General features: G+C 36.3%; 1 long non-coding RNA gene across 1 annotated transcript; it reads left to right on the top strand.

The window, feature by feature from the left end:
* The first annotated feature begins 45,848 nt into the window (after window positions 1–45,848).
* LOC143695718 (uncharacterized) lies at window positions 45,849–60,239 on the top strand. The gene is made up of 4 exons (XR_013185236.1): window positions 45,849–46,092; window positions 55,056–55,269; window positions 56,477–56,619; window positions 59,373–60,239. It is a non-coding gene; the product is annotated as an uncharacterized LOC143695718 (long non-coding RNA).
* The last annotated feature ends 709 nt before the right edge of the window (window positions 60,240–60,948 follow it).

Genomic DNA, 60,948 nt, shown 5'->3' on the forward strand with positions numbered 1-60,948 from the left:
TGGCCTTGTGAATCTTTAAATCTTAAAGGAAGGCGCTGGGTGCTGGTGCCACTTGGTGATACTGAGCACATGAGATAAATGTGATGGGCAAATTGTATCCTAATGGACAATCTTCACATGACTCCTGGAGTGGCCACTATCACTGCTGTGATGGTTTTGGCTAGGATAGAATTAATTTTCTTCACAGTACTTAGTGAGGGCTATGCCTCAGATTCCTGGGGATGGCTGAATACTCACATGTCCATGGAAAGTGGTGAATTAATTCCTTTTTTTTTTTCTTTGTTAGTGCATGTAGTTTTTTTTCCCCTGTGTTAAACTCTCTTTACCATAATGAAAGGGTTTTCTCACTTTTACCCTTCTGATTGTTTCCCCCATTTCACTGGGGAGCAGTGAGCAGTGAGCAAGCCCACTGGGGCTTAGTGGCTGACAGGGTTAAACCACAATAAGAGCTCTGTGGTATGTTTTCAGGACATCAAAGAAGGCCAGCTACTAAGAAGCATTGCAGCAAAGACTCCAAAAGCACTGAATGTGGAAATGGTCAGCAGTGTATCAGTGGGTTGCCTTTGTTGCACTATGACATAACACTCGGGAAATCATGACAGGAAAATTATTGTCAAATATGTGCATTCTTCAAACTAAGCTGGCAATTTTCAGCACTAAAACTGCTTCATTTGCACTGTGCCAATCATCTGCAATGTGATTCAGCTGTGCTGTAAGACCAGTCTTTAAACTTGCTTGCTTAAGCTACAGCTGCCTCAGCAGTAGCTGCAAGCCACAGAATGCAGGAGTCAGACACGCTTCAGAAGCAGAGTCAGTACGTGGGGAGAGAGGAGGAGCACAAAATGGGGTTATACAGCTGCCCTGTAGGAATGAGAAAAGCATATAAAAAGGAAAAATACCTGGGTAATTCAGTGCCTATCTCAGGCAGTGACAAAAAAGTGTTTTCTAGAAATAAATGTAGGACATAGGCAAAGAGGTAAGGGTTTTTTGTTTTCCAAGCTGAATACCGCTAATGAGCTTAGTTATTCCTCATTCTAATTTCATATCTTTGATAAGGGTCATTGCCCTCTGTGGATCATTTTGAGGTGGAGACCAGACCTGCATTTTCTGAGATGCTCTTATAGCACAAATTTTGTATTGTGGCATAATGTTTTGTTTCATTATCTATTCATTTTCTAATACTGTATATTGTTAGGTTTGCTTATGTGTCCATTTTTGATCATTTTGCTGCCTAATCTGAGGTTGAAGAAGCTGTGTTATGGTGGTGATTTCAATACAACACTGTTAGCCTTTTGTGGTGCTAATTTCTCTGCTCTTGTACTGTTTTAAAAATTTTTATTAATAGAGGAAACTGAGCAAGGAAACAGGTGGGCCAAGTGCATATCCTGATGGTTTTCTTGTTTTTTGGATAGCCTGACCTATTTCTTTCATCCTTTTTACTATGGTTTAAGCTTAACTATCTGTATGATAGTGCTGGTCCCCAAAACATACAGGAGCTTTCAGGTTCTTCCTTGCTTGCACTTGGTCCTTCATAGAAGCTGGGGGAAGGGTGATGTCTCTTCTATCTATCTTTAAAGATGCAGAGAAGGAATAAAATAATGCAAAGACATATTTCCATGAAAAGAAAAATCTGTGTGAGGATTTGAGTTGTGAAATTAAAGACGACTCTTAACAACTAACAAAATAATTTCCTAGCTCGACAAATTGCAAATTAAGTTTAGTAGCATTTTCTGTTTGCTAAATGGAAACTGTGATACCAGCTTATTGAAGTAACCTCAATATTGCAAGTCTTCACAATCTTCTTCAGTTTGCCTTTAAATAGAACAAACTGAGTCAGACTCAAATAATTATGCTTGGAACAAGGAGATTTGATTACTCAACTGGAGGCCTCTAGCTTTTAACTCAATACAGTAATTTTGAATCTGCACTTGCAGTGATCTTTATAAGTATTGCTTTATAGTTTAGTCTTCTAAAACTCTTGTCAGGAAACAATTATAAAAGGCCAGCTTCAGGCTTGGTAATTAAATGAAGTGAGTGAAACTATACCAATGATGCATTTGGCTCAAGATTACACTGCAGTCTAAATGAAAATATTAAGTGTGCAGCTTTTAATTATATTACAAGAATAAAATTGTGTGTGGACGTTTTTAGAAACTATTAAGGACTTATGACTCCATTAGAAACCCAGAAAGCATCCACTGATGTAGGGTAAACATTCCACTTGGCACAACTTTTCCCTCCACTATTCTCTACACTATACAAATTTTCAGTCTGGGTGCTATGACAGACAGAGGAGGTGCAAGCTTCTATTTTGCAATTGTACTGAAGTTCTCCTCTTTTGCCACCAGTTTCCTTTATATCCCTATGTCCTTATATGTATCCTTTCAGTACTGCAGCACTGCAGACTTTGAAATCTGGAACAAGATCAGATACAGTGCTAGATGAGTGCTTCCAAAGCAGAGAGAATGTCATTATTGCCATATCACACATTAGCTACAGACATAATGAGCTTAGAACTTGCCTAGGAAAGTGGAAGAAAATGAAAACCCTTGAGCTCTACATTTCTGCCATTCATGAATGAGATATTTATCCATTTATTTTTGCTAGGAGAAGGAGAGAAGGCATAGTTTGGTGGTATGTTCATAGTTTACCTGCTAGGGGACACACACACAATGGTTATGATCATTTTTGTAATAAGAACATATGAAACCTACATGAAAATCCTCAGGTGTGTTTGTTTACCTGTCACAATGCAGAATCTCCTGACTTTCACTAATCACTCCCTACTAGGCTGGATGGGTGTGCCAGGGTGACTTCACAAAAGATTTGAGTGCATTCAGCCAGGAAGGTGTCAGCCCATCTGCAGAGCTTGCTGCTGACTCCCTCAGCAGGGTGATGAGTTTTCATCCTCTTTTGAGGTGTCTTTTACCTCAGGCTATTCAGGATAGCTGAAAGACAAATGATGTGCTTCCAAGAGCAAAAAAAAATATCATGGGCAGACTTAACCACAGCTCCTGAGTTCCTCTGTGAAGCTGTGCCAAAATGCAAATGCAGCTGTATGAGCTTGAGAGCAAGGACACAGAAAGTAGGCTGTAATGAGCAAGGTAACCAGCAGACTGAGCTATCCATGGCTGACCAAGAACAAGAAACCATTGAGCTCTATTAGACTTTTTAGAGTTTCTGAACTCTAGGAGAATATTTGATGTGGCTTGTGTTTTCATCCTGTGCATGCTTTTAATTTGAAAACTCACTGTTTCTTGGGGGTAATGTAATTGTATTTGGAAGGAATAAAAATTGAAAGCACACATTGTATGGGAAAGGTTGTTTGCATGAAAGACTAACAAAGACTGTTATAAATGAGAAAGATAGTGTGATAGGAATTTCTTGAATTAAAGAGTTAAATTTTCTCTCATAGCTCTTAATTGTAGGATATTCACTGCTTTTAGAAATATGGCATGCAAGATATTGTAACTTTTCTTCTGACAATGCTTGAAAATATTTTGATTATACTTTACCAGCTGGCCTTAGATATGCATATTAACAGGCCATCAGTTTTTAAACTGATGGATCTAAGTCTTAGCATAAGCATGTCTGATTAATCCAATTCTATGTTAAAAAACAAAAATAAATTAAAATTTTTCTTTGGCCATATGCAAAAAATACAAGGAAGTACAAGTGGCTGCATAGTTATAAGTAGACTTAGAAGTTTTGCTAGCCACATCAGTAGTCAGTATAAGCTAACATGGAGACAGGGAAATTTTGGATGATGGCTTGTTAGATGAAGTTAGAAGGAAGGAAACCTGGAGAATCACAGTAGCATATACATACAAACTTTGTAGAAAAGTTATGAAAAATACAGTTATTGTCCTGATCTTGATTGTTCATTTATATACTTAAATTGATTAGGCTTTTTAGAAGAAATTTAATATGACAGTATTTTTCTTAATTTCTGTGGTTCTTAAAACACAGAAAACTTGTGCTAAACAATGTAGTGAAAAGACAATGCAACCACCCACAAGTTGTATTTTACCTATGTGAATACATGCCTGAATATTGAAGTCCAAATTATGTTTATTGATCTTATTATTCTACACATCAGTAAATAACAAAGATACAAATTTTCCAATAGATGCTAATATCAACGGCCTTGTCTATTTTCTTCTGATTTGTTATATTGCTGTAAAACCCACTTGATGACAATAGAAATTGACAGTAACTGACTTTTTTTCTGCAACATTTCAGTGAACCATCTATGAAAGGCAATGAAATGCTGCTACTCACATTTACATGTGCAGAATTATGGCACTATTTATTCTTGTCATGCCACCTAGCTCAAAAAAAAACCAAAACAAAACAACAAATCCTAAACAAAACACCAAAAAAAAAATGTCTGGAGCCATCTTGAGCTGCCACTTAGCTCCCAAGATGCTGCACATATTTCCAGACACCTGTGGTTGTGCTCATGAGCATATGCAGGTGTTCCCCTGACACAGCTGAGCCTGTTTAATCAGATGCCAGAGTCTCATCCCCAAGAGGTCAGAAAGGCTGCATGAATTTACAGAGAAGCCTCCTTTTTTTCAGGTTTGCCACTAATTCCTTTAAAGGAGCAGATAAAAATATCAGTGTGAACAACCTTTTAGGCTTAAAAAGGAACCCCTTGAAATTGTTTGAGCTATAACTGGATGCCTTTGAAGGACTTTTGATTGAGACTTCTACAAAGACTTCAGCACTGTTTTCCTGAGCTCCTGGATTTAATAAGGCTTAAGCAAGACTGCTCTCAACCTGTTCAGACATTGGCAGTTTGTGCAGCATGTGTAGGAACTGTTGCAGCTACCTAGGGAATTTCAGTCCAAGCAAAGAAGCAGACAGGTATTTTAATTGCTTGGACTCATAAGTTGGAACAATTTACATGGCAAAACTTTGCCAAGTTACCATTTTCTGCCCTGCCATCAGCTGCACAGCTCACTGAGTTTCTTCTGAACTCCCACAATTTGCAGCCAGACATCCTAAGGTAAACCATAACTCATGTTAAGCACATGTTTTATTTCAAGAACTTAAATCCTACAATTGTGCACCAAAGCAGTTGAGTGCATGTGCATCTCCTTGAAGTGAGTGGGAGCTGAGAACAGAATTATAATGAAATGTGTACTTGGAGGCTGTGCTGAGCAAGATTAAAGGGGGTTCTTTTTGCATAGTCCTTTTCTGTGAGGCCTACAGTCTGCTGTACTGCATTTCAATAACTCTGTTTTGTTGATAAATCTGTGCAATTATTCTCAGCTGTAAGTTTTCATAGTTCCAAAATGTGTTGGCTTAGAAAGCAAAAAGCAATAGTTAGCATTGGATTCATAATAAGAAGAATATAAAAAGGAGCAAAATTAAATAAATTATAATGCTTGAATAAGGAAGAAACAATCCTTGGATTTATATTGTCAGCTCTACTTAAATTGTACTTGAAAGCCTTCTAGAAATTTCATGTAGCACTTTCAGCCTCTTGAAATTAGGACATCTTAACTTTTTTATTTACTAATAAAATAATTATCTGCATGTTATTTTAACATATAGCTATGGGGGTTTTTGTGTTGCCTTGACTTCTACACCCAGCAATAGAATAGCAGGCACTGAAAAGAGTTTGGAGACAACACTAAGACTTCTATGTGACTAATGTTTTTAAATATCAGAATCTGAAATATAAAATACTACAATATGGTTGTAAAGACTAGAATGACAAAATGTAGGTCTCACAATATTTTAAAGTAATAATTAAGATAGATTCTACAATAGTGACTTGTGGTAGGTACTGACTTGCTGCAGGAGCCTGCTGCAGATACACTTGGCTGTCCTTTGAAGATTCTATGTTCTGTGCATGACTGATGACATCTAGAGTATCTATACACATACAAAAACAATAATGTGGTTGGTCATTTAGTTTCCTTAATTACATTAAATTCCAGTTCTTATAAAAATTTTCTCGATTTACAGCAATTTGCTAAATAAAATAGTTTAGATGAAATTTCTTATGTCCTTTAATGGGTGAGATCTGTCAGAAAAAAATGGCGTATTTTGATCAACTTTTAATATATATACAGATATATATGTAATAGAAAGACAGGCTTAAGAATTTCATATAGTCATTAAAGACTACCTTGTTTAAAATTTAAGCCAGGACAAAAAAGTTATTTCCCTGAGAGGCACATTAAAAAGAGTGCTCATTTAGTGCTTGACACAGAGCTCCTCCAAGATCCATCAGATGAATTAACTTAAGTATGTTTTTTTGGCTGCCATCTCTGATGTTCAGCACTTCAAGCTGAACTTAATGGAGTTGGAATGCATCTTGGTTTATAGTTCTTACAATTAATGTGCAATTACACATTTCTGGTCTTAAATATTTGGTTGAAAGTGGCTTCCTTGGCAATTATGGCTTCAACGGAGATCTGATTTTGGCAGCTTAAACTTTAACATTTAACATTTTGGAGCATTACTTCCACAGGTATTCCAAAAAGATGACCTGATGTCCAATCTGTGCCAGGTGATGAAGTGGCTCCTTCTAAGTGGAAAGGGGTGTTTTGAAGACATGGTTACCACACTGAAGTTGACTTGTGGTTTCCAAAGGCAATTATCTTCTGTAAGCTAAATGAACACTGTTTTCATCTTGGCAATTAATGAACTACAGAGAAAACAATACGTTAGTATTATTGGTGATTAGTATTATTGGTGATAGAAGAATTTAATCCAGCTATTAGTGTCTGGCTAGACTTACTTTGAGCCAGCAGCAAGAGAAAATAATGACACTATAAAGTAAATCTACTACTACTGTAAAGTTTTAATTCAAATAGAAATTATCTTAAGTTAATGCAATTTCTTATTAAATGTTGATCTTTATAGGCTCAGTTTTCATCTAGAGATTTTCACTCTTTGGTGTTTTTCAGATAGGAGACAGTTACTCTTCTGATTATGGGATTTAACCCACATAAAAAGATGTGCCAGAGCTTCACACTCTACTCAATCACTGCAGATGTTGGCATTTTGGAGACGTAACTGAAGATGAGTGTTTGAGTTTCTGTATTCTGTTTATGCAATGCAAACTTCAAACCACAATACCAACTCTGGGATTCCAGGCCACTGAAAGGAAGTCTGAGGGTCTGAAAGGAAGACATGGGTCAACAGTGGCCATTAGAATTGAGCAGGTTTGCTGTTTCAGCAGTTAGAGTGTGCTATCCACCAGGTTAGTCTCAGTTATCCTATCCATTTTCAAAGAGACACTAAATATTTTATTTTATTTGCCAACTCTCCATCAGAGTATCAGATTGCACTCTAAAAATCTCCACAACGGATGCTGTCATGCTGTGAGAACCAGAAGTGAATTTTCCCTGTTAATATGCCCTCTTACTCTTAAAGCTTGATGGCCAACTTCATTCCTTTGAATTGTGATGGCATCTCTGGTGCAAGATGGAGATTGCTTTTAACAAATGGTCACCTAGCTCTGAATTCAGGAGAAACCATGTGTGTAACCATTACTGAGAACTTACATATCTATCAACACTTGTTTAATCTCACATCTATCTCCACATGCTGGCCTGACCTTGTTTTCACAATCTTGCATTTATTATCTTGGTGCAAATCTCCATTTATATCCTTGCACATTGAAAATTTGATCCCACTTTATCACTTAGAAATTGGATAAGGATTAGCAGGAGAGAAAACTCCGTGCAGGAAGCTCACAGCACAATTTTAGGTCTTTCCTGTCTCATAGTATAAAAGGAAAAGCTTATAGAAATTTTCTAATGATTCACCTCAGTAGTGAAAGAATTGCAATAGACATTCAGCAAAAAGAGTCAATGCTGGTGTACCAGGGGAAATGTCAACATCCCCCTTGTCATGAAAACAAGAGCTGAACTTTAGGAGATGGAAGAAATTACTGCCTAAGCAGTTTAGCCCTCTGTTGATCTTATGTAAAAGCTAGCAATGCCAAGGATTTCTGGAAGGTTCTGCATAAAGTGCTTGCAAGGAAGATTGCTGTAGCCAATGCATCCATAGAAAACAAGTACAGTGTGATAGGATGAGAAAGATGGGAAAGAGATTACAAAAGGCAGAAGTCACAACTTTTTTTTCTTAAACAGTTGATAGATATTTAACTCTTGTCAGCAAGATAGAATTTTCAACAGATATATATATAACTAGTGGCTCTAGTCTACATGTTACTTTTCTCCATCTGCTAGCATCCTCAGATATGCTCCATGGTAAGAGGAATGAAAACCTTGTAAAATAAGTAATGTGGGGTAAATGGCTTTCTGAATTCTATTAATTTTTTCATTAGTTAAAGGAAAGCTGTATACTAATCATTACACACAATACAGACAATAATCTATTTTCCTGGTAGTAGCTGTATTTTTTCTGAACTTTTAGGTTTACTACATAAATATAAGATAAGCCATTTTTTTTCTTTTCCTGCATTAGTTACAGGGAAGAAAGTGTTACAACAACATTGTCACCTCTCTGTTTCCCAGGTGACAATTCTTCAAGTTGGTTAGAAGACAGTAATTTCTCTGTAGCAAAAATTAGCAAAGCTGAAAGTAGTGGTAAATGTTACCTTTAAAAGTTGCCATTAAAATTGAACATGATTAGTATCCTTGGAAAATGCCATCTTCAACACAGAAAGCGAGTTATCAGAAATCACGTAAATGAAATATTCTGTCCTGTAGTGAACAGGACAAAACAGAAATATAAATTATGCAAAATCATCATTAGGAAAAAACAAGTGTATCATGAATCTAAAAGCACTCTAGTACTGGAAAAGAGGGAAAATTCAGATATCTAAAGTTGATATTACTAAGGGTTTAAGCTTGTAAAATTATTTTAAAAACAAAAGGGCAAGGACATAACAAATGTGGAAATTATGGTTGCCCTGGTCATAAATTCTTGGCCATAAAAATTGGCCAGGATGATTTTATGCAATTATAAAGTAAATATATTGATCACTTAGACAATTAAATAAGATCTTAATTATTTACATTACTGCAAATGTTCCAAAGAGTTTACTAATTCAGAGTACAACAAAGGTATTTATATGGATTGATTAGAAATGTATGAAGGCATCAAGTGCTTTGTAGCTATAGTGCCTAAAAATTTTGTTTCACAGATAGATGCTAAAGTATTTTAAAGTTTAAATCCTGAAAGCAGAAAACTATAGAGTAAAATGTGTAGTGTGCTATTGTTATTGATATTTCACTAGAATTCCTTTTTCTATATTTTTTTCAGAGAGGGGAGGGCATCTTTCACTCTTTTCCTTTCCTCCATTATACTTTTATGACATCTCAGTGTTGCAGTCTACTGTAAACAGTGTTTTTAATAAACCATTATCTTACCTCATAACACAAGCAGCCAAAACCAGGGCCTTACTGATGCCTGAGGGCTTACACAATGCCATTTCACACAGAGATACTGTGTACCAAAAGCAGAAGGATGACATTAGCACTGTAGCATGTGCTTCACTAATAAAAGTATTAGCTCTGCCTCTCATCATGCAAAATGAATCTAAGTGTAGGGCAGTCCTAGTAAATCAGTGCAGATCCTTATTCTGGAAGCAACTCAATTGCAGCTATTTCATTTTCTCCTGTAATGTGAGGAGATGGCCAGAACATAAAGCTGGCAAATAAAATGTTTAAATGTGCTGAAAGTAGCAGAAGAGATAGGAGGAGAGAGAAGGCCTGGGATAGAGAAGCAGCCTAACACCATACATTAGCCTATGGAATTGCACCCATTCTTATGATCATGTGGCAGCTGCCAGCTTTATAATTCTTAGAATGCAATTCTTATGCCCTTTCTGGTTGCACTTGCCCAACTATAAAATTAAATGAATGGCATCTACATTAAGCATTTTGTTGAATTTATTAATACTTCAGAAACATATTCATCTTGTCAGATGATGTGGTTTTGATATTGCTTTAAACTTTTCCTAGCTTCAAAGAAGTTTAAAGAAAGAAAATAATGCCAATTTCTTTACACATTTGGGGCTTTTTCCCTAACAGAATATAGAAGGAACAGTGTTCATAGACCATAAGTGTGATGGCAGTGAAAGGCAAGTCAGGGTTTGGACTCCAAAATACAGCCATGCATTCAGTAAGAAATGGTGCCCTAAAGATATTCACATTCCCTGTGAATGAATGCCTAGAATGAATGTGAAAACAGAACCAAAAATGTCAGGAATGCAGAAGAGAGCTACCGATGATGTCTTAAGCAATAATGTCATTCTAACTGCTTGGCCATCAAATGTTTGGTAGCAGTCATGAAATGTGAAATTTTGGGGTGACTAAGTAGGATGCAAGGGGGTTTTTTGCATCCTTTTGCAGAAGTTTTGGAACACTTCTTCCATGAAGAAAGGAGAAGTCCTTTGATCTGATAATTTAAAACAAAATCTTTTGGAAGAGGATCTGATAATTTAAAACAAAAAAAAATTGCTGAATGCAGTAAGAGATGGGAAAATCTACCATACTTCTTTTTTCTCAGACAAGAGGGAATGAAGTATCTAGTTTTTTTATTTGTTCAGATTACTCTCTGACCATTTCCTTTTCCCCTAAAACTTACTGAAAATGTTTCATTATATTTTCTTCTTTCTCCTTATACTACCTGGGACTAAAAATGAGGGATTTTAAAATCAAAGTGGATAAAATGGGCAGCCACATAGGCCATGAATGGCACATCACATGCTTTTTCTGTTGAAAAAGCATGTGATGTATTTGGGGGGGTTGGGTTTTTGTTGTTGTTGTTGTTGTTTTTTGGTTTGTTTGGTTTTTTTAAAATTCAAAATCATTGACTGCTAATGGTGGAAATTGCTTTGATTTTTTGTCTGTCATTTCTGGATTATGACAGTTTGCCTGACAAAAGATATTGATATAACTGACCTGTATCTAAGGAGTTTTGACTGATTGATGTGTATATGCATCCACAGATGCTTTTGTATTTCTGATTTATCTGACTAAAGATTGAACAGAACTCATAAATCTCACAGAAAACTACAGGACTGCATGTTTAATAATATTTTTTTATTTTGCCCTTAATCAGGTACAGTGAAATAACCTCAGCATATTCCTCATATATACTCCCCCAAATATGCACACAACATTGTTTCAACTGTTTGGATATTCTACAACATGTGGACAAAAAAATGATGAACACCAAAAAGAATATGGAATGAATTCAAGTGGTTGAACCAATAAACAAGGCTACTGCAGCATGCAATCAAGTTTATTATGTACATGAAAAATAAACCTGGCAAATGGAGTGCTGAGTAAGTAAAGTATTAGGAACCATTTGGCATTGCTATGTACTTTGTGTTTATATGTGTGAAATGTATTTCATTATCTGAAATCCCTTCTAGAGTGACCTGCTGTGCTGTCCAACTGGATAAGTGATTTACGTTAGTATATCAAACAGAGTAATGACATTTAGAGAGGAAGAAGGAACTCTGTGGCAGTGCTACTTTACTCCCTCCTGGAGCCTCACAAAATGTCATTTGTGTCATGCTGAGTGCTGTTTATTTTAGAATAAGAGACATTTACAGGTTTGACTCCTAAAGTGCTCTGAGACAGCCTAATAAAAAGGCACAAACAAAAAATAAATAGAGGAATTGCATGATTTTAATGCAGAATTACTGATTTCCAGCAGTGGCAAAACCAGCCTGTTTGTATTTCATAAGAGTAAAGGAGAATGTCTCAGACCACAAGATGCTTTTCTGGAGTTTAACATGTGGTTTCACCATAAATTAAAGCAGAAATAATATTGTAACCCTTACTTAGGGAGCTGCATCAGGTGCATGATGTAGCTGCTCTCCATGCATTGGTTCAAGCAATTGTGTGCAGTAGGATAGAAGGGTACCTCTTCATCAGGAAAAAAGGGTTTCGTTTTCAGTAGGATCAATGACTGTATTCAACCTCTTAGAACACTGCAGAATCATAGAATGGCTTGGGTTGGAAGGGACCTTAAAGACTATCGCATTCCAAGCCACCCACCATGGTCAGAAAAACCTTCCACTAGACCAGATTGCTCGATGCCTCAATCCAGCCTGGCCTAGAATATTTCTAGGGATGGCACATCCACAACTTCTCTGGTCAGTGTTTGTTCCAGTGCCTCATCACCCTCACAGTAAAGAATTTCTTCCTAATGTCTAATCTAAATCTACCCTCTTCCAGTTTAAAGCCATTTCCTTTATCTTATCACTGCATGCTCTTGTAAAATACCCTTCTCCAGGTCTCTTGTATGCTCCCTTCAAGTACTGGGAGGCTGCTATAAGGTCTCACTAGAGCCTTCTCATCTCCAGAGTACTTTTTTCTGCCCAATAGTTCGTACCCTTACTTACGACTGCCTAACCACTATTGTATCTTTCAGGGGAAAGATGCTTTGCTTTGGTCTGGATTTGTTTTGGTATTCCTTTACGTTTTCACATTTTCAGTACAAAACATTTCCTTTTCATATTGTTGCTCCAGTGCTCCAGTGACTTCAGCTGGGAAAGGAGAGGCAACAGACTTGGTTTACATTAAGAAAATAATGCAGTCATAACACTATTTATACAGTCAATAGGCCCCTGAATCTCATGAGGCATATTTTTTCTCTCCTTTACAAGCCATATAGAATGTATCAGAAGACTTCCTCTGTTTTTAACTTCTATATAGAACTGAGTAAATAATGAAAACACTGGAAGAGTCCATGGCCTTTCAGGAATGTTTCATAGAAATAATTTAATAGAGAATGAAATTTATCATCCAGCATCAGTTCACAACTTATTTTAGGTGTAGAATTTTCTATTAATATCTTACTGAGATTTACTTTTTTTTACTAGTATGAATTCCCCTGAAATCTATCTGATCACTGTATTGGAAAGTGAAATTGTTTTGCTGCACATCTGTCTTTGCTTTTCGCTTTGCGTCTCTGTTAATTACTGGTTCTTGGTTGTGAAGGGCTGCTTAGCATGATGTGGAGGTGAAAGCATTAATTCAAAGCATCATAATAAGTATAACAATTTGCAGCAGTGCTTGAAGTAAATATGATATGCAGAGTGTTCAACTGAAAAGAGCTTGAAGGCAAACATGATCATTGTAACAGTTTGAGTATGAACAGGGAGAAGGGATTACCTAAAATGCTTGGATGAAAATACTACATACTTTTGAAGATCCATGCATGACTCTGACTCCATGTCTCCTGCCTTCCATCCATTCTCATCTCTATGGTCAGCTTGAAGTGTAGTTTCACTGCTACGTGCTGTTGTATTCCTAACTTGAGCAAATATGCTTACATTAAAGAGCCTTAATTTTTCACTGTTTATACTAAAAGAAGTCACACCTCCACCTCCAGATCAGTCTTTTCCCTCAGTATTCACTGGCTTTTGCCCTTTGACAGCATTACCATTGTGAGCAATGTGGTTGGAGTGACAGAACTGCATCTCCAATTTACAAACCTGAGTTGTAATTCCCTGCAGACTTGTAATGAATTTCCACATCCATGGTGTCTTCTAACTGATATGTCTTGTGATTTATTAATGAAAGCTTAATCACGTGTAGCCATGTTCTATTGCAAAGTATGTATGTCAGAGTTTTAATAGGGTTTGAAAATACTCTGCTGTTGGTTTCCTACTGGAAGAATATTACCAGTGCCAAAGAGATGACCATCACCCAAGATTTTTGCAGTGTATTTGGCAGAGATCATAGGAAGATTTCAGGGAGAGGAGCATTCATTGTTATTTTAATTTTATTGAAGAATAATAGATTTCCTTAAAAATAGGTAAAAGATAAGTGTCTGCTTCTCTACACATTATCTATTCCTATTTATCAAGGACTCACAGTTAGTATATGTAAATGGTGTTGTGAGAAAAATGGCTTTAAGAACATGTTTCATTTCTTTAAAAGCACACTTTGCTTTGATTACTTCAAATGGAAATTGTACTAAAGATGGGAAGGACTGTATCACTTTCTACATGCTGTCACAAGAGCCTTTGAAATAGTTACAATATTTGAATTACTAGATTCAGTCATATTACGTATGTCTAATTGTGGGCACAAACCAAGCATGCCGTTTTTTCATGTGGGTTATTACACGTCCCCTTACTCTCAAAAAATAGACTGCTCTGTGGTTTCTCAGACACAAAATCAAACCACTCTGAAGACAGGCAGGTAATGTAAATGCCAGGACAACAAAATGCTGTGATTTGGAAGATTTGTCAATGGTTACTGGCTGTTGTAGGAAGGGACTTCCAAATGCAGTGGCCATTATAACATCCAAAACATTGGAGAAAATTAGTACTAATGAGCATAAAATGCCTCTGATATCTGTATTATATTCAGTGAGCATGAAAATCTGTCCTTGTAAAATCCATCACATGACTTCTGACAACCCTGATTGCCAGACCTTCTTCATAAAAAGTGAGAGAAGATAAGCTCCTTCATCAATATGTATCATGCAAGTAAATTAGGATTTTGTTCTCAGTCATAGTGTGTAGTAACTTGCCTCTTTTATTAACCTTGTAGTATCTAAATGTTTACACCTCTCTCGGCATTCACAGTGTCCAGAGATGCACATTTGAAATTCTGCCTGTTAGTGTTATTTCTGCTAATCAGGGGATGAATTTTCTTCTCCTTCATAGTTCTCAATTTCAGAAACAGCAATTCAGATAATTATCTCCATATTTCCTTCATTGCTTCTACAATAAGGATCAGTCAGTGCCCATAAATAAACCTGAACGGGGGTTGCATGTGTGAGTTAACTATTATGCACAATATATGCTGTGCAAATACATATGTTTATAATATCCCAGCATTGAATTTTGCATTTTGCCTAATTTAAAAGGCTGAAGTCTCCTGCACAACCCACTGAGAAATTAAGTCTGCCCATAGATTCTTCTCATTTAAATTTTTCATAATTTATATTAACTCTTACAAAACTTTTTATTTTTCTCGGAAAAACAGCATATTGGCAGTATATATATGAAACTACATTTATTAATGTTTCTAAGATCAGAGAACAAAATATTGGTGCAGAAGATTCTCATCTTTTATTTCTACTGACTGAGAATGAATACGGGTCCAAATGTATTGCTGACATCTTGAGAATCAGAAGATGTCCATAATATAGCTGCAGTGCTTAAATGAAAGGAAGAACATTGTGCCTGTGATGGTTTTCAATGGCAAGTAGTTGCCTAAGAGGAAAATTTTTTTTTTTCTGTGACAGTTCCCAAATAATTTCAGATTCAGCCTCCAATAGACTGGAATTGATTTTTGCTGTGGTCAGTTTTTGAATGCAAAGCACGAGTCAGAAAGAAAGATGGATTTGTACATTTTACAGAAATGCAAGAATTCAACAGTCAGCAGAGACAGGAAGGTTTGCAATGTGAGAGCTGGTTGCCTGAATTTTGGGGTAATTTGGCCTTCATCCCATGCTTAAACAGTGGCATTGATTGGTGACCAGTGATCAGTGGTATTGCCTTGGCTTTGCGATTACCCTAATGGAACAGTTGTGCTCAGGACAGCCATATGTGTCTTAGGAAAAGGAAGAACAAATACACAAACTTAGTGGTGGAGCTCATATACCCCTAACCAACCTTCTCATGCCCCAAAAGGTTTTGTGTATGGAGCATTTGCTGACTGGTCCCCTCAGTGGCAAGGTTAGTGACACAACTGGAGTGAAATGGTGCAGCTGATCCAGCCAGTGAGGCCCTGCCTGTGCTGGGACAGGGAGTCTGATATGGGAGCAGTTTGTCTCTAATGAAGGACTTCTAGATCCCTCTTCCAAAGAGATACCTAGAGGCACTGCACTGAAGGACTCTTCTAATTTGACAGATATTTTCTCTTTCCCCTTCTAATTCTGAACTTACAGAAGAGATTTTATCTACATATAATTGGGATATCTCTAGGAGAACAGTATATTTGAGAATAGCTTGCATTTTTAATGTAGCTCTGTAAACATGGCACAGACTTCTGCTATTTAACTATGTGAAAAATTGTACAATCCAGTTGGAATTCATGACTGTGCTTTCAGTAGTATTCAGTCATACCCATACACAAGAATTTTTAAATGGTGGCCTAACATTCTATTTAAGAATCTGCCTTTTTTATTCATTGTTAGAAAATCTTACCAAAATGAATAAAAAAAATTTCATAACTGTTCAAAGAACTATTTCTCTCATCAATTTTTCAATTAATAAAATATCATACCACTTTTGTCCCTTAATACTCCAAACACTCTCAAATTCCTCAACCTCTGTAATGATTTTTATCAATGTTTGTAGTCTCTCTTCTCTAAAACAATTCATCTTAAACACACTAATATAAAATCTTCTATTATCTGTGATTCTAAGATACTTTCTTTATAAATAACATGAGGAAATTAGTATAATCTTGTGGAGGATACAATCTCATCTTCTGATGCATTGCAAAAATTTAATGCAAATGAGTTTGAATTTTACTTTTCCTCAATTAAGATAATAAGACCTTTTCTTGCTCCTTTAAAATATATGCCATGTAAAGATTTGTGCTGTCAGTTCTTTTGGGGAATATGATGCCATTATTTGGATCCAACTATCTTACATGTGTGGACCCAACATCAAAGATTTGGCTGAAATTTGCTGTTGACTTAGCTGAGCAAATGCCAAGTCACTGTTTTAAAAGTATTAGAAGAGGACACCAATAGTGTAGCTGCCTTGGGTGTGGGATGAAGAACATGAGAAAAGATGGATGAGTGGGATTGCTGTAGGAAAAATGAGAAGGGGAGAGGTTTGTTCAATAATGAAATGTGTCTGTTACAGATTGGAAATACATTGTGCTGGAAAAAAAAGTTCTTCAGGAAACTAAGCAGGGTTGTGGGCCTTAATATGGATATAAGCCATAGCAGTGAGTTTTCAATGTTATATTGCATTAAATTAAAAGCAATTTGACATTTCTTCTGTCACATTTATTAAAACATTAGGCAGTTCATTCATAATATAGCATAACTACATAAAAAGAAAAGGAAATGTCTTTAAAATGTTAAACTAGTCTGGTTTAGTCTGGAAAAAAGTAATTTTCAGTGTAAAATGTATGATGAAACTGGAATAAATTAATGAAGTATTTTAGTATTATGAAGATAAGCTTTTCTTTAAAGCAATGTTGGTTCATTTTTCTGACTTCACTTGACATTCTGCTAATGCTGCTTCAAAACAACTTTTTTTTTAATGCCACAACATACCTTCAGGAAGAGAAAATATTAATAAGACAATGTATGAAGAAAACACAAGAATGGATCTTGGAATATCAGCTTTCACTCCCCTTGTCTTGGAGCACCTTCCTGAAAGTGAGTGAGTTTAAATATTGCTTTTCCTCAATGAAGAGTATGACTATTTCTAAATACCTTTAAAATGTAATGCATCATCAAAATTGCAGCTACATAACAACTATTTTTTTCTTTCCCCCTTCTGGTCTTAAATTAGAGACTGATAACACAAGAAATAGTATGAAAATAATTTTCATACCTCTGTTTAGTTAAGTAAAAACATTTTGTTTCAATTAATTACCCCTGCTGATGACATTTATATTGAAATAACCAGCTTAAGGAGCTGGATCTTGGCTTTATTTGATTTACTATAGTCAACCTAGAAATGAAATCACCAGTTAAATCTCTTAAAGGTGTCACCCATGTTTTCTAAAAAGATGATATACTCAGATTAAAGGGACAGACATGGGATTTTATTCAAGCATGTATTTTCATTTTCCAGCTGAAATCCATGAATTTATTCATTATGTCCATTCAAATGGTTACTTCATTTCAGGTTGCAATGGTGTGATTTTCTGCATGTACTACTAGCTACACAGTCACACCGCTTTGCATTGTATTAACTAGAGGTTTTTTCTGAAGAATTGGTAACATATATCCTGTGATTATGGAATTGAAACATGGAAATACGTGTCAAAGTGGTAAAACTGCTAAGCTGGAGAAGTTCACCTGATATGGAACAGATGTGCCTCTAAGTGATATAAATCATATACAGGAGTGGGTAAAATTGAACTGTCATTTAATTAACAGGTCCTTCAAGTCCATGTAAATAAATAAATAAATAATTATCCCATTTTATCCAACTCTGTTACTCCCTTAGGAGCTTTCACATCAGATCCCGTCCTTCTTGGCAGAAGAGTGCATGTGAATAGTGGTTATGTCATATAAGGCTTATTTTCTGTCATCACTAAAAGTATTGCATTCTTTTGCATTTGGAATACATGGATGAAAGATTAAAGACATCAGGAGGTGATCCTTTATTGCCCAGATGTTTTGTAGGCTTTATATTTCTTAGAATTAGAACAAAGCACAAAAAGATAGTGATGTATTTAGTAAACAATCTGTGAGCATAAGGAAAGTTGGAAGAGATAGAATTAGAAGCAAAACATAAAATAATAAATTTTAAAAAATATTTTCTTTTTCTGTGAGAAGGAGGAAATAATGACAAAGAAACCTTGCATTCATTCACCTGATCCTATCTTTTTTGTAGAAATTTAAGTGATTTGTGGCAGAGATAAAAGTACCATTACCAGGAGAGAGTTTAGATGGGAGAACATGTCTTCTACTGAATCTGCAGATGCAGTGTAAATGGGAGTAGTCAAGTTCTCTAGCTGAGAGGGTAGCATAAGGACAAAGAGAGCAAATTTTGTTAGAGAAATCATCCTGATGTCAGAATTTCTATAGGAAAACTTTCAAAATGCAGATAGCAAGGAAACAGGAATTGTAGATTACAGGTGAGCAATTGTGAGGGCAGATAACACCTTAGGAGGGAGTAAAAAGTGGAAGGAAGCATCAGGACTGTCTCATCAGTCACCATGGCAATGGAGAGATCAGGAATCTGATGGAAAATCATGTGTCCTGAAGCACTGAATGGAAGGATTGAGTACAAGGGAGGGGATGCTTAGCAGACCTGAGGGAGGAGCAGGGAGGAGGACAAGTAAGGTTTGCTGAAGATGACGTAAATCAGGGTCCTGGTTGCTGACAACAACCTGCTGACATCAGCATGTGCAGACCCATGTTTCTTCAGGCTTGTGCTGAGATCACAAGCTGCCCCACATTTTTGTTTCTGAGACCTCATGAGCCAACAATGCCTTTGGTTTTCTAAGCCAGTGAATACAGTTGGCACGGACAAAATAACAACTTTGTTCTTCTGGGAAGCAAATGTCAGCTATGTCTGGTTTTGAGGTCAACTACTAGGAAGGCTTACATAATTCAAGTCTTAAACTGGAGAATAAATTAATTTGTAGGATATGGTGGGGATGTATGCAAATTACTTGGGGTCTGTCTGCTATAGGCTTAACAAGGTGAAGAAAGGATTTTTATATACTCCTAGCAGGATGCTTAGTTTTTGCTCTCCTATTGTGCTTTTTCGTTACTCCTAATAAAGGGTAACCAGAAAACAGACCTCATTAGTGAAATTTGGATCTTTTCCACTCCCAGGCCATGTCTTTACTATTTATTTTGAGTATTGTACCAGATTGAGCCCTTTAGGAGGAATTTTACATCCTGCTTCTTTTACTGTAAGCAATATTACAAGGAGTTCTTTTATAATAAATGAATCTTAAAGGTGTAGGTATCGAGTTTTTTAAGACTGGAGTTCTTATAGCAGCAGATATACTACAGTTATACTGTAGTATATCTGCAGTTATACTACAAACCTCATTTTGGAAGGACTTGTAAATTTCCTACAATAATGTACTCATTTGAGGGGGGAAAAAAGAAAGACTGGGGTACCATAGAGTGCTTGCATTCACTAAATTTTTGTCTTTGAGCTGCCTGAAAGGCCCTTTTGCTCTAAAGGTGGCTGCTTAATTAGATAATTACACAGTAAACTTTATTGGTTTCTCTAATTTCATTGAGGATTAATGTGATGGGAGTAGAAGCTATTCTTTGAATACTGGAGACAATTTCTACAGTCTAGCATAGTGACAAATGGGTAGGCCGTAAGGGAGACATTTGCAGTCCTGCTGCATGTACTCTGTCTCATAAGTGAGTATATTTGTTCCCTTTTTTGCTGAAAAGGTGTTTCTTATGACAGACTGTCAGTCCAATAGCATTTGTACCAGACTGGCCTTTTTGGGACACTGCACAGCCAAACACAGAGGTCTTTTGGGAGAGGAGCAATAGAATATCTCATCCCGTTCTCTGCATGCACACAGCAGTTTGTGATGTACTGTCCTAAGGTGTGTGCTCCCCCTGTGCTTCAGAGTACAGAGCAGCTGGAGCTGTGTGCAAGGCTGACCTCCTTTCCCTGCTGCTCTCAAGCAACATTGTTTGACTAGACTGGTGAATTATATAGTAGTCACTGATGCACTGAGCATGAATAATTCAAGATAGATTGAATTTTAAACTAGTGAGAGCACTCTTGGAAGATAGATGAGCAGAGGTGGGGTGCAAGTCAAACCCTTGGCACCAAAGTACCAAACCTGAGGCAAAGGGAATACCAAGCATTTAAATTGCTTTTGCAGTGCTGAGTGTGATGTATGTCTTTAGCATATGGGCAAGAGCAACCAGGGGAAAGCAGATACAGGCAGTATGGAAAAAGGCACATATGGTACACAGAGCAACCCATGCCTCAGCTCAGGGAGGCAAAATACCTCCTGTCTCAGGGCAGATGTTTAGTGTGTCCTCTCAGTGATGCTTCTCCCAGCCCATTTCAGAACCTGCCCAGTGTTTCAAGGCTACAGGGGGAGACAAACAATCTCTTCTTGGCACTGTTCATTTGCCAGATAAAATGTTTTCCATGTTTTCCTCCAAGTGGGGGCCAAAAATATCAAGTTTTGGTAATAGTTATTTCTGACTCTCAATAAAAAGGATACAACACAATTTTTAAAATTAGAAATATTGTTACCTTCTGGTATTCCTGTTTACTTAAGTAGTATCAGTTTACTGCAGTTTATTTATCTTCAAAAGCATGATGAAGTATGTAAATTTATCAAAAACCAGAAAGCATCACTAATATTGCATTAGTGTTCAATAGTGTATTAGTGTTTAAGAGTCTACAGTATGCTAGAGACTAGTAGCATTTGTTCCTTCAACATATTTATTAACAACCATCAAAATAAATAAATATAATAATAAAATCCAGATGTCCCCCCCAAAGAACATAACATATTCAAAAGCTGAATCCATTAATACACTTTTGAAAAACTTGGAGGCTAGGAGACCTTTGAGCACTCTGATAGTTAGTATCTCTCCTTTTATTGGAGGTATTGACTTTGGATTTTACTTGCTTATTTTTTCTTCAGAAAGATACAATGCAAACAAACCCTCAACACTAACACAGGAGGCTGTAGAGGTGGTGTTTTTTTTTGTGTGGGTTTTTATTGTTGTTGTTGTTGAGGTTTTTTTGTTCATTTTTTTTTGAGTTTTTTTTGTAGCCTGTTAGTATTCTAAAATACTTTAGTAATTTTAAACAGCTAAGTCAGCCTGGACATTTTTCCATCTACTAATCTTGAACTTCTGAGCTATCTGCCTTAGAAGCAGTGATTCTATTTGCTGTAATATGCTTTATGGTCAGATTTCTAAAGGACCTATTAGCCACACTTATAAGATTACATACATACATACATTAATATCAAATCAATAACTGCAGTTTTCTGTGTAGCTTCTTCAAATAAAATACTTTTTCATGTATGCAAAGAGGAGATGCATATTTTTACAAAACATCTACTATGTTTTTATTTAAATAATAAAACCTTAAATCAGTTCATGTATATATTTTTAGCACACAATTATAAAATTCCCTTTACTATTAGATAATATTTAAGTTATTTTTATGTATTCCAATACTTTGCAATCTTGACCTTTCAAATCCTTAGATTTTAAAGAAGCAGTAGACATAAGGTCTGTATTATTTAAACACTGTAGCCTTTGAGGCATCCATAATACAACAGTGTTACATTTTTTGAGATCAAAAGGCCAGCAGTTCTGGAGTAAGCACATCCCTGGTGGATTAATTAGAATGAAATTACTCATTTGGAACACAATGCCAGAGCTTTGCACTATCCAAGATGCAGTAAAAATTTCATGTGAATGTTCTTTACACTGGAAGAAATGCTGCACTGGCAAAAGATGTTTTATTTATAGTAATCCTGTCTATAGAGGAGAGGGAAGAGCTACTGCACATTTTGAGAACCAATATTTTTACTGTAGCATGTACTTTTCCTTCAGCTACATTACAGCTTTGATGTTTAAAATAGATGAACATCATAGGAAGAATAAAAATGCACTTAGCTATTGTCTTCATAGCCTTCAACTTTGAAATCTGGAAATACCCTTTTTAAAAACTATTAGAGACATTTTTACTTTGAACAAAATACCTGAAAATAAAAATGTCTGGGCTTTCTGAAACATACTTCAGAGAACAATGGCATTCTTGAGCATTCATAAATCATCCCCAATCTGGTGGACTTGTTGGGAATTGCATCAGACCCAAGTGTACTTATAAACAGGACTGGTTGGTCTGCAGGCTCACATGGAGGCTCTCATCTTTATGACTTGGGTCTGTGTTCCAATCCAGGAGAAGTCCAGCTTAGCCTGTTTTCTAAGTTGTTTATGCAACTCAGCAAAAGTTCAAGACAAAAAGCAGAGCTTGTTCAAACTAATGTACTGCTATATTAGTATAGTTCATGGATGGAACTGCTTCAAATAGCAAAGGGGAGCATGGAACTTGAACTGAATAGACCAAAAGTAGCATGCTGGAAATAAGATTTAAAGAAGTATCAGAACAAACTACTCCATTTTCCCATCTTTTAAATTCTCTTCTGCCATGACTTTATTTTTTTTTTTGGAAATGTTAATTCCTCTGCAGTCTCTTGGACCATACAGCTCCATGGGCTCTTATCCACTCAACTGTAGATGACTACCATCAAGCTGGAATTAGGAACCAAGTGATAAACCTTTCCAGTTAAAGTAGAAAAAATTTGAAGAACAGATGATATATGAGAGCTATGCCATGCTTGACATGATGGTGTCTTTATTCTCACACTGTTTCTTGATTCTTTTTTTTAATGATGGGAGAGTGCATGGTTTCTCTCTTTAACCATAGGGTCTAGGTTAACCAATCAAAACAACATCTTGTGACAGGGAGCAGTGCCAAGTGAGGGTCAAAGCAACCTTCACATTAGTGCATACTTGTTATTTATGAATATGGCTGTGCTGTTCTGGCCCTCCAGCAGTGAGTTCATTCTAGAGGCCAGAGGCCACATGCCACACCAGGTCACTGACACCAGAGAATACCTTCATAATGTTTGAATCTTCTTTTCTTCTATTTAGCAAAATTTCTTATATTTTTTCTTATTTTCCTGAAAGGAAATAAATGACTTTACAACAAGCATGCTAGTTTATCCCAAACTCTCTGAAATGGTAGTAACTGTTTAAAGTCTCATGTGAGACTTCTTCCCTAGAAGAACCCTACAAAGCTAAACATTAAGATTAGCTAAAACAAAAAAAGATAAGAAAAGTTTAATAGGAAATTGATTTTTAAAAGATCTCTATAGACAGAACCTCTATTAATATAAATGCATTTTCTCTCTGTATTCTTTGGATCTATTTATTCTATCCAGGCTAACACACATGAGATAGATCAGATTTCAGGTCCAGGGATCCAGTAGGTACATCGAAACCTTGATTGACAAGTCAACCAATTTGTTAACATAAACAATCACATTAAAGTGGCAAAACACTTTTGATTCCTAAATATATATAGATTTTATCCCTATCAATGGACTCCATGTAAGAAAATTGGCTTTTCTGAGAGTTAAGAGCAAGAGATGATTGGAATGAGATTCTACTATAGACTCTGTCTACTGAGACTGGGTGTTTCTACTTATGAACCTAAAGGGTATCATAAAGCAGATTTTCACAGTTGGAAAGATTGAGGTGACAAATGTGAGGTGGCAGCACAATATTCTAAATGTGACCCTCTTGCTTGAATGGTTGTGCCAGAATCTCTGACAATCTCTCTTTCATTTAGAAGAATTTAGAAGCTTGATGGAGAGAGTGGTTGTACAAGATAGGTTCAGATTTCTCAGACTACTCATTTCAAAAATCAGTATGAACTTTGACAATAAAAATTTGGAGGTTCCAGCTGAATTGTGGGTAGACCATTAGATTGAATAATTTTTTTAGTTGGAAATGAAAAATAAATTTCACTTTGATCAGGTTTGAATCTCTCTTTATATTGAATGATAATGGAGTACCTTAGGTTAACTAAAAGCAGTCCTGGAATTATGGATGACCTTCCAGAACTACAAGCACAGGTTACAGTGAATATGAGAAGAAAATATAATTCATATTACAAAAATTTCAGAAGAGCTGAGTTTCTATAATTTCAGTGTAAAACCAAGAGAGGCCTATATTCTTTCTAACCTCAATTATGCCTATCCCACTGTTCTTAGCAGTACTTTTACCAATTTCTATCACTTTAAATCACTTCTCTCACACCAGCCACTTGTCACTTAACCATAAGTAATGCAGTGTTTTCCTTCAGTTTCCTTATACTTGTGAGCATGAACTTTACTATAATAAGGTATGTTTTATGTAACATCAACTTCAGCAGTTTTGATAGAAATCCCAGCAAATTAACTGAGTTATGTAGGAATAAAAATTCCATATAATTATGTAGGATTACTTGAGATGAACAGATTTGACTTGTTTTGAAGTCCAAATGAACACACACTCAACTGTGACTGTACCTTCATGAAACTTTCATCATCTTCCTCTTGGAAGTACCAACTATTCTATAGTTTTAGTCAAGATTTCTATGTAGCTTCTAAGAAAATTTTAATGCTTCAGTGTACCATCTACTATCATTTTACTTCAAAGGAGGCCAAAAAAGTAATTCCAAACTCTGGATCTTCTGATAGTCTAACAACCTCCTGCTGTACAACTGTATTGCCAAACTCGTTATTAAAGTCTCTTTGGAAAATTGATCTATTGGAAACAGAATTTTGTTGCAGAAGTTCATCTCAGTATATCATGATCCCTGTGATAAAGCCATAAATGGGTTATACCAGCAAAAGTCCCTGGCTGGCTTGTTAAATGTCAAAATGTCACCTGTTTTCTTGGTAATAAAACTAAGAAACCATCCCAGAACTGTTCTCCATACTGTCCTCTATAACATGCTTAGGAATCAATTTAAATCATTTTACAGGTATGATGGTTAAAAATATTGAGGTACAACTAAACTTAGAAGAAAACTTATTTGTACACAGTGCTCCTGAGAGCAAAAACATTATCCACTTGCTTTATTTAAAGTGGTCCTAAGCTTGTTTTAAAGCCAAAAGACATCTTATTTCTTTTCCAAGCACTATCCACAGTTCCTCCTCATGAAACAGGACACGTCAGCCTAGGATTTGCTATTCAGGATTAACACTTTATTTCTATGGAATTTTGATAAGTAGATCCTGAGAGTTATGCAAAGAGGATTTTAAGCCATTGTTTCATGGAGAGCAGTGCAGAAACACCCCAGAAAGTATTAGTGTTGGCACGTTCATGCTGCAGTATGAGAAAGAGGGACTTGTTAATATCCAGAAGTAGTAGACTCATTACCACAAGAGTTTGACTAAGCCTCGCCTGCTATGCTTCTATCTTAAAAGGAGCTTAAAGTTCTTTACAGTCTGATCCATTGTATGGAATGTCTGAAAATTTAACCTTACTCCAGCTGAAACCAGTACAGCACTTGTAAGAATAATTTTTATCTTAAAATTAATTTATGTCAATGAATCATAAGCACAAGATGTTCCCATTCCAATTGGTTGTCTCAAAACTTATTTAATTTATCTCAGTACTAGTAAATTTGGTGAATTTGGTGTTGTGATATTTTGGGGGAAGAGGATAAAGGAAAAAACAGGCCTGGGAAAGCTAGTGGGAGCTCTGGACTGAGGGTGTTCAAGGAAGAGAACTTTTCTTCTTTCCCGTAATTATTAGAATAATTTCTTCTCAGGATTCATTATTCCTCTTTATTTTCCTTAAATCTATCTCCTTTTCCACACAGAAATATTTGTTGTCACCTCTTCCAATTAATGTGCAAGAGCAACCTGCCAATTCTCTTTTCTGTCTATTATTTTCTAGAGAGAGGGGACAAGATAAAAAAACAAAAGAGAAGAACACTCTGGCATATTCTCTTGCTAACAGGTTAATAGAAATCTGGTTATGTGGCAGATTATAGAAGAATTAAAGTCAGCTTTTGTACACATAAGCAAAAGCTGCCATGCCCTCTTGTCTTCTCTGTACTGCTGGATTGATGTTTGGGCATAAATAATCACAGTTTAGGAAGTGACTGATGAGTGAGACTCATAATTTAATGGATGTTGCTTCTGTTTGAGTGAAAGAAACGTGGTACCTCAGGATAACTTATTCAGCTGCTGCTGCTTTTGACTAATGAGCTCTGGGGTGAAGGAGAATGAACAGCCATAGCTGGCTTGGGGTGGGTGCAAACATTTGTTTTACCATTATTCTCATTTTTGTATAGTAATTGAAGTAAATACAGTGGCAAATAACACATTTTTTTTTCCTAGAATAAAGGTATCCCTTTCATAAGCAGAACTGTGGCATTAGTACAGTATAGCTAGAATAAGATTTTTGCAAAGGATTTGCATGTAAGGAAGAAATCTGCTTTATGCTGCTAAGTAGCCCCTCTAGCATACTGACATCCCAGCCTCTAACCAGTATATTTAGTTGTCATATTCAAACATGGAGTTTTTTATCTCTATTCAGGGCTTTGCAAAGGAGTAGAATTGCAGTAGAGCCATACTGACACCAGGAGGTTATCAGCATTACTGGTAAAAGGTACGTAGAAGGAACATAGAAGTGTTAAAACATCTCAGAAAAGCTCTTTTTAAAGTTCAATCAGTAAACAAAAATGGATGTAAACCCTCCCACCCTCCCCCTCCCCCCCCCCCCCACCCCCCCGAAATGTCCATTTTCAGTGGTTTTTTTTTTTTAATGTTCTATTTTCAGGATAGATATCCTCTTCTTCTTGGGGATTTCAGGCTTTTCAGCTAACCCTGCATACCACACAATCCTGAGAATGAGGACTTTCCTTTGATAGTCACAATAAAGTGCAAAAGTATTAGCAGAAAAATCTTTACAGGAATAAATTTGAGGATCCATTCAAACAAAGGAAAGGTGCATGTCTGAAATTCCAAATAATAAAATATTACAGAGAGGTGATTCTCCTCACTTCCAGTGTTTTTCTTTCTCCTATTCATTAAGATATGCTGCAACTGGCTAACTTTTAGCACATCAGTCATTGTGTCAGCTGCTCCCTCTTCCAAAAGCAGAGGAGATCCATTTGAAACTATTTTGAAATTAGAGTTCTGTGTCCCTACAAACAGGTTTTGGAAAAGAAGATTACAGAGCACATGGCTCTGTGGTGCACACTATGCAAAGTCATCCCCATAGAAAATACATGGCATTTGTAGAGGCAACTAGACAACTCTTCAGACCCCTGGAAGAATGAAGCAGCAACAATCAATCAAGAAAATGAGAATAGCAAATGAAGTGTACATATTTGTGAGATGGATAGAAACCTTTGGAACTTAGGGGAAAGTTTACACCTCCTCCTAAATTCAGGCTTGAACACAACCAAAATCATCCCGGATTTCTTTGTTTAGAATCGTAAGTATTAGACGATGATATTTTCTTTAATATCAAGTCCATCTAACTCTGTCATGATCAGTGATAATCTGGGCAGGGATTCTTAGTGCTTAAGCTGCAGGGAAGATGAAAATATGAATTTCAGGTCATGAAGCTTTATCTCAGCTAACCAAATTAGCAAGATAAATAAAAAAATATTTATTAATATTAGAGCTGTTGGTGGGTAGAGCTTACTGGACTTAGTGATAAGGCCAAATATTGGTGTGATGCATGAAATGCAACTCTAAATTGATTAATGTGTGATACAGGGCTTAGAGTACTTTCTCCATAATGACTTGTTTGTGTCTTTGAATACTGTTTTGTAAAAATATGATACCTTTTTTGGTGTTGCTCACTGCAAAGCATTTTTAGGCATTATGACCCCATTCTTTTGGAAGGGTAAGTTGAAATGTCCGTGTCATCTGTAGTTAAATTAGGGAATACAACTGAATGTCTAGTAGCTTTCTTGGTTTCTGTAGGGAATAAATATGAACTATTAGTACCTGTCAAAGACATGAAAGATAGAGAAGGGCAAGACAATATACAAACACTGATTTCACTGAAATGTGCTACGTTTTTGGAGGGTTACCTGCACTGAAGTGTAGAAAGTGTAGCCTGTGCAATTATTCCAGCACAGCATTAATTCAGAGCATTTGTACTTCATAACAATTTAACTCAGGGATTTAATTCCAAGTGCTAGCCTGAACTCTTCCAGTGCATTGCCACTAGGTGGGGAGGTCGGCTAACAGTTGGAGAGATCTGTGCCTTTCCCTGCGTGGGGAGTTCCAGAATCCCTGTCCAGGGCCGGTGAGCGGGAAAGGGATCCCGCGGGTTCTGCCAAAAGTTGGAGCTGGTTCTGCCAAAAGTTTAAGCCCACTCTGCACAGGAACCCAGTGTGAACCTGCTGCTTGAGTGGGCTTAAGCTGCACAAAGTTACTCCAGCTTCAAGTTGGTTCTGCTCTTTTCCCTGATGAGTTCTGAGATTTTAAACTTCTTGCATGAAATTTCAATTTGAAATTGAAATCACAATTTAGATTCTAGTAAAAAGAATTAAAAGGAGATTTGAAGTAAGATTACTTTTCCAGTGAAATCTCTCTTACATTTAAGAGCTCTGCTGTATGATTACTCTCCATATTTTCTTTCATGAAAAAAATTACCAATAAACAAGTAGAGTGGGATAATTCTATACACAAAACTAAATGCTAGCTGCCTCATCTAAAATGTCTGATCTTAATAAATTTTAGAGATAACCAAACCTTCAATTATTCCCTTCATCCTCATTCCCTCTATCCATCCTTACTCTTTTATTTATCAAAAAGACATTTAGACACCACATTTCCATTTCACATTCCCAATAATGATGCCCCATACTTAATCAAATAAATATTTATTTTCATTTTAAATTATAACTATAATGAGTGTCTACACTTAGATACTTAACTACACTTAGAACAAAATTTGGGAAAACATAACACTGTTTAATAGGAAAAATTTTGAAAATTCACGTTTGGTTTTTCAAGTGAGCAGGAATGTCATAAATGTGTTGGCTAATAGCCAGAAATGTGTTCTGCTAATAGAAATATTTGTATGACTGGGCAAACAGTGGCACAAAACATAAAATGACAGATTTTTTTTCTGCCTGAAGGAATAATCTTATAAAATGTAAAAACCTTGCAAGGAAAGCAACAATATAGCAAAGCATATGTATTTTGAGAATACATTGTTTTTAAATATTTCCTTCTACGATATGGTATTTATTTGTCAAACTCACAGGACAAAATCTTAATTGCAAACTTTAAATTCCTCTCCCATCTTACTTAATTCATGCCATTATATATATATGTGTAGTGCCTTTTCCCATCTCAAGGGAAAAAGCTACAACTTGTGTTCAAAGCCAAACTGCAGTTCTCTGTCAGAGAACAGCAGAGTGACATCTAATGTACAAAGTGCTGTGAGAATCAGGGGAAGAGGTGTGTGAATGTATTCTAGGTGCTTTTGTTTACTTGCTCAGCTTGTGTTTTATAGATGTAAAAAGTGAATCAAAAAGAAAAAAACCCTAAATTTTTGGGTTTTGGAGTTTTTATTGGCCAAAAAAATCTATCATCAATAAACAGGGATTTACAGGGATTTTTATTTATTTAAAATACAGTAATTTTCAAATTCATTAAATAATATACTCTCTGACTAGATATAAAGCTGACTGAAAAAACCCAAAAAATATCAGAGAAAGAAGCAAAACCAAATTCAAAACATGTAAACTATTGGGAGAGAAAGGGAAAGCATGAGCTGGGAAAAGCACTCTGTGTTATGGTCTGGTTGACAAGGTGGTTATTGGTCAAAAGTTGGACTTGGTGCTGTTGGAGATCTTTCCCAACCTAAATGATTCTGTGATTCTGTGATCTCTAGTAAGAAGGAAATGAACTGTGGTGAAGCTCATATTATATAAATACACAGTGTGATTTTATTTTTTAATTTATCTTTTTAATTTTTGAAGTTGTTTTCTATTAAAAACACAGAGACAGAAATACATTTCACTGCTGCTGCTGTTAGCCTAAAGAATAAATGCAGCAAAGGCTTTCTGGTCTTACTGCTGTGGGAGGCAGCTGTAAGGGCTGTCAGACTTTGTTACATGGAAAACTGTCTAGACCTGACTGAAATTCAAATAAAGTGATTTGGATAAGATTTGGATAAAAATCAGACAAAATACCACAGTCTCTCCATGTGTCAGGCATCTCTTCTCAAACCAACCTTCCTATCTAATGCTGCTTGCCAAATTTACCTGGGCATATCTAAGTGAAATGATCTTAAATCTGACTGACACTTGCTTGTTATGGTGAACAGACACTCATATATCTTACAGATGACCACTTGCTTGCATTGGTGTCTGTACATTTTATAAGCGTAAAGAAATTTTTCTCAAGTGCTAAATTCCATTGTGTATAACTTTCAGGAAAACTTCATATTGTTGATGGCAGATTGGAAATGGAATTTTTGACTTGCATTTTTGTGTTGAAAGCAAATGAGCAAACAAAATACTCCCCACAGTTCTGAACCCATATTGAGAAATTATTCTAAAATGTGGAGAATTTAGAAAATGTAACTGTAAGTTTTCAGGTTTCAGAAGGGAGGGGTTACATCTGCTGTATTTCTTTAGTCTATTTTTTTCTTGTCTTACATGACTTAAACACTGTGTTTTATATAGATTTCTTAGGTCCAAATGAAAGAAACATCCTTTGCCTGTCTTCCTTTGAATCAACTGAGCTATATATGCAGGATTTAGATCTCCAGCATTTCTATAGTATCATACTGGAGATCATATCCTTGCTCCCAAGAACATTTGCAGCCACTGGGTGGAGAACTTGTCTAACAAAATATCTCATTATGACAGAGTGAAAATCAATCCAACTTTACTTTGCTGGCTGGGCAGATTTGTCTAATACAGGTCATATATTAGGCTCTTCTTTTTCAGTGGTCAACGTGGTTCAATTTCCAGCTAGGACATAATTTGCACAATAACCTGAAGTTGAAATTAATACTCAGAAACAAGCTGTACTGGGCTTAAGAAAAATCCATTAAGCTGTCTGCATTAGAGGAAGAAGCTGACCAATGGAGTTGAAGCACATTTGTTATACTGTAAGAAGAAAGTTTCAGACAAATATCACAGGAACCAGGATGACACTCCAATAAGGTAACTTTAGTTTAATCTTAACTGCAAATAAGAATATTATTACAATGATTTATTTGTAGTAGTATCTTGTCTAAAGGAATCAGATGAGATCAGAGCCCCTCTATGCTAAACACTCTGCTCTTGTCTCCAGCAGAAGAGTTTAGCTTCCCAGTGGATTTTGTGTTTAAGTAGATAAAAGTAACCATTATTTGGAAAGCCAAAGAACAAAGCAGAGTGGTCCAAAATCACAGAGTTGATAAGGACAAAGCTAAGGATAGGATCCAGGTTTCTGAGCTTTGGTCTTGTCTTTACAGAATCATAGACTGGTTTGGATTGGAAGTGACCCTAAACATCTCCCCATCCCCCTGCCGTGAGCAGGGTCAAGTTTCACTGGACCAGGTTGCTCAAAGCCCCATCCTTCTGGCCTGGAACAGTTCCAGGGATGGGGCATTCACAGCTGCTCTGAGCAACCTGTTTCAGTGCCTTGCTGCCCTCTTAGTGAAGAGTTTCTTACTATCATCAAATCTAAGCCACTCTCTCTCAGTTTGAAGCCATTCCCCCTTGTCCTATGTGGCCTTGTATTCTTGTTGCTCCCAGCCTCCATGACTCTATGAGTTTACAGGGTCATTTTGTTAAATGAAATTTCTAAACACAGCATGCAGTATTTTAATATCTGATACAATACAGAAGTTTTGTGAAACAGGGAGATCTGTGGGGTTTTGGTGGACCCTGTTAAGAACTAGATAGCTTGAAAATTACTACTTTTAAAATAGGTGAAGTGAAGCTCTCTGGATTTTAGTTAAAATTATCTCCTGTATATTTCTATCACAAAGGTTTTTTGTCACAAAAGCCCCCATATCATCAAATAGACAAAATTATTAATAATATTCAGATATTGCCATTTATATACCTTGATTTAGAAAGATAGAAATTATTCTGGGATGGATTGCAACAGCTTTACTCCCATTTAGCAGTAACTTCTGTTGTAAATCATCTCAGTGATAAACACAAGCAAAGTACTATAGAAAAAAAATATGGTCCTGATAATAGTAGTGGCAAAAATCTTTGAATGGAGTTTGAAGAGCAGCAAATTTCATCATTCATTATGGATAACATGAACTGGTTTCATGTGGGTGCCTAAGCAATATCTCCTTGTATATGTGTATGCTCCAAAAACAGCACCACCCAAATTCACCATTTACTTGCTACCCATCTTGCTGGACAAAGTTCCTGTTCCTAATGATTATTCAAACAAGGAGTTTGTGTAAGTAGCAAATAGACTGAATATTCAAACTGTTTTGTGTCTGAATAAACCAACAAAAAATCTTAATTGGTTCAGATCAAATAAAGGCGTCTCTGTTTTTGCTCATTCAAACCAGAAACTAAATTATTTCATGTTGTGCTAACCATGGTATTTGTATTAGGATAACCAAAGAGAAAAACATAGTTACAGATATGATGTATTACTGATGGAAATAATGTTTCCCTTTTACCTAACAGTCCAGGGAGATTAAGCTAATTTTCCCAGAAGCTTGAAACCCAAATTCTTCTTTTTTCTGAGAGAAGTATCCTCTGTGCTGTGCTGTATTCACCCATTTAATATGGCATTCTCTGAAATGAATGGTGTTAAAGTTCCCAAACAGATATTTAAATATTTTTTGTTCCTAGTATAAAATATATATATTTAATATCCAGTGGCCAGAATACTGATCTGAGCCTCGGGAGAGCTGTTGTCCTTTCATTGCCTTATGAATTAGAATAGCTCAGGAAAACTCCTGATAGGGCGTTTAGAGCTCTGTCTTCCACCAAGTGGATTTAAATTTGGAATTTCCCCAAGAAACTGGGATCTGCTGAAAACTGTTAGTAGATGAGGGTTGTCTTGGAGAAGCAAGATAGAAATAAGTCTCTCCCCACTGTCATCCCAATATATTCCCTAGGAGTTTAAGTTATGCAATTATAGAAAGGTTCTTCCTGCTAAAAATGCAGAAAACGTGGTCATAAACTTTCATTACAGAATTAAAGAGAATAGGTCTGGATTCAGCCATAGCTGTGTGGCTGAGACTCATGAGTTTAAGTATTCTACCACTAACCCCACTAACAGGACAAAAGTTGATATTCCTATGTTTTCCTTGCTGAACTTAAGTTAGCATACCCTGCCTTTCATGCACAAGGACCTTTATTTTAAGTTTCCTGACTTACACAAGTAAGAAGTAAGTGGAAGTAGGGAGGGAGGATGCAGGGAGAACTTTCATTAACGGTCCCCCAAAATAAATTTTGGAGGAATTTACCTTTTTCTGTGGAAAACTATGAGGAAGAATATCAAGCTTAGTGTTCCAAGCTGGGCAGTGAGATGGCTGCCCATATTTGCAAGTACTCGCACCTGACTTAGATGCCGAACCAAAGCTAATGACAGGAGATCTGTGGCCCCTTTTAAATCTGTATATTGTTATTAGCTCCACTGTGGAATGATTTTTTTTTCAGCTTGTATATTGGACTGTGCAGAAAAAAGAAATGTAATCAACTCCTGGCTTTCTGTGCATGTTCAAACACATTCCCCCTTTCCCTCCCCGATATATAGTTGTCACAGTGTAAACATTCTGCTAAATATTTCCTCCACCTGCTTCAAACAATTAAGGAATCATCTCTTAACAGGAAAAATAAATGTACCAAATGTCACAATGCCTCAGGGGGATCGAAAATGATAAAACAAATGTTGTAATATTCTATTTTTTATCCAAAGGTAAACAAAAGAAATGATGTGTGCACATGTGTATACACACAGATTCATTCTGTTGGTCATGTAATCCATCACTGAGGCTGTTGGTTAAGGGATAAATTACAGTTCCAACATATTTTCCAAACATTTAAACCTTTCTCATAAAATTATTTTGGGCTGAAAAATATCTCCTGCTCATTCTCAAGCCAGGTCTCGGAAGTGAATTTTCTTGGAAGGGTTCATAAAAAAATATGTTCAGTGGTTTTATTTTCACATAATAACTTTGAAATACATTAGTTGACATTTTCCAGATGCACTTTTGTGCTCAGGAGCTCAAAAGAAGCCCTTATTCAGGAGATGGAATAAGTGACAAAAAAGAGACGAGAAATTTTTACCTTTAACCCTTCTCATTGTTATATGAGAAAAACAATTTTGTTCTAACAGAAACACTCTAATATTTTTTGAAGCATAAATCTGCCAGTTCTTATTGTCTCTTTTTGTTAGGGCTAAATTTTGCAAGAAAGTGTAGATCAGTTCTTTCCAGTAAAGAATATACTTTCTTCCCCAGGAAATTAGGTCTAGACTAACTAGGCCTTTCACTGGTGCAATGCATGGGAGGTGGTTCAAAGAGGAAAGGAAAGAAATGCCTCACTGTTTTCCCTTCAGAGCTTCCAGGAAGTGATCTTTTGAATTAGAGATGAAACAGGAGATTTGTGGAGAGCTCAGGCTCTGGATCGTGTGTGTGGATGTCTAAGGAATTCAGATTGCTATTTAGAGATTTAGAAAACTTCTGGAGGCAAAAAAAAACGAGGGCTAGCTCTCAGCAATCCTCAAAACCTTATGCACAAAGGGTATTTGTTACTATGTTTTCTCATTTTTCTCATAATCAACCTGCTCATTTATTAGACACATATATTGCTTTGTGATTTTACACTCTTGGCTGTTTAGAGGGGAGCCTGTGTATGTTCTCACTGCTTCCTTGGTGCCTACTTTTGTGTCCAGGCTTCACACTACCAACTAGCCCTGGGACAGAAAGAAATCATCCATAACAATCTCTGTGTGGACATCTCAAGCTAATCTCAGCATGAAATAACTGACAAATCATTTGACTTAGAAGCTTCAGTAAATTTCTAGATCCATTGTGATTTTGTCAGGCACTTAGGATACACTTGAATTAGCTTTGCAAGGGTTAATGCAAGCACTTGAAACATCTTTTGGAGTACTGACCTGCACCAACCTCCACAATGCTGTGGCTACACTGCTGCTCATGTTCCTAATGTGATAGAGCTAGCTCAGGGAATTCTATGCTCCAGTGCAGTCTGTGCCCTGGACATGTACTGCCTGCTTCTAAAATAAGTGTAAGAGGAATAGCAGAGATTTTGCGAGGACAAATATATGAATGATTATAAGAGCCACAGTTATGCTGAGCCATAGTATAGGAGATGCAGTCCTGCAGAATAAGAGTGTACAATATTGTTGATGCAGTGGCCTTCCTTTTTGGTGCTGCTCCTGGCTAATAGCATTTAAGCTGCTGACATTTGAATCAATAACTAGTTATCCCTTTTCAGAAAGGAGATCATTCGATAATGGAAATGACAATGAAAGCAAAGGTGGACTCATCTGGCAAAACAAAGGCATTGTTTTCAGTGGCCTCAGCAGAGTCCTCAGTTTCTGCTTCCAAAGTTTCTGCTCCTGTTCTCAAAAGACAGACAGCCTTTTCCTGGGTGCTCTGCTGAAACACTGACAGGACTTTTCAGATGTTAGACTTGATTATTTTATCTGCTCAGAGGACTTTATCAATCTGTTTTATTTTCATGAAGAAGGTAAATAAATTAAAACTTGATAACATGTAGATTTCTCTACCAAAGAGCATGTCCCTGATGCCATATGGTGGGCTCCGACACATAATGATTTTGAATCTGTATGCTTAAGAATGAGATCAAAAAAGGGAAAAATCACCACTGGATTTAAAAGTGTCCAGTCAAAAGTTTATGCACCCCCAGCTTTGTCTAGTAAACTCCCATTGAAATCAATGAAAGTATCCCTCTGGCTACATGGAGCTTGTACAGAGTCCAATGAATCATATAGTCATTTCTGTGTTTGCAGTTTGAGTTAAACCTAGGGCCATAGACATTTCCAAAAGGGCAGGAAGGAACTGTTGACAATGGAAAAAAAATTGCAAAGATTGGTGCAAGTGAAGGCCTATTTCTATTGAAGCCAGTTAGGAAGGGGAGCAGAACAATGTAGTGAAATAAATGGAGATTTCTTTGTGAACTTTACAACAGTATCAGGTTGCAGCAAGAATTAAAAGTACTTTTTCTGTAGATTTTTGGCACAGCATCAGATTTTGAATACAGAGTGCTAGAGAGGATGGAAAAACTTAAGTGTCGTGATATTTTAGGATGTATTACTACATGCACTTCAGCCTCTTCCTCACAGGTTTGGCTCATTTTTATGAAGCTTTAAATAGCTAAAAAATGGCTTTCCTATGTTGCCTTGATATTCTATTATATTCTGTTCTTTCTTTCTGGCATGTATGATATAGTGTAATGACATCACATCCATTAAATCTGTCTCTCTTGCTTTCAGATACTTGTTTAAGGTTAACTGAGGCACACGGGTTCTATTTCATGTGTTTGATGCTATTGAAACTGCAGAGCTCTAATTCATAATACCTTTAAAACAATGAAAGAATAACCTGTAAATGGGTCACTGGAGTTGATACAGGGCTTCTGCACTAACAATGCCATATATTTTATATGATCGAAACACTTTTCATTTCCTGAACTCTTCATATTGCCAGGAAATATAATCCATACTTTGTTTTCTTTTTTTATAAGGGCTGATAATTTGATAATAGGTATATTAAATTTAATGTTAATACCCTCTTAACTACCTGAGAAGTGATACCTACAGTACTTCTCATCATGAATCTTTTGTTAAACAGTTGTTGAGCTGGGATGAATATCACATATATGTATATATACATACATATATGTACATACATAAAATGATAATCCCAGAAATACAGCAATATAAGACTGATTAAGTCTAACATTGTCATAAAATTAATTGTTTTTTTCCCATATCTCTATTTATGAAGTAACCAAAATTTGAAAATTACAACATTGTCTCTCTAACAGGTCCACAGAGAATAAATCAGCTCTTGATACAATATCCTGTTATACATATTAGACCTAATTTGAAAATGGCAGATGACGATCATATCATTTACAAGCTTCAGACAGGTAAATGTACTGTGTAAACAGTGAGATTGAGATGGTTCCTTTCCAAGCCATTTTCTTGGAAATTTTGTACTCACCTATTAGACATTATACTCCCTCAGCCCAAAGATTTTCTCTTGCATGCAAGGAAAGTAGAGGTAATAAATTTTGACATCTGGAGATGCAAAGCAGCGTTGTCTTTTTGTATTGCTTCAGTTTGGAGTAGGAGCATGGCAAGAAAAGGAGGTATTTGTGAATTTTTGATTAATTTTTTCTTCTTCCCCCCCAGAAATTAGCAAGAAAGTAGATTTTTTCCAGAATTTTACACAATTACACTTTTTTTGTCAAAGAATTTTCATTTTAATTGCAGAATCATACATTTAAAATTATTTTCTTATTGAAAAGTAGACCTAAAATACATTTATTTAATAAAGATCCTTCAATATCCAGCCTTTTTTTCTTCATGCCTTGACCCTGATTTTAATTTTCTTCTTTTTCCCTTCATTTTGCTGGTTAAATAAAATTAATAGCCTGCACAGTGGGAATGAAATTGAAATTAAAAATACTATCTATTTTAAAAGCATCTAAAATCCTTCAAAACCATAGGAAAAACATAATTTAATGAAAAATATACAAGATATTGTTGTGGGTTTTTGTTCCCAGACAACTTTTCTCTTCAGAAATGGGCATGAATCATGGTAAGTTTTTTAATAGTAGTAATCAGAAGGCTTTGCAACTGAAACCAGTCAAATTATAGCTTCTAAATGTAGACTTTTTTTTTTTGTTAAATGTTTAGTATAGCCATTCGGGGAAACATAATGTTGTTTGCTGCTAACTAGCACAGATTGAAAGTATTTTTCAGTCTCGATGTTGAGTTGTCTGAGAACCGCTGTTTATATTGCATCCTATTTATGCAAGAAAATGAACTTCATTTTGAAGCTAGTATCTTTGAAATAGAGGATAATTTGCACTGCATGGATTCTGTCTGCAATATCAGCTAAGTTTGCAGAGAAAACTAGTGGTAAAAACAGCAATGTTCAAACAATTTCACCCAACCATATCTTTATTCTATACTGGTAGATCTCTATGGATTAGAGTTGTGACAATTTACTTAAACATAACACCAGTGTAAGTCCTAATAGCTCTTATTTGCTAATTTTATATGTTAAATTCCTAAATCAAGTGACCAACATGGTTTTTTCAGAAACCTCATTTGTGACTACTTGCTGCTTTTTAATTTCTGCTAAAAATTATGACACAAGAATCTCATTCAAGAAGTTGGTCCTAAAATGCTATTGCAAAAATCTTTCTCTGGTAAACTTCCCAAGAGATTGAACTCCTCTCAGTCCTAGTGAGTGAGATTTGCTTTGTGATCCTTGAAACAAACCCTAGGTTGAAGACAAGCTTAGGAAGGCATTGACTGATCTGGTGTGACATTGTATTTGTCTGAACAGTGTTTTTGTTAGAGGAGCACAAACTCTACCGACCTGGAATGAGTATGCACTATAGAAAAGCAGACTTCCATGCTTTGGAGTACAGTACACAGGTATCAGCATTAGGTTCACATCTGGCCATCTATACTGAAAATATCATATAAATGTCATATAAATGTCATATGATTTAAAGGTAGAATTTCTGAATGGAAAAGTGGAATCTAGAAGAAGATCTTGTACTTCAGGGGTGCATAACAACATCATTATTTTCTTTATTTTACAGAAAGGATTTACTGTTTTCACAGAACATTCTTTCCCAGAACACTAGAGTATTGCACAATGGAGACTGCTTTTTCCTACACTTTTACAGATTTGCAATGGATTTAAGTACAGCAGTGTATTAAATAGAGATGGGATACAGGCTTAGGCAATACCCAGAAAGTTTAACTATTATTAGCATTCTCCTTGGCACAGCTTTCAACTAGATTATCTAATACTTTCATTGTCAAGAATGGTTTGGGAGATAGCTGGACTGAAGACTCTAGTAAACAGTTTGTATAATAGTTGTGGAAGAGAAAAGAGTTTGGCTGTATTATGTTATTAACCAGTAGGTTCTGTACCTTAAGTAATTTGTTGAGCTTATGAATGAATAAGGTTTTAAACCTGAGTCTTCTAAATCTTTGAAAAATATCCTATCTGTGGGCCATTCTTTCTTATGCTTGTGATTGCTCCATACAGGAGGTTTTCTGTGTTTTTATAGCTCTAAATCTTCTATCATTGACTTTTGAAATTAATCAAGTCTCTGAATAATCATATCTTAGTCAATGCATGTGTAGGGTTTTGTCTGAACAGCATTTAACAGGATTGAATGAATAGCCTGTGAAGTCCTTGGGACACATCTTTTTTTTCTTATTTTTATGCTTTAAATTTATTGGGTAGATTTTCTAACAATTTCAGCTCATCCCTGAGAATACAGGTGCTCCCTAAGCCTGAAAATACATTCCTCACTATTCACTCTTGCTCTCGAGTATTTCCGATCCAACCAGATTGAAATGTGCTTCTGATACTCTGAGTGTCCTGGCTTCCTAACATTTTTTAAAGGGTCATTCACTTTACTGAGAGTTTTCAACTGAATGAAAAATTGACTGTATTTGATTTTTGCATTCTCACATGCTAAAAGCAGAGTGAAGTACAAAATTATCTTCTTTGAACTTAAAAATTACCATGTCAAGATTGAATTACAGACACGATGAAGAGATGCATCTCATCCAAATGAAGCATGTATGTGCTAGTTAATACTAGTATGCCAGCAAGCCAAGAAGATTTCCAGAAATCCTCAGCATCTAAGGCTTGATGATTTTCAAGACATGGTTATCTCCTGTCTAGTGTTATAACGACATAGTATTTTTAAGAGTTGATAACCTCCCTCCTTAATGGGGGCAGGTGGATGAACTCATTTGGAAACGTAGTTCACTACATACTAGAAGGAGAATGGGAGATCAGATGTTTTTAAATGCAGGTGTATTTATTAGAACCCTGGAATAACACAAACCTCTTTCATTTGTGTATATTTCAAACCTCTGTTTTGCAGAAAGATTGTGGTGCTCTCAAAAGGCCCGGTATTACATCCAAAACTACATGTGAAAAACCATTATTCCAATTAGCTATCATCAGTGGTCTCATTTGTCACCAATTATTTAACTTCATAAATCTTTGAGGATTTTGAAAGTAAAGCTCATGCAGCTTTGAAACTGGTTTTTTTGTTGTTGTTACTGCTGTTTTTTTTGAAAATCTGATTATTCACAGCTTGCTAATTTGTAATTGGACTTTTACAACTCAAAAACCTCTAGATTTCAGAAAAACTAATTTATCTATTCTTGGTTTAATTGTGGTATTCACACTCAAAACTGTGGAGTGAGATTGCTTCTAGTGGGTTGTATGCAGTGTTCTGGAACTAATAAAATATATTATTGATTGCTTAATGAAAAGCACCATGTTCATACAAATTTACAGTGGCTGAGGGTAGATACAACAGCTACTTCTTATTCTGTTTAGAGGATCACCTGCCATTTTACTTGGGTGTATTTCTGCATATCAAGTGTGCTTTTAAATTAAGTTATGGTTGCCTACAGGGCACTATATTGGGTGGCTCCATTAAGGTGCCCTTATACTTTTCCTTCCATGCAGTGCTACCCGTTGCTTTTAATTTAGCTTAAGATCATCAAAATTAATTATGATAGAGTGTATTAAAAGTTGAAATAGCAAATCAAGGACTTTTATTAAGTGCCCTTTAGAGTTCCTTGTGTTTTTAGTGGTTTTAGCTTTTTATTTGCTCATCACAGTCTGATTCATAATGATTACTATGAAAAAGATCAGTAAAGCAGAACAAAAATGTCTGATGATGGTTGTAATAACTACAACTCTCATTTCCTAGCTGGTTTGATATCCCTACTAGTAAAAATAAATGTATAACTGTTCTAGTAGTGCTGGTGACTGCATGTTGTTACCCTTCCCCTGTTGAGATATTTGGTCTGTGCACTTGGTAGCAAAACAGTGGCTGTATCTTAGGCATATGAAAATGCTGCTGGTCCCCCTACATCATTCTAATAGCAAAATATTCCAGTGTCAGTGGCAAATACCAGCAACTGTCTCTGCACTGTGGTAAGTCTTGTGGTGGGGAATGGTCTCCTCCACCATCTGCCGGGCATGGAGCAGCATGTGTCATGTCCACTGAGTGCTCAGGGCTGGATTTATTGAAGTTTTTTGATGCACAGTTGTTGTGGACAGGTGAACACCTATCCAGTGGTCCCCTGGGGTGAGGTTTTTCTGTGCTGTGTTGGTTGATGTCTCAGGGCATAGAACTTATGAGGTTCCTCTAGACACAAGCTCCTCCTGGGATCCTAATCTACTTGGTGCCCGAGCGAATCATTAATTCTGTCATTCTAGTGCACACCTAATAAACCTTTGGCTTCCTGTGAAAGCAGAGCAACTTTCTTTACACAAATGTTTGAGGTTGTTCAGTCCTCTGCATCTACTGCATCTCTATTAGTGTCTTACCATGTGGCTGCTCAAGCTGGAAGGACTCAGGGTGGGATGCATCTGCAATTGGAGAATAAGGCCTGGAATTCATTAGTGACATTGCATATACAAAGTTCCCCACACAAGAGATTGTAATATCCATGGTGAATTCCAGACCTAATGACATAATTAACAATACAATCTCAGGCAGATAAACCATCTACAAAACTCAACCTGGAAAAGATCCTGCATGTGGTTCAGCAAACTATCATGTATTCATTTTTCTAATGTTATAAAGTCATAGATTTTTAAGTGAAAAGACATTATAACTATCTATAATCATCACTAGCCTTAGCATATCCCCATTACATTACCCCAGGTAGTACATTCAAAACATGTACAATACCCCTTGATATGTAGATGGACATACTCTTTTTAACCACAGCCTGCTTTCTGAGGTTTGGCAGTTTAATGACCAACAGAATAACCCAATACCTGTACTTAACCACTTCACTGAAATAAAATACCTCACAATCTCTGCCAAACACTGCAGTACTCAAACACGTGTCCTAAATAGACTCGGGTCAAATCAGCATCTTATTTCTAGACGTACTTACTGCCAGTGCAGGTTATCTATACCAGGTCATCTATGATTTGTACTCCTGAGGGGAAATCACCACTGCATGTAAGACCGCATATGCACTAGCTTCAAACCATTGATTCCCTCTCAACTCGTAGCATAACTTGCTCCTTTGTATTTCTGGCTCACATATCAAGGCCAACATACTACAAATCAACAAATGTCATCTATTAATTTATTAAATCAACCACAATTCTTTTGGGGTAAAAGAGGGCAACAAAAGCAATTTCATGTGAATGATACAATTGTATTAATTGTAATTGTAATATCTTTTTTTGCAAAACTTAGTTCTCCTCAGTGTTTCAAATCCTCCCTTTTTTCTAGTCAAATTTTGTTTAGATTCACTTCTGTTCATGTTATAGCTTTTCCTGTTAGATGAAACTTCAACTAATTATCAGGAATATTATTTTACATATAATGAGCATGTTGTCTCCAGGTCATTTGTCAAATCAACCTAATAGGCTGTGTTTTTTCTGTCTTTCACACAGTGTATTTTGAAGATTGCACCATTACATCTTTCCAGAACCCTTCCCAATTCCTTGGAATACTTTTAGAATTATAGATATTAATTCTGGACACAGAATTCCACTAATGGTGCCATTAATGCTTCCTTACCACTTTTATCATGTTCCCTTGCTTGCAAATCAATTAAGGATCATGTTAGCTCGCTGAAGGAAATCAGGTTCAACTGCTCATCTACCATTATAGTAATTTGTTATCAATCTGGAGACAGAATCATTGCTCTTTACAATAGCTTTTCTCATCTTACAAATAATCCTTGTTTCTAGATAGAAGTCCTTGCACTTGGCTGCAATAAAACCTATGTTTAGATCTGAACTGACCTCTGTAAGCGGTCCAAGTCACCCTGTACAACTGACCTGTTCTCTCTATTATTTACTATTCCACCAATAGGTCATATCCAGTTCCCTGATTAATTGAAAGTAAAAGGAAATAGATTTTTTTTTTCTGTATAAATTAGTTTAATGCATGAGGCCATGACCCAAAGCCCATTAGACTCACTGAAAGAATTTCTATTGAATTTGGGTAGCTTTAGGTTCTGAGTCAGTTGTAGTTTTGGTGTTTTAGAAATTGTTCTGATTCCAAGATAGAGTAGAATATATTATAGGCTTTCCTGACAGCTACAGAATTGATTTTTCTTAGTTTGGTCTTTTTAAATTGGATGGGGTTTTTTAAAATTATTTTATTTTAGTTTAGTTTAGCTTCCCAGCAAATAAAAACTGAACAATCTAGGCAGGATGGGATCAAAATCTGGCTTCAGAGCCCACACTAGAATTAAAAAAAAAATTTCGGTAGCTTAAGAAGCTAAAAGTCTATGCATCCAGTTCCTAGAATTATCCATATGCATGGTCTTAATATGTTCTGTATTTTCTTAAAGCATAAATATGTTTGTTCAATTATTTTTCCTCAATGACACTAAAGTTGCTTGATTTGATAATGCTGAGTGAAAATTCAGGCAGGTTGTCAACGTTCTGGTAAACTACAAAATTTCATATTTTCATTCAAAATATGGGGCATGCTTTCTAAAACACTGAATAACCTTCGTTCATATTTTATAATCTTAAAACACTGAATAATGTAAGATGTCCTTGTTTCAAGTATCTCTAGAGATAGAATCAATAATCTGTAATAGATGGAAAATCTTTTGATAAAGAAAAAAATAAAGATTTTCATTCAGCTTGTTTTCTGAGCCTCAGTTTCTCATAGGAAGTGGGAGGTATTTTATTTGAATCTATCTTGCCTATATGAGTTACATTTAATGACTGTTCCTTAGTTTTTTTATAGGTAACATCTAGTGTAACAAGTTCCTGATTTCTGTTTAGATTAAAGCACCAATATAATAACTAATTAATAATTAAAGCCAAAGTAGGCTGTTACAGAAACAGGAAGGGGTTACTTTCAGGTGAACATTCTTCAGCATTGGCTTGAAGCCATCTTCAGCAGTCAGCTACAGAAAGATTTATTGGTCAGATGACTTTCATATGTACAACACAAATTAAAATCCCAGTCTTGGAAATTTGTTTAACAATAAAACCCCAGTCCATGTGAACCTCTAGACTGTTGTGGAGGAAACCATGAATCTATGTGGACTTAAGAGCTACAGCAACCTGCTTCAGGCCTCAAGATATCTCCCCATTTTCCCCCTAAAATCATAAGTAGGTTGCTGAAAAAGCCTTTACATGTTCTTTTATTGACATTATACACAGTACCTGAAATTTTCCCCCTCCCAGGGTCTAGAGACAGAAATTTTCTTGCTAGTTGTTGCCTATGTGCTTTGGCACATAAGGCTGTATCTTTCAATATCAAAGTACTTGAGTAAGCTAATTATACTGATCCTAAAAGATTCGATGCCTGTAGGCTTTCTTGGTTTGCATTGTGTATTTATATCAGAAGTGAAGCTTGTCTTGTCTGCTTGCTGTGCTGTGCATGGGTTCTTAACCTCCTGCTAAGATCCCAGCTATTGATTTGGGCTGGCTCTCTCTATAGGTGCCTGGCATGATGCCTTATTCTCAAAAAGCAATAGATACCTACTTCTGAAAGTTGGGACTTTTGCTGGAACTTTTAGATGGCTACCAGAAGCACAGTTACTGGTTCACTGGGAGTGCTGCCTTAACATAAAGACCTAAAATCTGGAAATTGCTGATGATATGTAGTAACTTAAGCAAAGACAATAGATATTCTGCCCTTTGCTGGAAACTGGGTGGATAACACCCTGACATGCAGCTGATAGATGCTGCCAGTGGATTTTACTGAAACTTCCTACATTCTTTTCCTCAAATGGTTATAAACTTTTTTCAGAAAAATTCACATATCAAGGGATAACTAAGTTTTGCACAGGGTCCTATGCAATAAATTCAATACATAGGTATCACTATGTGAGCTGTTTTTCTCTTGCACTGATAACTTACAGTCGGCAGATAAACCTTTTTTTACATTCCCCATGTCTGTAATGAAGACACAAGTGGAGAGAGGAGGAGAGAAAGAAAGAAGCACTTTCCTTATTTTTCTGTGTTTTTTGATAATGTTCATATGTAAGAAAGGGGAAGTCACAACTCCAGTGACAACATGGGGTGCTGTTCAAAAGCATCCCTGGGCAGTTTCAACAGGTGAAACGTCATGGCAGAAATAACCAGTCAGGCAGTAAAACTGAGGAAGGAAAACCAGGCAGATTGTCAGAAATGTGTTCCTGGCTGACTGACAGAGACCCTTTCCAACAAGCATACAAACATGTGCTTAACTACTTGTGTGAGCAGCATTGCTGAAATTAAGGGAAGGAAAGATTTAAAAAGGAAGGATATTACCACAAGCATTTTTTAGGCTTTCAGCCTATGGTCTATGGAATAGTTTGGCTTTTACTGCTCAGCTTTACAAAACACTTCAAAAAGTATTGATGTAGCAGAGGGAGGAATATGAGTAATCGAGCAATATAGACTCTTACAGCTCACATTTGTATGACTCATAGTATTCAGGCTATGAAAAGTAGGACAAGATTAAATGCAAGGAATAATGCAAACATTTGTGTCAGTTTATTTTTTCCATCAATAACTTTAAATGACAAAAGATTTCCCTGTTCTCTTCTATATTTTAAGAAGGAAAAGTAATTCACAGCTCCACCTTCACTGCTCTGCTCAGCAAAGACCAAGGACAAATGGCAGGAAAACCTGGAGTGTTCTGCTGCAGGTCGGGAGTAGCCACTAGGAGGGGCTGACTGCCTTGAAGAGAAGGTAGGGATTGATTTACTAACAATTCCAATAAAAAACGCTAATAAAATGAGTTCAGTACTAAAAGTAGTGCTAAGCTAAGATAAAGTTGAAGTATTTATATATTATTTACAACGGTTACATAATAACTTGTGGGATAAATGCTTTGTTTGATACTAATGTACTTCCAGGCAGCAAAAATATTCACAGGCCTGATATCAAAACAAAACTCAGAACAGTGTTCTCTCCTAAAAGATAAGATTTGATTCATGTTAATTCTTAGAAAGAAATGTCCTGTATTTTATGCACCATTGTAGGACACAGATAAAATAGCTGATTGAATAATGAAAAAGAAAAGGTCTCTGTTCTGTATGTGGTTCAAAGCCAGTGTGTGTAAAGCCAGGTGGCCTTGTTCATAAGCATGGCTCTTGGACAAAACAGCATCTGTTTTTCCATAACAGTCTTTTTTGCTGCATTATAATCTCTTTATATATTTAATACCATAAATAAAACACTGGCATAGAAGACAACTATAAATAAAACACTGGTGTCGAGGGAATATGACAAAAGGGATCTCTCCACTTGTTTCTTAATATTGGTGCCATACTTAAAAAAAAAGTCTGTTCGGTGCCATACTAGAAGGGATGAGGAAGCAACTGCTGCATTCCCTCCAGCCCCCAGACTGGCAAACACTAACAGTAGTGCTGGGAAAATTACAGATAGGATTGTTCAGAGTTATTCCTTTCAGCTGAGGCTTCCTTTTTCTCCTCCTTCACATAGAACTTACTGCTCATGAAAGATGCCAGAGAGATGATGCTGGCCTCTTTTTAAGAGATATTTTGGAAAAGGTTTCATATTTCAACCGGAGATCAAGGACCATGACAAACATATGAGGTGTTGCTTTTCTACCCTTATTCACGAGACAGTTTGTGAAAACCTGTGTTTGGCCTACAATTATAAACACTGATATTTCACCTGACAAAGGAAAATTCAGAGCAAATGTGTTCTTGTCTAAGAAAGGAAGGAGAAAATTTGATCTAGAAAGGTAAAGATGAAATTTAAACTTTTTAAAATTTACTGAACGTCCTGAAATCAAAACTATTGCAGCTGCCAAACTGTAGCCCAATACATTTGGTGAAACAAGGTTTAGTTTTGAGATCTGGAAAAATAAGAAAGGAAAGAACAGAATCCTTAGTTCTCTAAAGGCAAATTTCAGTGAGGATGCTATGATCTGTATGGAAAATGGGCTGAGAATATTCTTCTTTGAGTGAGGATGGAAAAGATCAGGGTTAAAAAGGACAACATGAGCTGACCATCTGTATTCGACAAAAATATATTTTATTTTTGCCATATTCAAAAGTACTCTGCTGTGAGTAGGAATCTTTTCCCACTGATGTAATTAGTATCAGCACAAGAAACCTGTCTCCTGTTTCTCTATAAGCAACGAAAAAAAACCCAACAGTAATGACAAAGTAAGAGGATGGTTTCAAAGCAGCCCTTTGCTCTGTGGGGAGGCAAGTTGAATACTGTTTTTTAACAGGAAAGATCTCTGAGATTCCACTGAGTTGATACAGAAGGTGGCCCTCTGCCTGTCACAGGTTGCCCTGTGACTTCAGGGCTGCCTTCATGGTAGGGTGAGGAAGGCTGGAAACTATTGCCTTTCACAGAGGCAAGTTCTTGATTTGCAGGGAAGAAACAACTCCTGCTATCAGACAATTCAACATGCCAGTGTAGCAAGGGTCTAGGCTTTGTAAAAAGACCAGTATCTGCATTCAGAACTTTGTGGGAGCTTCTTTGAGGCAGTATGTTACCTTTGAGGAGAGAACTAGCACCCAAAATTCATATGGGAACTGACAGCTTCCGCTTCGTTGTCAGCTCAGCTTTGGGGCTGCCTCCCACAAAAGTGTCTTGCTGTGCCCAGACCTTGCCAAACTCAGTTGGGGTCAACCTAGGGCAATATTTTTCCACACTGAAAACTTAGATATACAGTCTCACAGTTTCTATTAAATTAGGATGTCAGAGGAGCTGATGTGTGGGAATATGTGGGATCTAGTTGCCATCACTTTGCCGGATCTTCTGAATGTGAAGATTATTAATCATGACCTTCCCATGCCTACTGAGGTTCAGAATCCACATAGTGTAGCTGCTTCTTGCAGATGCATTGCTTTGGCTGCAAGGGATTCCCAATCCTGATGAGCTAGGATTGCAGCAGGAGGTGGCAGCTATGCAGAACTGCTTGTGGGTGGCAAAGGGTCTTAAAACACTTTATGATACTGACTTCTAATTAGTTTACTGAGATATTCCCAATTCCTTCACCACTGATGATGTTGGGAAGCTCAAAGAAAAAGAATGATTATACAGTATACTATCCTATATCAACTATTTCACCTACAAACTCCAGCTATCTGAAAGAGTTCTTTACACAGACCCTCCACCAGAAAATCAAAGGCAGAAGTCAAGTATCCAGACTAAACATTTTTGAGAGGAGAAAAGAAGACTGTCCAGTCCTACATAGCGGGGCCATATAGTCATGTTGTGTTTATTAAACAAAGAGATGCATTATGAGCAAGAGTGATTGCTGTCTTACTGTTAAAACAATTGTTTCATTGTGAGGTCTGAGAAGATCCATCATTGGTATAACTTGGTGCCTGAGAATATATCTACCACTGAGCCCACTAGATTCCCACCTACTCTGTCATCTGGTCTGGTGCAGAAATAGAGATTTAAGATATTTAAACATAGGTTGACAGTGTCATTTTATTTCTCTCTCGTGTTAGAACTTGCCATTATAGTGGGCAAGTATCAAAAGTCCTAGATTGTCTAAAGTGTTATTTAGCCTCTTTATTTAGTGGAGGCTAACCTCTATTAGAAAGGCAGTAAAGTGCTTTCTTAGATTAACTGATTCATAGTTGGCAAGCAAATATCAAAGACTTCAGCTGCGATGGCTGAAATATTTGCCATCTCTGGCTGCCCCACAGGCAATCTGGTACATCAGAAAACAGCTGGGACACCTCAGTTGCTCATGGCCAAAGTCACTTGGCTAATAGATCATTAGCAGCTTGTGTTAAGAAGCAAGGCTTTCAAGAAGTTGTTGGGAGTTGGGTGTGCATTGCTCTTTGCTGGAATGCAGCCTTATTAGCTTCCTTCAGGACTTCTATCTGTACCTGCATGGTGTCCTGTTAAAAAGGACACCTCAGTCAAAATTTTCCTTGCACAGAAAGCATCTGTTTAATATTATTCTGAATGAACTGTAATTTGAACTTGACAGAATATTAGAGTATAAAAAGTCTCCATCAAAAAGAGAAAATTTTTCTTTTGGTCTAAGTTTGCTGGGATTCTTAAAATGGATCCACTTGCTCTTGACAGCAAAGATCCTTCACACTAATACAAAAACCTGAATAAAATTAGAGATTAGTAGCTGTAACAGAAACATGACGACTCTTCATTCTTGAGTGAGATTTAGTGTTTAAAATGCAGTTGACCTAATTTTGCTTAGAAAATCTCTTATTCTCTTTATCTAGGTTCTCATGCAGAAGTTTTTTTCAAAATAAGTCTTTCCCATCCTGGTGTAGGAACCTTTCATTCATCTTCCTGTTCCTTTCTGGGAGGGTGCCATGTCATTTGACATGCTCATTCTGTTAAACTCTTTCACTTTCATTCCACCATGGCTGGGATAAAATCAAGGAATAAACCATGCTAAAGTCCACTGTCCAGTCTGTCTTAAGAAACTTCAGTCAAATGCATGGTTTTCACTGTGATAAAAGCTTGATTTTGCATCTGCTCATACTTGTATAGACAAAAAAAAGTTAGTTGTAGATACCCACAATTTAAAGCATTTTTGACTTATGAACTTTTGTTTAAAATAAAACTTCTAAAGTAGATATAACCTTTCTTATGTGACATTTTCATAGTACAGTTATTGAATCCTAAGTTCTTTGTGGCCTTACATTGTTGAAGATCCTACTGATTTCCGAGGAGGCTGAAGTACTGCCTCAGAAGTGCTAGCAATAGGAATCCTAAACACTGTTTAGTTCCTCAACTTTAGGATTTTAAAAACTATTATTTAATATAAATTCACCAGGCAAGCACATAAAGCTGATGGTTTGATAGACTGGGAGGTGCCAACCTTTTCAGAAAGTGATCCCTGGTGTTGCAGCCACTATTATACATGAGAAGAGGTCTTTTAAGAAGCTGGGTAAACTTGATGCATCCAAAATCATTAAACACCTGTTCCATTAATGACATGGAATTTGTCCTATGTACACTTGCAGCAGATTCCATCTGACAGTTCATCTGAGAAAATTGGGCCTAATAAGGAGGGCAGAGGTCCTCAGCTAATGAGCAAGTGGAGGTTCTGATCTATTAGGTTAGGTAGAAACTACCCTGTCTTTGAGACTTAAAATATGACCGGGGCTTTGGCCTTGTTTTGAAACATTTATGAATCAGTGCCTTAATCCTGCAGGACTATCCACCTGAAATCAGTGGAACTATTCACAGCAGTAAAAGATGCACTGTTGGGCCACAGCAGTGTGTTCCCCATGACATCATTAAGTCCTTCACCACCTCTCAGCCCCACTTCCTCAGCATGCTGGCTCATCATCTGGGGAGGATGAGTTAGTCTTGCTTAGCCCTCGCTTAATTTGAAAGAAATGTGCTAAGTGAAGGTTGATTCTTTATTGTAGGAATTCTTGACTAATAGAAGAACCACCTTTTCTTTCCCAACAAAAAGTTCTTTTCTAAGTAAAGTCATAGCTCAACATTCTTCACATGCTGAGGTGAATATTTTTTGCCAGAAAAGTCAATATTATTGAGTTTATAAATTCAATTTCCAGAAAATATTAATGAGAATGCCTGTGACAACAACAACAACAACAACAACAATAATAATAATAACAGCAGTAGTATTAATAATGATAACAATAATAAAATTTATTATGGGAAAGCAGGTGCATTCAGAGTAAAAACTCCAGAAAGTAAGTGTATTTTGCAGACTTCCGTAGCTATGTAAAAAAATTAAACAGTGAATTAAAACTGCAGAATATGCTGACTGTGTGAAATAGCTACAAACATAATTTGGGCCCTGTGCTGCAATGATGTCATCCTGGAGCTGCATTGTTCACCTATTTTGTTCTCTGTGTTGTGACTCATTTGATAATATGTATTTACCCTGAGAAAACCTTGCTAAAATCTCACAGGCAATTATCTCCACTTAATCTCTCAGAAGCACAGCCACCAAACCAGTAAGTATTTATATTTTGTATTTATGTGAGTGCCAGAATTTTGTGCTAACAGTTTTTTGAATGAGATTTGGTGATTTATTCTTATCATCTGGTACTATCTTAGAGAGTTGGTTTATGTCATTAAACTTTAAAGTTATCGGTATTTCAGGGGTGGGAATGTAAAGACGATGCAAATAGAGTGAGGCTGTGATTGACAGGGTGGTGGTAGGCCCACGGTAAACAAACAGTCCAAAAGTACAAGCTGAACTGAAGACATAGACAGTGTGGTTAGGAAGGCCTTTACAGACATCTCTTTCTTGAGTCAGGTCAGGAGGACTGATGGGAAGGATACTGTTTGGTAGGTCATATGTGACTGCTTCCCCATCACTAAATGTGCTTGGACCTCCACTGGTTGCACTGCTACACTGAGCCCTTCAGTTAGGGAAGAACATGAGATACTACAGATATTACAGGTAGCAGATGTTCCCATATGAAATGATGGTATTATGTTCTGTAATTATTTTAAAGACCGGATGTAAACAAATGTGGCATTTTTTTCCCCCTTGTGGATTCTCATGCATTTTAGTGTTGTATATATAGCCCTACACAAAAAGTAACCATCCAGCTGCATTATCTTCCATTGCCAGCATAGTTCTTCAAGGCACTTGTTTGGGTGGATGTTCTTGGCCTTTAATGTAAGACTTTAATTTAAGATCTGTCTGGAAGAAAGATGTGGACATAGATTCTTCATAGGAGTACAGTTTTTATCTCCAGACAGCGTTTTATTTGTACAGTTCATGTTGCTATAAAAGGTAAGCCACAAACAGTATACAATGTTTTGTCAGTGTAACCATCTAATTAGGGTGTTTGCTGCATAAAAACTGTTACAGATCCAAACTGAAAATTTTGGCTGTCATCCTAGCTCAACGGAATTATTTACTGCTGGCCTGACTTGTTATCATTAATATATACCATGATGATTTTAAGTGTTACAGGTAAGCAACATGGCAATAATTCCTGTATTCCTTGGATGGCATATAATGGAGACTAGCCCATCTTACAAATGCATGCTCAGGGCAAATAAAAATAGCTAATGTGCTGACAAAAGATTTTATTTTCTATTGCACAGCTTGAACTGTTTCCTGTTCAATATGTGACAAAAGAAATCCTGTTTTGTGGCTTTTAAGTCCACGAAGTGCAAATTCTGTTTTCAGTTAATTTATTAAGCAACTCTGATCTTACAGTGCAAGAGAGTATTATTCCAGATTGTGTTATTATAGCTGACTCTATAAAAAGTACCACGTATTTTTCATTCTGTCAACTTTACCAAAGTGTACGAATTTTTGTTCAATCCTAGATCATATGGACTCTCTTTTCTGAACCTACTGACTGACATCAATGGCAGCTTTGCTAAGGCAAAGTAAATGTCATGAAATGTTTTGTTCTACCGCAGACACTGGCAAATAATTGGCATCTGTTTTCTGTTGTCTAGCTGCCATTCTGTTTTCTAAAACAGAAACTTCCATTTCTCATCTAATTCCTTGATGAATTCAGTCTCTTAGGGGACTGAAAAAATTGCAAAGAAAAAGCGTGAAATATTTTGTTAAAGGAAACCTAAATACTTTCATAGGGATTTCCATGTAATAATTATCCAAACTGACTGGAATTTCTTAAAATAAACCAAATAAAAACTCCAGAATGTTTGTCTTGACAACTGGAAAATTCTTCAGCTGTATAATATTTCTGTGTTTGTCTGGATCTTTTTTGATAGATTCTATTGGAATTCAGTCACTTTTTTCATCAGCATTACTGTTTTACCAAAATACAGCATAATTTCTGTGTACACAGCAGGAGATTTTTTAATTGTATCCAACTATTGGCTAACAAGATATAAAATACTTATCAAGATACATATTCAACTCCTTATTACTAAAGCTTTAAAGCAGATAAAATAGTGCTCTGACTTCAGGAATTATTTTCGCTAAGCATATGACATTAATACTCATTAATATGCTTTCAAATATATTGCTAGAGTGGTAATAAAATTAACATCTTCTGATTTTTATATGGAAACTAAGCCAAAGTGCATTTGATCTTGTGACTACTTAGCAACGTGCATGATACTTAAAATATCAACATAAATGTTGAATAAAAACATTTTTAGTGAAGACAAGTTGCATCTTATCTTGTGAACTGATATTGTTCAGCTACAGAAGAAAAATGTGTGATAAAGGACTAAGAGTCAGCAGGATAAGAGATCAGCTTTTGTTTTCACAGTGAAGTGTTTCCACAGTTTATCATAAAATGCCAAATAACACACAGAAAGTTATTTCCAGTTTTTATACTTACTGTTTGCCACTAAGGTGGAGTCACAATAGTCATTGAATTTAAAGGGAATATTTACTTAGAGTAATGCAAAAATCAGATACATCTTCTGTATTATTTCAGAGCGGACCGGTATACTTACATTAACAGTGAAATCTCCTCGCAGCACACTTCTTTTCTGTAAAATTACAATTCTAGGATGTGTAAGCCCCAGTTTTATAAAAAAAATTATAAATTTAATCATTGCTGTGAAAGTAAGATATGTTTTTAGATGTCTTTGATTATTTATAAGCAATATAAATGAAATATATAAATATTTTGAATATAAAAAGATGCATAGGTTTTTTACATATAAAAATATGTAGAAGTTGCTTCTAGTGTCCCAAATCTGCAAGCTGCTGTTTATATGGGATAAGCTCAAATTTTTTTGTGTAACCACTGTCCTTTCATGTATAGTACATGTGAGACATTTCTCTCTCAATCCTATCCCATGGCCTGTGTGAATTACTGGGATTTCTTACTGTCTAGTGCCTAGCAGATTTAGAACCCAAATCGCTGCAGATCTTTATCAGATACTTTACCACAAAACTGAGGTCTAGGGCAATGGCATGTTGGAAAAAAGCACAGTTGTCCTGTTAGCTCAGAGAGCTATGCAGCTAGTAGGAAAACATGGAGAAGTTTTGGGGTTTAGAGCCTCTGTTAAATGCACCATTTATGAGACAAAAAAGCAATAATTTCATTTACAGCACTGTGAGTCTGTATCACTGAAATAGTGAAGTCTTGCAGAATTCATCCTCAGTCTCTCTCAAACCTCATTATTATGATTTTGGTCAAAAATGACTGGCTGAAGCTTCATTTCAACTTTATAGTTGAAAGCATTCTCAGATTCCACCTTCTTCATCAGCATTAGTCACTGTACTTAGTTTTGCTGTATGCTTACCTCTCTCATCCTCTTTTACTTCTTTATTTGTTAAAAAATCCATTAGAAAATTATTATGCACTGTGCCAAATAAATTCTTGGTGAAATACTCTCCACTGTAAATTCAACTCTTCTAATATCAGAACATGGACTGGAGATTTTCAAACCTATTCTATATTTTGAGAAATTTTCATGTTTTACTATTCTAGTTGAACATAAGAAGCATAGAGAAGGTAACTAAAACAAATTTATTCTGAAGGAAGAAGTGCTTCTTGTCCTTTTGATAGAAACTTTTCAATATATTATGACTTCCTGTTTCTATATGACACCTGAAGAAGAGTTGGTCTATATTATTTTTCAACTTTACAAACTGATCTACTAAAAAAAAGTTTAATGACCCTTTAACATTCATGGCTGCAGCACCACTGCCACTGTGATGTCCTACTGTGATTTACAGCAAACAGTTTTTGAACTCTTATCAAAGCATAAACACATCGGTACCATTCTCTCTATCATGGAAACAGGTATAACCAAGCATTGTCCAGGTGTGGAGACAAGGTCCCACATAAGAAGGGTGCTGATCTGATGAAGTGAGCCCACAGGAGGGCCATGAAGATGGTGAGAGGACTGAAGTAACTCTTCTATGAAGACAGGCTGAGAGTTGGAGTGTTCAATCTGGTGAAGAGAATGGTGTGGCACCTTCAGTGCCTAAAGGGGGTCTATGAGAAAGCTGGAGAGGTATTTATTGCATTACTTATAGGAAAAGGGGAAATGGCTTTGAATTGAAAAAGGGCAGGTTTAGATTAGACACCAGGAACAAATTCTTCACTATGAGGATGGTGAAGCACCAGAACAGGTTGCTCAGAGAAGTGGTGGATGGCCACCCCTGGAAGTGTTCAAAGCTGGGCTAGATGGGATTTTGAGCAACCTGGTTTAGTGGAATATGTTGCTGCCCATGGCAGGAAGGTCAGAATTCATGATCTTTAAGGTCCATTCCAACCTGAGCCATTCTGTGACCATTAAAAAGTTTAGCCTGTAATAGAATCCTGCTCTGTGTGAATGCTCTGGCCAATTGAAGTTTGTACATTCACATATTCCTATGAAGTACAAATCATGAAAGGACACTGTTGCTATGCTGTGACAGTAATTACTAAGCTGCAGCATACATTTAAAGAGGTACAGTGGCATAGCATAATTCAGTAAAAAAGGCAGAAGATTTTCTTGTTTCTTCTGGTTTAATGTAGTAGAACTGGCTCTAATGAATTCTGGGGTGTTATCACCTAATTTTTTGTAAAAAATTTTAGGGAAGTTATTTTCATAATACAGAACCTAAAAGTTTTTGAACTTATTTTTTATAATGCTATTAAGATGTACGTTGCAGTTCTAGCATTTTTTTCCCCCTGAAAATAGTGTAGTCCTACAGCACCTAAGAAATTAATACCCCTAAAAATTCCTTTTTTGAATGAACTCAGCGAAACTGTTATATACCATGGTCTATACACCATATTATATAGCATGATCTTAGAAGGTGTCTGTCCTCTGAGGATGGAGACATCTAAATCTCTTGTAAGGCTTATGCTTATATTTCTTCCTCAGTAGTAGGTTTATATGTGGTTCATACAAAATACTAAAATCATCGGGATCAAGAATTTTCACAAGAAATGTGCAGTTATGAAGAAATGTACCTTTAACACTCATATAGTTCAACACAAAGCATTTTTGGTGATTTTGAGAAATCTGGAAACAAAAATTTGCAATTTAACTCCCCAAAATTGAAGTGATCTGTTTTATTTTTGGGGTTTCTCTGGTTCATTTTAGTTGTTTGACTTATTATTATTTTACTATTTGACATGTTACTATTTCCTTATTTCCTTCTACTAACTGAAACTACTGATTTCTGCCCCCAGGTAAATTGCTTCGTTTTCTGATGTCTTTTTTTTTGTAGATCAGAGTTCCAATATGTCCATGCTCTTGAAAGGGAAGCACCTAATACACAGCTCATTTATCAAGGCAAAAGTGTTTAACTATGACCCTAAGCACATGCTGCTGCTTGTTAGTTTAACTGAAGCTACACAAACATGATAAAAGGTAACTGACCTTTATTCTGTGCTCTTGGGTATCTGTTTGATGATGGTCTCACTTTGTCCAGAGGTTTAACAAGTGTTTACTTTTTAACTAACTCTCTGATTACATGATCCTCTTTTCCCTGACTCTCTTCCTTCATCATATGATACAGCTTTTTCTTAAGTCTGTGACATTTCAAGTGAGGGTCACTGTATTTATGCAGTGCCAAGAACTAGGAACAGTCTTATGTGCTGAGTGTGCTCTTCCACATTGTTCTGCAAATTAGTCAACATGAAACCCAATAGTGATAATGTGTTGTTATGATTAAGGTTAATAAGCTACTGATTATCTCCATAGACTACAGTTCCAGACACATTATTTAAATGGAATGCTTTTTTTGAACTAGTTGATAAAAGATCCAAATTTCCCTCTGTTGTGATAAAAGATGTTCCAAGCCTTTAGAGAGATAGAGAAGCATTATACAACAGGAACAGTTTACTCTGTTCAATACATTACAGATTTATCTTAGGGTGACAATACACACTACAGCTCCAGAAAACATTGTCTGGTAACAAAAATATGTTCTATGTCTCAGAGCCCCTTGAAAAATACCACTTGAGTTAAGAAACCAGTTCTTACTTTTTGATGAGTGCAACAACTATGACAAATTATTGTGTTCACTTAACCTTGTTTTCTAAGCTTAATGAACACCCAAGGCCACCAGTTTTACTGGTCTTCAGTAGCGTGGACAATCCTTCAGTAAAACCACTGAAGATAGGGCAGTTTAAAAATTAAAAAATAAAAAGAAAAAACTAGATTCCCAAACCCAGCCAACAAACCTAACCATAATTTTGGCTGAGTCTTTGTCAGGCCTGCCAGCCTGACAAAACTTTCTAACCTTCAAAATTAACAAAATTTTTAAGTATACAAACTTACAAAAAATACAAAAAAAAACCCTCCTGTAACTTGTATGTTCATAGGAAGCATAAATCTCAACTAGACATAAATTTTTATTTTTCAATTTTTTTTTCTCATTTGTAGTTTTACAACTCATTTCAGATAGTTTGCATGTTTGGAAATATTGAACAGAATAACTTTTTCTTCTCTAGTTCTTGAGAGGGATTCTTTCCTTCGAATACCTCAGTCAAATCTAGACTTCTCTTAATGAAAGTGGTTTGTGCTGCATTTTTTGATAGATCCAAGGAAAAATAAAACAATCCAGAAAACACCACTTAAAACTAGCACAAGAATTTGAAAAGCTTTCTCTGACTTTTTAGCCAAGTGTTTTGACAGCTACAAACTGGGTCATTACTGACAAGCTTTTATTTTCATGCTTTATCATGTCAGTTGGCACTCACATACTCCAAAGAAGAGTAGCTGAACATTGAGCTAAGAAAGGGCACTTGTTCTGCCAAAAAAGCAAGGTGCATGGTGCAAAAGTGCTTTGACAATCAATTATTAAAAATCCAGAGATGCCAACTCATATACACGTATGTAAGTCAATAACCTTTGAGTAGTTAATCCCCAAGGATCACAGCAGACAGTGGCAGAAGGGATCAAGGTCAGTGATATTGAAGTCAAAGTGGTGGTGAAGGCCAAGTACAACCTAATCTATCCCTAAGAAAGGAAAGCTTGCAGTGACTTTGTTAAACTCTGTAGCAACACACGTGATAAAAGACAAGTTAAATTTCCAAGTTAATTTCTTGCCTTATTGTAGAGAAGTCCATCCTTCTCCAGTTCACAATTTTGTTGCAAAGCAGACATGTCAATTACTAAGCTCTCAAGTTCCAACCATTTATTTTTCAAATATCTCTTGCTTGTCTTCTTTATCCTTGACCAGCACCCTAAGACAGACATATGAAGTCATTCAAAAACCCAGGAAAAAATGGAAATCTGATATTTACCTGTCAAACTGGGGTTTCTATGCATAGAGGAAAATCCAAATTGCATACTTGTATAACAAAGTGTTTGTGTGAGAGAGAATTAGTAAGATAATTAATTATCCTGTGCTTTTTTAAGATGGGTTGAAAATTGTCTTAACCTTGAGTTATATTGGAAACTGAATATTTTACTGCTAGCAGCAGAATGCAAAGATAAAATTCAAGAGCTGGTGCTGCAAATATTCAATTGTTCATGTGCAAGATAGGCACTTCCATAAATAATATCACATAATATGTATCTCAGCATGTCTCTCCTATTTAGGCAATTTATTAAACCTATATATAGAAACCTATATAGAATAATTAGCCCAACAATCCACTCTGATCACTGAAATGATCACTATTTACAGTACTTTAAAAAAATGTAGTCCATTAGAATGTCATGAGCTAGATTAGGTGTAAAATCAGGTCTTAAGATCTTTCAGATACAAGCAAGCAATCTATCTTTTTCATTAAGATAATTCTGTCTTTCATTTCTTCTAAAAAAAAAGAATTTCATGTAACAAATCTGAAAACTTCTGTAAAACCTCAAATTAAAGAGGTTTTTTTTTTTAAATTCAGAAAATACAAAGAAAACTACATAGTTCAAAAGGAGCCAAGAAGTGTGATATCACTGCAAGAAGATTAAAGAAGACACTTGGTGTTGTGTAACCTATGAAATGTTTAACCATGTCGGTCAAGATATGTGTGTTCGGTGCATGTGCAGTACATCATGAGACATCAAATACAATGTATGAACTTTGAATCAGAATCTGCTATAAATTACTATGGGATGGTAGAAAAATTTGGAGATGTATCAGTAAATGTTTATTATGTTTTAACATTTTTTTCTGACAGGCAATCACTATTCATCACTGACACAGTTGAGAGAGTGGACTGTGGCCCCCTTCGAGCTCCTGATTGACTACAGCCTTTTAGGTCTTCTTTTGTCACAGGCCTTAGACAGTACAAATGGGATTTGGAGACACTGAAGAACCACTTTTGTTTGCATTGGCAGATTTTGAGTGTAGTCGTGGTGGGAATAGAATGGCCTCCTCCCTTGACAGCCTTCTTTCTCTGAGGAGTAGAAAGGGAACGGAAAAAGACAAGTCTAGTGCTTGGGCACACTGGGGATATAAACTTCTCCTGAAGTACTTCAGAGTTGCTCCCTGGAACAAAAGGGGAGCAAGGAAAGGATGTCTCTCGGGAGTCATAATTCATGTTCCAGTCTGCTTATTGAATGGGGCAGCTCCTTGAAAGATTCATAGATTTTAAGGTCATTTATGATTGTCTTGCCTGGCTTGTGTGACACAAGCCATAGAATTTCATCCCTTCAGTGTTGCTTTCCAACCCATTAGGATTATATATTACTCCAAGTGTATATATACTTAATGATTCTCCAGTAATAAAAGAAATAAAAAATTAATGTCCATAAACACAGCAACTTTTCTAGGGCTACTAAAGACCAGATAGTGTAGTGTCGCTTGTCAAGTTTTAAATCATTTGTGAGGAAAAATATATACCTAAAAATACTTTGAATGCTCCTGGTAGGCTTTCTTTGTGTAAATTGAAGGCAGTGAAGGGAAACAAAGCAGCCCGTCCAATTATCTCTCTATTTGGGGAAGAGTATCCATTTCCCCATCTGCGCTGGCAGTGCCCTTTGCTGAGTTACTGCCACAGATGTAAGCAAAGGGGCACAGAGAAGGAGTAGAAGTAGCAGTATTATCATTGTAGAAGATGAATGTAGTGGCACTTCTAATTTATTTAGTATTCAGGATTTCAACTTTAATTAGGATTCTTTTGTCACATCATTCATCAAACGCACTTGAAAGAGATGGAAATTAACACAAAAGTTTCTGTTGCCTCAGGCATGCTTTTAGTACTTCTGCTCGTTTTGGTTTATTGTTGTTCCGTTCAGTGAAATAGTTTAGTTATTATAGTTCACTTAGCTGTAACTGGGCTTCAAAAGAGATAGAATGAATACATGCTCTTAAAATGTGCTGGTTTGTGAAGTCTCTCTAGCTCCTAACACCTCTTTTATTTAAAAAAAAATAAATTCTCTCAATCTCTCTCTCTCTCACTCTCTTTCCCTTTCTTTTTTTATTAATGACTTCTGAGTTGTTAATGTAACACTGTATACCAGGTTTTACCCTAAGAAGTAATTTGTGATACATTTGTTGCTGCTAGAATGCTAGTAAGACATAGACTTACTCATAAATTGCACGTGTGTTTAGATGAAATAACTTGCTGAAATCATTTCAGTTGGGATGAAGCTCAGCATAGCTAAAAAAGTACAGTCTGCATGGGGAAAGTTTGTATTACTTATTACTCCAGCTACAAGCCTGCCATTGTAAAATTTACACTGTTCTGGTATAACAGGAGCTGCATTGATATATGGGTGCTCCTTACACCCAGAGCTTCCAGCTCGGGTAGC

This window comes from Agelaius phoeniceus, chromosome 1 (genome assembly GCF_051311805.1).
Source record: "Agelaius phoeniceus isolate bAgePho1 chromosome 1, bAgePho1.hap1, whole genome shotgun sequence".
In the NCBI taxonomy this organism is placed as follows: Eukaryota; Metazoa; Chordata; class Aves; order Passeriformes; family Icteridae; genus Agelaius; species Agelaius phoeniceus.